The sequence below is a fragment of the Micrasema longulum genome, unplaced genomic scaffold, assembly GCF_059751315.1.
Source record: "Micrasema longulum isolate JH-2025_06_02 unplaced genomic scaffold, ASM5975131v1 h1tg000443l, whole genome shotgun sequence".
NCBI classification, from domain to species: Eukaryota; Metazoa; Arthropoda; class Insecta; order Trichoptera; family Brachycentridae; genus Micrasema; species Micrasema longulum.
The window spans coordinates 4,898-76,986 of NW_028277642.1; the positions used below are offsets into that span (position 1 = coordinate 4,898).

The 72,089-nt window shown below is 31.2% G+C and overlaps 1 protein-coding gene across 1 annotated transcript; it reads left to right on the forward strand.

The window, feature by feature from the left end:
* Positions 1-16,251: 16,251 nt before the first annotated feature.
* Positions 16,252-34,924, forward strand: LOC148281525 (uncharacterized). The gene is made up of 2 exons (XM_088226587.1): positions 16,252-16,536; positions 34,617-34,924. Exons 1-2 carry the CDS (start codon positions 16,343-16,345, stop codon positions 34,819-34,821), a joined length of 399 nt encoding a protein of 132 aa, XP_088082713.1. The 5' UTR covers positions 16,252-16,342; the 3' UTR covers positions 34,822-34,924.
* The last annotated feature ends 37,165 nt before the right edge of the window (positions 34,925-72,089 follow it).

The following is a 72,089-nucleotide window of genomic DNA, read 5'->3' on the forward strand; positions in this document are numbered from 1 at the left end:
TTGTTGCAACAGAGAGGGAAAACATTGAATATGGATATAGGGAATATAGGGAATATAATAGGGAACAGGGAATATGGAAGTCTAAGCATTTGCAGGGCTTATGACCTGTCATTGGCTGGTTTAAGTGGTACACTGTGTAACATTCAGCATTCTGCCTCTTTTCAAACATCCACATTTTCTTAACTCTTCCATCTGTTGACTTTTGTGAAGTAAAATAGCTTAAACCTTTATTATGTGGGTGAAATTTAACCGGCTGAACCAATTTCCCTACTAGGCAACGCCTGAAAATAATTTTCATTTAGATCCGAATATATACCTAGGGGGGAGGGGAAATCCAGCTTGTCTGCGAACATTTGGACATACTCAAAACATCGTTTTTTTTTAATCTAGTTTATTTACATTTTTTTTACAAAATGCAATTTAAGTCAAGAAATTATAAATAAAGTTTAATTTTAACGACGTCAGGTAATAAAATGCGATGGCAGGTTGCTTGCTTGATTCTAATTAAAAGTTTTACCATGTAAGTGACCGATTAGCGAGTTTATAATATATTAAGTACTAAAGTTTGTACATAAATTCAGAGGTAACGAAGATAAGATACAGGATAATACACGAACACATACAAGCAATTAAAACTTATGTAATGTTTGATGTGGCGTAGGTTATGAACTTATTTGTTTATTAACTCACATTTATATTGAGCATTTAGACAAATATTCATATGTAGTTTGCACAAACTAAAAATAATTAAAAATGATTTTAAAAAGTGATAACATTTTTTCCATTCCGATAATCCAGTAAAATGGATAAATAGAGAAAATACAATTTTACCATATAGCACAAAATAGCGTAATTTACATAGTTTTATATATATAAAATACTTGACTATTAAGAGAGGAACGAAAAAAATGTTTCTTAAAAATAAAAGCTTGTAGTGTAAAAAGTTGCTGATGGTAAGGTAAGAGATATTGGACTATAATATTTTATTTTTTATTTATTTATTTAAACGCCATTTAGGCTTTTACATGTTTTACATGATATATACAAATAAAGACAGACATGTATTTTACACAGAAGTAGCAAAATATATATATGATTTTTAGAAGAAAAATAAAAATATTAAAAATATTATCTTTACATATTATTAAGTTGAAAAGTAAAAAGAACAGAAGTGCATTTTTAAATATAAGGACATAAAATTATTTTAAACAAAAAAGGTGCAAAAAATAAAAATGAATAAGAAGAGTAAGAAAAAAAAATCATTATTACATTTTAGTAGAAAATATATGGGGATACATAATTATACATACTCGTACATTTATATATTGAAGTGGACAGGAGTACATTTTTTCGTAAAGGTTATAGTAAAATTATCTTGAAATTAGAAGAAGTTAGAAAAATACTAATTTAGAATACAGATGTAAGTCAATAAACAATTGAAATCAACATAGTACAACAACAACAACAACAAACCATCACACCGTTTCCCCATAGGGGTAGGCAGAGAGGATAGAACGCCATAACACTCTATCTTGGCATACAGACCTCGCTTCCTCTACATTCATACATCTTCTTATGCACGCACGCCGATTATTCCTACTTTTGACATGTCCATCTTCAAGTATTTGATGGACTTGATCGTGCCATGTCTTTCTCGGTCTTCCTCGTTTTCTGCATCCATCAACATTTGCATCGTAGATCCTTTTAGTCGTTCTTTCGCTGTCCATTCGCTCTACATGTCCAAACCAACGCAGCACCCCTTTCTTAATTCTGTCAGTAATGCATGTCTCGATCTCGACATTTGTGCACCTATCATACATCGTTTTACCACACATTCGCCTGAGGGATCGCATTTCGACAGCATTCAACCTACATTTATCATTATTTTTCCAATTCCATACTTCGCTCCCATACATTAGATTTGGAACTAGAACTCCGTTGTGAACTGCTAGTTTAGCCTCCTGCGATAAACATTTGTTTGCCAAAGTAGATTCTAGTGCACCGTTCACCCTGTTCCCGGCACTCACCCTCCTTTCAATATCTTAATCGGCCTTTCCGTCCCTAGTAAACATACTTCCCAGGTACACAAATTCTTCTACCTGATTCAGAATATCTCCGTTCACGCTGATCTCACATTTAGTATTACAATTTGAAGATAGTTAATTGATACACAGCCTTTTAAAATTCAAAAGTTTTATATTAAATATATCTACGTCATTTGCGTATTCATTTGCAAATGTATGAATTCTCTTTATTGGGGAGTGTAAAGTGTGCACTGTAGTTTGTTATTAGTTGTAACAGTTCGGAACAAATAAATATTGAATTTAATATTTTAAATATAAATAACAAATCATTTAGTATTTTTATATTTTCTAATGTTAGTACATTTAAATATTTATTAAGTATGAGTAATTAATATGTTTAACTGAAATACCTAATTTAAAATTAACGAAACGTAAAAATTTATGTTGAACTCTTTCGATATTATTTATATGCACTTTATAATATGGTGACCATATAGCCTACATAATATCCTACATAGCAGGAGAAATTATTAATTAAAAATATATTCGGATTACATAGTTGTGCGCTTATTTATTTTAGAACAATTACAAATTAAATACAAGCGAAGCTCAATTGTAAATTAAAAAAATTTTATAATGGCCAGTATTTGTTTATTTTGTTTTGATTTTATTATTTTATTTTGTCGGCCTCGTGGTGTAATGGTCAGTGCGTTAGCCTGCCATGCAAGAGGTCTCGGGTTCGATTCCTGACATGGTAGAGTTGAAATGTTTATTTAAAAGGGTGTTTTCACACTTGAATATTTCATAGTCCTTGAACTGCCACCTGAAGCGTAAGACTGATCATCTTACCTTCCTGTTACAAAAATCATCAATATACGCTGCGATTGGTGTACCAATGCAGTGCCCAATGCACTATTAGGTGCGGAAAGGGAATGATGATGATGATGATTTCTTTACAACTGTCCACAATATGAGTGAAAAAAAACATTTTAAAATAAAAGCGTGCTATCTTGTATATTAATTAAGATCACTAATAAGTTAGTCTGTATCCAGGCGGGTAAAGAGTACAGGATGAGTGTTTTCGACTCGATGGCTGCTCTTAGGTAATAATCACGAATAAGGAAATTGAGTGGAGACAAGTCCGCATGCATCGTTGTGTAATGGTTGGCGCGATCACCGTTTTGAAATCCCGGGTTCGATTCCTGAAAATATTGATTTTTAAGGTTGTCCAAACTGCAATATTTCATTATTTCTGGACTAGCGCCTGATGCTTTAGACCTATCACCTTACCTTCACGTGCCGGATGATCATAATACAGTGCATTTGGTTTACCCATGCAGTGCCTTATGCACCACTGGGTGCGGAAAGGGGAATGATGATGAATAAGTTATGTACTCGTATTATGGATCATGGTAGTAGTTTATAATTTTATGTAACCGGGTAAGGTCTATTGCGTATTTCTATATTTGTGCTAATGTAGGTTTTTTTTTAACCTTAATCTTTTTATTTTCAAAATTTATTTCCTACTCAAAGTCAATGTTTTATGGGTTATATATATAAAATAAGGGTGGTTTTCTCAAGCCAGGGTGTTATGTGCTGTAATCCATCACTGTAATTAGGCCTTCTGACCTGTTGTGGTGTGAAAAAGTAATTTATATAAATATATACATATCGAGGCTTTACTGACTTGCTTCATTATGTTTGCTTATTTGTTTTCGATTATGATAAAAATGACAATTTACAAGGTTTTTAAACTTCATATATGACATTACATTACATATTGTATTTGTGCGAAATATTTCCAATCAGCAAAAGTGCTGAAATGAGGGGATATTATATTTAATAACACAATAGTTTATATAAAAAGTCGATAAAATAACATATCACTCGTCCCACGGGCTGTGAGAACTGTTTTATTTGGGTGTTTTTTAAGTACATATATGTTTTGTATATTTTTTAGGTCATTAGAAAGTGAATTGTAAAAAAATAGTGCTATATACACAAAACTGTTTCTTTTTCTGTTAGTCCTAGGTTGTTCGCAAGTTAAGTTATTTGACGCTCTTGTATTTACACGGTATTTAAACGAGTCATTAAAACAAATTCGGGGATAATCGCCTTTTAAAGCTTTTTATTCTTTCCAAGCATTATTTCCCCGGCAATTTTCATTTACTTTTAATTTTTTTAAGCTTGAAAATAGTAATCTTTATTCTAGGAATTAGTTCAAACATTCAACATCTTGAATCAAATCTATCTTTAAAGCTTTTTTTTAAACAAATGGAAACTGTAGGGGAAATGATGCGTTGAAAGAAAGAAGCTTTAAAGGCGATTATCCTGGAACTTGTTCAAATGACTTAAAGCATTCTGCCAGTAAAGCCTCGATATATACGTCATAGAAATCATGTTAGCATTTCAATAAGTTATTTTAATTAGCAAGCTCGCCCAGTATCGTTATTTTCACCTTGTTATTTTCAATTTAACTTTTTTAATTATGAATTTGTCATCACAATGCGACATTTAAAATTCTACAGAGAACCCGTAAAATAATTTTCCAAATTAAAATAAACTTGTTATTTTTTCAAATAATGACCATATTCCGTGGGCAGAGGTTTTTGTCAAGTTCATTGGGAAAAACGTGAATTGGTACGTAAAGACAAAGGAACAATGTTATTGTTTTTGAGTGAAGCTAAGCTTCTTGAAGCCGTTTATTAAATTAATATTCAGTAAATAAACTTAAACGAAGGAAAATTTTAACAAATATATGTTTAGCCATATTTTTAGTATGTTCAAATTTTTTGCCTTTTTTTTCTTTTCAGTACTACCGAATAGTGTTGTTCTCGTGTGTCGTGAAGTGGTGTCTTGGGGAGCCATCTGGTGCATATCGCTTTTGTGGATATTCTATGGGCAGAATTATATTGCTCTATTGTCTTGTGTCGAGGCTCATAAACACAAAAGGGAGAGGTGTAGTAAGAAACAAAATCTAAATTAAAGGCAATCTTCTAATGTATTTATTTATTTGTTTACATACGGCATTTTTGCCATTTACATATGTGTGGTTTGAAGAGTGCTTGAAAAAAAAAATCGAGTATGATATATTAATATACTATACACATTTTAAATGACTTGAAATACATACGTATTTTAAAGTTATTATATTCATAATAAGTTTCCTATAAAATAACTAAAAAACAAAATACTTCAATCAATCAAATTATAATAGTACTAATCCGATCTCTTAAAGTTGATTTGACAAGAATAATTAAATTTATTTCAACAGAGAGGGAAAACATTTTTGAGAAGGAAATATGGAAGTCTAGGCATTTACAGGGCTTATCACCTGTCATTGGCTGGTTTAAGTGGCCACTTTACACACTGTAACATTCACCATTCTGCTCGTGTTTGAACATACAAAATGCAAAAAATGGAATGATGTTATTTTTTTGTGTGTAAAAAAAGTTTGTTTTTGAATGTTTACAAACATCATTTGTTTTTTGTGGATTTAATCAGATTCTATCCTTAAATTCCTTTAAATTTCTACCCATATATTTCTTAATATTGGATTTTTGGTAACACTAAAATAATATTGATTTCAATACATTAAAAAAAAACGTATTCCTTCTTAAGTACACAACATTGTTGGTGAGAAGACCGAAGTTAGACGTGTGCAAAAAGAATGCTATATTTAAAAAAATAATTGTCTTATGTTTTGAATTCAACCATAAGCAAGTAGGTACCAACTTAAATTTAATATTTGAATATTAACTTTTTGAATTTAATCGCAAGTAAGTACCTAGGTACCTACTTATCAATAAAAAGTATTTTCAAGGCAAGCCAACGTTCGGGCAGGACAACGTCTATCGGGTCAGCTAGTAAATTATACATATCTGCACCTGAGAGCCAAAAACCTCATAAACGCCATTTTGGGCTAAATTGACTTAAATACAGTTCTGTCATCACCTGCATGTTATCTTTAATGCTATAAAGTCTCAAGCTCGCATTCCTTACTGTTTCGCAAATAGGTGATGATATAATTTCTTAAATGTAGAAATAGTTTTTTTCTCTATGGCGCATGAAATTTTATTGCTTCTTAACACAACAATTTCCTGTCAGTTGCTTCTTAACAAAACAGTTTCCAAGACTGCTCTTATATCTTCAGTGTTTTATTTTTCCGGGAAGTTTTCATCTGGTTCAGCTCTGCTGATCTGCTCCTTTGGAAATCTCCTTCCCGATTTTCCATCCATCTCCAGTTGGTGCATCACGTGATCAAGAGTAACTATGTAAGCAGTGGATGTAGTTGAGGTCAGGTCAGGTCGTTGCTTTAGTTCTTTATTGCTTTCCATGCCCTTCTGCTGGCTGTTCTGTTTCATATAAGGGCTTTCTATTAGTTTGCACCACTTTTCCGTTCTCGAGTTCGATATAGCGGTCATCAATAAATTGTTCACTCGCTTGTATTGAATCTTCCTCATGGAGTTTTCTGTACTTTGCATAGAGAACCTTGGATACAATTGTTTGTCTTTCTCTTCTGAATTTCTTTAGGAATTTCTCTTCTGTGGCCCCAAGAGTATTCAATGTCTTAGATGAACATATTAAGTTCTCCAAAACGAAAGCCATTTTCAGAAAGAGTTTACAAGTATGGATTTTGTCTAAGAGAAGATACCATTGCAAGAGACTGCTGCGAGATATTGCATAGATTTATATACTACTAAGCGTGTTGTCTAGATGCCTTTTGAAATATATGTATGTTTATGTAAAAATATTTACTTTTTACTTTTGCTATTATTTAGTTATCTATGTAAATGCTTCCACTTTCCATTATGTTGTATCCCAACTCAACACATGGCCCTTGGCCTCATAGAGTTTGAGATACGTTATTTTTTTGTAATATGCATGTATTTGTATGAATAAAAAAATATTCCGTTCTGCATCCGCGTGGTATGTATTTCCTTGATATCTTATGCACAGTATTTACAAACTACCACTACGCTATGAAATGAATTTATCTTCACTAAATTTTCTTATTCAGGATTTCCGACTAAGAGTAGCTATCGAGTCGAAAACACTCATCCCGGATATCCAGTCTATTTCAGTCACGGAACTGTATTCTCAATCCACCCGAACACATAAAAAAAAGTTTTTATTTATTAATAATTGATCTTGCAGTGTTACGAATTAAATACCAATTCAGTTGATACTTTAATTTAATTAACTTACTATTAAAAATGACCGTTTTTTACTGCCAAACCCCCTAAACAAAATAACAGAAGGAATTATGATGTTAAAAAAAGATAGGGATAGGGATCTCGGATCGACGATCTGCAGTACATATACAGATTTACTAATCTCCTCTCCTCCCTCCCACACGACTAGACGTTCCTATCTCCACACATGCAAAAAATCCTTTGTACAAGATTATTCACATCAAACTCATCGTGAATTTTCCAGAAAATGTTATTATTTTACTAAGCGTATTTTCTGTGCACAAGAAAGGTAATTTGCTTCATCTAAAGGGCAAACATTTTGTGTAGGTTTTTCCAATTTTTACACTGAAGGACAGAATTTTCCCCTCCCAGGAATTTAAGCTTAACAGATATTTCAACACAATAGAAAATACGTTGTGGATGGCGAATGTCTCACAGTATTTAAAGTTATCTCTAAACCAAACAATGAGAGGTTCCAAATATTCTAAAGATCTTAAATCCTCTTTTCTTAAGAGATGTACGTGAAAACAAACCATCACGCCTTTTCCCCGAAGGGGAGAAGAACACCATATCATATTGTCTACCTCGTTTCCCAATTTTCGAAATGTCCTTTTTCAAGTATTTGTTGGATGTTTTCAAGTATTTATCGATATTTTCGGTTTGTCTAAATGTTTGAAGATGAATTAATACAATAAAATTTAATGGTGACGCAAGTTAAATCTAGTGAGGTATTTAATTTGTATTAAATAGGTAAAAAAAGGGTTTGTAAAGTTACAATCTAATAATATTTTGTTAAAATCTTGTCTCTCTCTTAAAATGTGATTTTCTGCTGTATACTGACCATCTAAAAATATTCCGTAGTATTGAAACATCAGCTGACCAACAAATTCTTTTAAAAGATCTTGATACTTTATAGTAGGGCCAATTGAATAGGTCACATTTGACACTTCATAAAAACTCAACAACATTATAACCTTGTAAGGGCGGTAATAAAATATTATTTATTTTTTCGAATTTAGAACTGCACAATTGCTAAACTTTTTTCAATTACGATTACATATTTATTGTAATAATGACAAAAGAAGGTAATTTTACGATTTACTTTCACTAATAAACCATTCTAAACATAATATACTTTTTCTGTTCTTAACGTCGTTACAATGTTGCATCATTGAACCCTTTTTCTTTTTAAACACTAGGGAGTTACCCAGAAAAATCGAATGTTGATAATTTTGTTAAATTATGTACTTATCTTATCTTGTTCCTTAAATTGACGATAGAAATTAATAATGATACAGGGATTCGACTTATGATTTTTAAAATAAAATTACAGTACATATAAGTACTGTTTCATCGTAACTGAATTCAATTCACATATATTATGTTTGATGTCCGAATCGATTCATTCACTTTAATCGATGTTTTTAAGCAGGTCGCCTCACTATGAAGCTAAAACCGACAAATGTCAAATGTGACCTATTAAATTGGCCCTACTATAAGTACTTGGTGTAATTTGAATGATATGCACCTAAATGTACAAAAATGTTATAAGATTACATTTACAAGGAAAATAACAACAAAATATATCATTAACAGTATGAACAATATGAGAATTTGAGATCTAGGAATAACTCTTGACTCATGCTTTACATTTTCCACTCATTTTAATAATATCAAAGAAAAAGCTCTAAAGATGTTAGGATTTATATTCAGAATATGTAAACCTTTTGAATCTGTGTCATCGATAATTTTTTTAACGATTCATTAGTTTGTAGGTATTTATATTTAGATCTGTGGTCCGGTCACCACATAATATAACTCGCATAAATTTAATTTAATCTGTGCAAAAAAAATAATCTTCGCATCCTAACATTTAAATGTGACCTAGGCAGAACCTTTCAGTCTTATGATCAGCGCCTAGAACATTTTAGTCTAGATAAGTTGGAATTTAGGAGACAGATTTTAGACTTGATATACCTTTATAAAATAATTAATTGTAATTTTGATTCTACATTTTGTTTAGAGAATGTACCCCTGAATATCCCCAGTCAGCGATTGAGATCGTACAATACATTTTTTCTTACAACCTTCAATAATAATATGGCGCACTTTAATGCATTATCATGTATGTTAAGATCGTATAATAGTGCAGAAAGTAATGCCGATATTGATATCTTTAACGATACATGGAATAATTATAGGAAAACTGTAATGCTATTTATAAAATAAAATTGACAGTTATGTTAGTTAGGTAAAATAATTTGTAATAAACTTGCAATAACATTAGTAATAATTTATTGTCATAACTTTTAAAACAATCATAGAATTCAATTAAGCTAGCTAATTAAAAAAAATGTCTATTGTTTACATACAATTGATGAACAATATCTAAAATAACAAGTTTGATTATTATACCAATGTAATATGTATTGTTTATTGTTTGTTAACCATAATAAATAAAATAAAAATACTGAGTTTTTCTAAAAACATTTCTTGGTGGAACTGCATTTGAATTACAATAATAAATAAAAAAAAAAAGTTTTTTTCCACTTTTATTTATAAATTTTTACCAGTGACCGGGTTTTGTCATGACCGACATTTGTGTATACATTAAAATACAAGCAATGAAACTAATCCATAAGAATTAACTGCCGGGTATCTGAATTAATCATAAGAATTAATCACTTAATTACCTCGGGCCCGGGGGACGTGGCTGTCGATGGAACTACCAACCAGCGGCCCCTGTTTTAGTTTTATTTAAATTTAAATACACATAATTCAAATACATTTTCATTATTAAACTTCATAAAATTTACACCAGTTTTTATTATATACATTCAAACAAAACTTATATTCTTATAATTGTTATTACCTTATACTTAATGATTTTAAATTAAAAAAACATATTTCCATAATTAAATGAAATCATGATTTACAACCCCTGCTTGCACTTGCATATAACATAGAAATTTGTTTAGTCTCCCACCAGTCTGACAATGTCGGTCACGAAGAAAACCGGTCACTGGTAAAAATTTATAAATAAAAGTGGAATAAAACTAAATACGTATTTTAAATATTATAAATAATCGGCGGCCTCCGTGTTATAGTGGTTAAGACGCTCGACACACGCACGGAAGGTTCCGGGTTCGATTCCTGGTGAGAACACAAACATTTTAAAAATGTGACTTTTCTCAAGCCTGTAATGAAATTCACCATTGTAATTGGGCCTCCTGGCCTGTTGTGGTGGAAAAAAAATTAAAATTTATATTTTTTTAAATTTAAATATACGGTTGACTTTTTAATAAAAAATACAAACATATTTAAAAGACGCCACTTATTCTGAAAACATTTTTCTAAAAAATAACCCCATTCATTAACTCCCGTGAAAAAGTTGAAATATACTAAGAATTTTAAATGAGTCAACTCTCCTGCGGTAGAAGATAGGATTTTTCAAGTATTATTCAAAAGTACTTCAGTACCGATAAATTAAAATTCGTGCTCCGAGACAGACTTTTTATTTATAAGGTACGTAATTATTTATTATAAAACCAAGTACATGTAGAATTTTAAGTAAAATACTATTTAAAGGCGCATGTTAATATGCATGCATGGGTTTAAAAATTAATACAGAAATCCTTGTACCGTGCTTAGAAGCCCAAAATCCCTGAGTTCAAGCTAAGTCATCGAAAGGGTCGAGAGCTTTAAGTACCTGGGAGGGTACGTAACGGAAAATGGTAACATTAAAAAAGAGCTGAAATGCGGCAGGCCGTGCATTCAACGGAATAAAAGCTCTCTGAAGGTCAAATATTTACTAGGTTAATAAATGCCGCATAAATTATATTATGCCTACGTAACGTAAATTCTTTATCGTGAATAATGAGGTCATAAATTTAATATTGCAATATTGAACATAGTGCCGTTGAACATTGAACACGATGCCGTGCTTCTCGCTAACGACAAAGAGGAACTGCAATTCTTGTTAACAAAGGTCTACGATGTATGCGAGGGAAACGATTTACTCATGAATGTCGATAAATCGAATGTGATGGTTTATAAAATAAATGAAAGCATGGCTGAATGTGAAATCATGTGAATGGGGTTATACTAAAACAAGTAGAGGAATTTGTGTATCTGGGAAGAATGTTTGCTAGGAATGGAATGACTGAGAAAGGTATTGAAAGAAGGGTGCGTGCCGGGAACAGAGTGAACGGTGCACTTAAATCAACCTTGGCAAGTAAATGTTTGTCAGAGAGGCAAAATTAGCAGGTCACAATGGAGTCCTGGTCCCGACCCTGATGTATAAGATTGAAGTATGAACTTGGAAAAACAGGGGTGAAAGTAGGCAGAATGCTATCGAAACGCGATCTCTCAGGCGAATGCGTGGTAAAACTATGTACGATAGATGCACAAATTTCAAGAATTATTATTTAATATTTGTGTAACAAATATAAAATAAAATAATTAACACTGTATAATATATTATTAATCTTCATATTCTAATCGTGGTATCTCGCCAGGAATCAACACAATGAATTGTTAAGTTTTAAAATTACGTTCCTAAATATTATAATAATTAAAAATAACATTGACCCTCGCAGTGACTCGCTGACTTCTTTCAAACGAAATTCCTGAAAAGGGAAAACGAGGGGAGATTAGTTCGCCCAATGGTTTACTGTTTGCGCGTTTGCCTACTGTACCTTAGGTCCGGGGACGTTTCCCCACTCAGTCGACGTAAAATATTTATTTTTAAAAGAAACGTATTTCCGTATTCTCTCCCTTGATTATGGCACTAGAGCAGTGATTTTTTTTACACATTATGAGTATTTTCTATTCGCGTGTCTTGTTTTTTGTCCACATAACCGAACACAGCACGCGACTACACTTTTCACAAAAATGCCGCTATATAAATTATCCAAACATATATATATATATACACTGGCTCAGTATCAGGCATAGAAGAAACATTCACATTCTATCACTCCTACACAATATTCTTTATTATATTTTCTATGTTTTTTATTTCATAACTCTTTATTCTTTGTTTTGTATTCTTTATTATTTACTTATGACTTCATTTTATTTAATCTTTCTAGATTCTTTACTGCTCTTTATTTTTAGTTTTTATATCTTAATCTTCTTTTTTCGCAGCTTTTTATTTTCGATAAAGCATTTATATAAAATGTGGCTTTTCATTGCTGTAATATTTTACAATTCCTAGAATCGCACTTAAAGAATATGACCTTCCTACAAATGATTCAGACAGGTGTTCTGAATTTGGTGTAGTGCAGTGTCGTTTGGACCATTTGGAGCATATAAGGGGTTAATTTCATCAAATGAGGCGTATGTTGTTTTATTTTTGGGTTCCTTACAAATTAAAATCACCTAACAAATATTCGCCATCGTTCCCTTATCCGCACCCGATAGTGGATAGTGTATAGGGCATTGTACTCCAATGGCAGTGTACCAGCGACTTTTTATAATATAGATGAGATGATGAAACGAAAACTTAAGCTTCAGACTTAATTAAATGTCCTACAAAATGTTGTAGTGAAAGACCAGATATAAAAAATATAGGCGGTGTCTAGGAATTTTGATGAACGGGTATTTGGACATTGTTTTTCTGTCCCTCCCTTGCAAATGCCTCCCCGATACTGCGCAAAAAAGACAACTGCACTTCGTACTGTTTTTGCCTAAGTAAACTAAAAAAAACAACGTTTCGCTGCTTCGTTTTTCGCACCTCAAAACTGAACTGATTTGTAAGAGTATCAGAATTAAAAAAAGGTGTCAGTACCTTTCCCGTTTATCAAAATGATTTATTTTCCCATTTCGCCTGTTTATCTGAGAAAGTTCTTCCAACCTCACACCATTGATTATCTCTTCGTTCTAGAAACGAAAGAACTTTTTTAATACCCATTCACCGCTCTAATTTTCTTGCGTTTTCTTTTACAGTAGTAGCTGCTTGATTGTGGAATAACCTACCCACTTATGTCAGAGACGCCCCTTGAACATTGAAATGTTACCATAAAAATATTTGACTTGTTCCTTTCTTCTTCTTCTTCTTCTTTCCCTTCCATCCCCTCTACTCTCTTTGTAAGATAGTGTAAATTTTTACTTAATTTTTGTTTAATTTTTGCATAAAATCATAATATTCTGTACAGAATACGTCCATGTACTTGTGATTTTCTCAAACTGAGCGGATGGGTAGGTAGGAAGAAATTGCCTTAAGGCAATTTGCCCACCCATAAATGTACATAAATTGTAAATGTTTATAATTTGTTAAATAAATAAATAATGAAGAATAAGGAATAAAGATTGGAAAACGGATAAAGATTAAAGAAGAAAAAAAAATAGTTATAAAATCACAAAAAAAAACAAAACATCATTTTTATTTCATCACAATTTTTTTTTAAATGTCCATTCTGGAAGCATCTGTAATACGAGTAAACTTACATTACGAATGCAATTAATTGAAGCCACTCGAATTATAATTGTATAAATTAATTAACTTCGAAAGGGTTTCTTGTTTCCCCTTTTCACATTTACTTTTCACAATCTTTAAATTAGAATAATAATTTTTCTGAACGATTTTAAATGGAAATTGAAAAGTTTTGATGGATGCTAAATGACCTTAAATAAATTTTTATTCTGATTTACGTTGATTATCATTCGTCGATATCGAAATAAAATATTCAAATTGAATTGCATTATCGTCTCAAAAACGTTTTTAATATGTCCAAATGTTTGTAAATGGGTTGGATTTCACCCCCCACAGAGTTATTAGGATACAAATTTATTGCAACAGAAAAAAAAAACATTTTTGAGAACGTAATATGGAAGTCTAGGTATGTACAATAAAGTGGCCCGCTGATGTTTAAAATTTTAAATATTTTTTTAGACATCAAAGTGAAAAGGGTCTAAACAGTTGCATTTTGGGTCACATTGAACGTAAAAATTATTTAAAAATATATTTCATACTACTTTTTGCCCTCAACCCAGGTTTGAAGTTTATAACTGTCTGAATATTTATTCAGTTAATTATCAATATTGATAAAATTATTTTTTTTGTTAGGAAAGATATAATTTAATCACATTACGAATTCGAACTGATTCCGTTGAGCGCTTGGCCAATATTGACGAAAACAATGGCTCATTAAAACAATGCTGCCCATTTATTATAAAATAAAGGCACTTTACTTACTCAACTGACGCTCTAAGATGCTTATTTTAATGCACATTACAAAATTTTATTTGGACTCATTTTCTCACTTTAATACAAAATTACAGCCGGTTTAGGGCAAACAATTGACTTTTTCGAAAACTTCAAGCTCTGATTAAGGGCCAAAAGTAATATCAAATATTATTTTAATATTATATGCATTCCGAGTAATCTAAAAGGCAATTGTTTAGACTCCTCTTATTTCAAAATTCGGATAAAAAAATATCGGCTCACCCTAATGTACAAGGCATTTAGCAAAATATTTGAATCTGTAAACTTCCTAAAGAGTGAAATCTAGTCTATCTACAAACATTTGAGCGTGCTCAAAACGTTTTTCATCAAACTAACTGGTTTAAAATCAAATATTAATTTCAGGCATTGCCTAGTAGGTGAAATAATTTAGTCAGACGAATCTCACCTTTATAAATAAAAGTTTCAGCTCATCAATTTAAAAGAAGCCAGTGCAATTTTTTAATCATAAGTTAATGTTACACGGTGCATAAAGTGACCACTTAAACCACCCAGTTGTAAGCCTAGATTTCTATATTCCCTTCCCAAAAAATACATTTCGATATTTCCGTGTATTCAAAACAACTGCTCTTCCTTCCGTTATCCGCATATCCGAACACAATGATGCATATGGCACTGCATCGGTAAACCAAATGCAGCTGTGTTGATAATTTATTGTAACATGTATATAAGATGCTCGATCTTATGCTTCAGGTGTTATTTCAGGAACACCTTGCATATAAACATTTTTTGTAATATAAAAAAAACAATTAAATTTGAAATGAAACCAAATTGTAAGGAATAAACATAACATTAGAACAATGATATTTTTTTGCAAAAAAAAATAATTAAATAACGCATTAAATATTATTAATACACCTTTATTTTACGGTGCCAAATGGATTAGCCAAGGCCGATTAATTGACGTCCGTTAGGTCCATTAAATGAGACCCCAAAGGCATGTTAAATGAGACCCGAAGGACTGATTTTATCAACAGGTGGTAGTCGCTGACTGCAAGTATATATAATTTTAATTCAGATGTGTTTACGCAATAAACCAATGAAGGAAATGTGATCTCTTAGAGGAATGTATGGGAAATCAATGTATGACAGGGTTACGAATTATAAAATTAGACGAGAGTGTAAAACTGGGACAAGTATAATTGAAAGAATTATGAAAGTGTCACTGGCATGGTTTGGTCATGTAAAACGAATGGATGACGAAAGAATCCTAAAACAGATACACAGTACATGTCAACGCACACTGGAAAGGTAAAAGTTATTAATAGACGTGTAGCACATTTACAGAAGAGCCAATACTTTTTTATTTTTTGTAAAGACATCTTATGGATACGTACTCTTTTGGCGTGATTCCTGCATAATTTGAATAACAATTCAAAATACGTGATTATTTATTCCTTTTTTTTAAAAAAGCTTTAATTGGCTCTTTTGTAAAATCGCTACGTGTCGCATGGTATTTTTTTTTCCTTTTCTAGGCCCCTATATAGCGAGAATGACTAGTAACGTAGAACGAAGACGGCCAAAAAGCCGTGGCATAATCAGATAAACGAAAATCTCAAGTCTGGTCATGTAAACGGCAAACACAACTCAAAGGCATGTATGACAAGATATATGAATGTGAAATAAACTAGGAATTTATGTCAGGATTAGCATGGGTAGCGATTAATCTGCCTACCCCTACGGGGAAATAGCGTGATGTTAAAAATCGACGTATAATATACGCAGGTGCCTTTTAAAATTAAAAATGTTTTTTTAAACTTTTAGAACAAAACAAATTACGATTTTTGACACTTATTCGATCAGAAATCTTCACTGGTCAAAATTCACAGAAAATAATATTGTTTAAACCAAGTCTACTATTTTGAAAATATTGAGTGATGATTGACGATGACGACGAACCGCCACCAACTCTTGAAGAACAGTTTATTGAGTTCTCAAACATAGCTGATCCGCATTACTCCCGGAGCGGAATCTCGCTAAGAAGATGCGACATTTGGTTTTTCCAGGGAAGAATCATCAACCACACAACCGTCAAACTTATACACACAGGCTTCTATTTCAACAAATTCACGTAAGTTTTTGGCATTTTTTTTAAAAGGAAATATTCGCGTAAAGATTTACCGAAAATATTTTTTTTTTTGTGGTCATTTTCAACGAGTTGTAAATAAGTCACTACTATATAATGGCAATCTTGGTTGGGTTGGGGTACCTGTACTTCCGATCGCGCGGCCACGACCCGATTTTGAATGAAATGGATTGACCCCGCCGTCGATAAAGTTTCTACTTCGGAAACATTGAAAATGTTGCAAAAAGCCTTCGAAGACCAAGATTATGTAACAAAAAGATGTTTACAAGTGGTATAAACAATTCGAAGAAGGCAGAGAAAGCGTTGAAGACATAAATCGCCCTGGACGACCATCAATATCAACTTATGAACAACACGTCGAGGAAATCAAATATTTGAAGCTGAATAATCATTGATTGACAATTTCAAATCTCGCTGATGCTATTAACATTTCATTTAGATCAGTCTAGACCAAGTTGAAAAATGTTCAGGCATACCTGAAAATAGTGAAATCTCGTTTGGTGGCAAAAAGGCGGAATGTTTTGAAAAAACAGCGTCGCGTTGAAGTCTGTAAAACAATGCTTTCTGACTATCAAGATAAAGTAAAATGCATAATAACTGGAGATGAAACCTAAATCTATGCAAGCGATCTGGAAAAAAACCGACCAATTGTGCGAATATCGCGCGAAAGGCGCGTCAGGACCGAAAAGATCGCGCAAAAGTAGTTCAAAAATCAAAATCGTGTTAACAGTTATTTTGCCCCTTTTCTTGTTATTTTTATATTTCTTTTTATAGAACCATGTTTTAATATTGTTTTTTATATTTGTGAAACTGAACTCATTATCATCAATGTTTTGAGTTTGTAGACAAGGGCTGGATCCAACCCCCTAGGGAGCTGTTACATATTACAACAGCAATGAAGAACATTTTAGAGAAGGAAATGTAGGAGTCTAGGCATTCGCAGGGCTTATGACCTGTCATTCACCATTCTGCCTATATTTGAACATCTATATTCCTTCGATTTTTCCTTTGTTGACGTTTGTGAAGTTAAAGAGCTGAAACCTTAATTGTTGCGGGTGAAGATTTTAAATGTTATAAAAAATTTCACTTTACAATATTTTGAGACTGTCAAAATGTTTGTAGATATAAGACTGAAAACATTTGGACAATCTCAAAATATTGCAATAAAACTAACTGGTCTAAGAAACCGTTTAAAAATTAGAAAATTGTTTTCAGGCGTTGCCTATTATGTGAAATAATTCGATCTCTTCACATCAATAAAAGTTTCAGCTCTTTAACTTCACTAAAACTAATAGATGGAAGAATTGAAAAAATATGGATGTTCGAACATGGGAAAAATAGTGAATGTTACACAGTGTGTAAAGTGGCCCCTTAAACCAGCCAACGACAGGTCATAAGCCCTGTAAATGTCTAGGCTTCCATATTCCCTTTTCTAAAATGTTCTCCATTTCTGTTGTAATTTGTTAATTTAACTTTATTTTTTATCACAGTGATATTGCTGTGTAAAACCACATTTTAAATAAATACTTCATGTCGATCTTCCCTGAAACGCAATCCTAGACCCCAAGTATGGAAGGCAAACGCGTCAAGCACTGGCACTTCATGGCGGACTTAGACATCTCAAATCAGTTTTTGTTTTAAAAAATATCACCCGAGTCAAAAATACTCTTTCTCGATTATATTTCACACACAAAACTGTGAAAATAATCTGTATAAAATAATTCGCAATACATACAACCACTAAAGAAACAGATATTTTGTTTTTCCTTTGCATTACAGTGTTATTACTTGTTTGCTGTATTTATCATTAATTACTAAACGTATTTGTGAAGTAATTTATATTTATTAACTCCAAAATTTATTTTTAAGTAATGAGGGAGATCTAAAGAGACTTCTATTTGAATTCGATAAAAAACAAAGCGACGCACAAAAGTTAAGAAAATGATTCAACTTATAGATGTTATGACAATTGATCAAAGAATCAAATTCTATGTTGCTAATTAAATAAACAAAATTATTAAAGGAATAGTTCCGAGATGTTTTCAAAACAAACTAAAAAATAACGAGTTCTTTCATAACGATGCAACGAGAGGATCTAAAAATATAAGCCTAGAAAAGAAATCAAATACAATGTCTCATAACTGTTTTATGTACAAAAGAATAAAGTTATTTGAGGAAATGCCAGAAAGCATAAAAAAATAAAAAATTGTTAATATATTTAAAATAAAATGTAAAAAGTATATTTGCAAAAAATACTAGGATATATAATAAAGTAAATAGTGAATATACATAGGTTCATATAAGTGTAAATATTGAACAGTTTGAAAATTATAAATTAGGACAGTAAGTGTACAATAGTGATAAATAATGTTAGAATAAGTAAAGATGTAAAGATTGTGTTGTAAATATATACTAGACTATGTTTATCATAGAACTAAATAAAAAAATAAAAAAACATTTATTTATTTACATGCATTAAGACAGAAGTCCTAACTCCGTGAGACTTTAGATGCGGTGCCAGACAATTTTGATGAATAAGTATTTGAACATTATTTTTATGTCACTCTCTTGCAAATGGCTCCCCGATACTTGACAAAAAAGGAAGCTGCACGTCGGACTTACTATCCCTAACTAAAATCGATAAAATCAATGTTTTGTTGTCCTGTTTTCCGCACCTCGAAAATAAACCTATTTAATTGTTTTTTTAGAAAGAGTATCAGAATTAAATTTTCTGTGTCGGTACTTTTTGCATCTTTCAAAAACAGCTGATAAAACTAGGCACTTTAAGGGTTATTGGATTGTTCAAGTTTCTATAGTAAACAATTCACAAAAACAAAACGATAGGAAGACGCTAATTGTTAATACGAGTATCTGCATTGCGTAATTTGTTGCTCTAATGCTATTATTCCGGGAGAAAATACGAAAATAAGTACCTGTTTATGAAGAAAAATTAAACCGCGTATCTCCTTAAGCCCTTTGTAGAGTTGGAGCGAATAATATACTACAATAATATCGTTATAATCGTCATTCCCTTTTTGCATCTAATGGCGGATGAATTTGTACACCAATCGCAGCACAACTCGATCATTGTTGTTACATGAATGTAAGATGATCACTCTTACACTTCAAGTGCCAGTCCAGGGATTATGAAATATTATAATGTAAAAACACCCTATTAAATAAATATTTAACCTCAACCATGTTGGGAATCGAACCCGAGACCTCTTGTTTGGTAGTCAAAAGCGCTAATCACTACACCGCGAAGCTGACGTAATATTATAGAATTTATTGTTGAATTACAAGAACGTGGAAAATACCACATCAGCATGAAAAACTAAACAAATAAAGACAAACCTTTTTTTAAAATTAAGCAACCAACTGAAATAATTGAAAAATTATCAAGGAGTTACCGAGTCGAATCCCTCTCCTCAAGGAAAATACAGTCATGAACCTTTTCTTGAAAATTCATTTCGACTATCAGAGTGTAATGCTCTTCCAATAATATTTATACAAGTTTATTGCAAATACATTTCTATGATTTTCCTGTAAATTAAAATATTCACGACTGATTATACACGGTTGTCACTATTTATTTATGGTAGAATAAATAAATAAAACATTTGATATATTCTGTCGAGAGTCTTTCGCATCGAGACATTACAATTATTAATTGAATTAAACGAATTTCATGAAAATCTAAATTTTACTAAAAATGTGGGTGTTCTGATTCTGAGGAAGAAATTCTCGGTAAAATTGACAAAAAGTACCGATTAGAAAATATATTTTTACGCTTCGATATCATTTAAATTTATTTATTCCTTGTTACAAAAAAAACAATAAACCTATACCTTACTCTATGGGGCTATCCAGTAAATTGTTTAGGCACCCTTAATTCATCATTCCCCTTTCCGTGCCTAATGATGTATAGGGTACTACATTGGAATACTTATCACAACTTATTTTGAAAAAGTTTGCTAAACGAAGGTAAGATAATCAGTATTACGCTTCAGGCACCATACAATATTATGGTGTAAAAACATATTTTCAAATTAATATTTCATGTCAACCATGCCGGAAATTAACCCGAGACCTCTTGCGTGGTAGGCAAACGCCCTGACCACTACACCACGAGGCGACTAAATTATCATAAAACACATTATTACTAATATTAAGCCAAATATGTTAGTATTATAAATGTTTGTTAAAGGCAGATTTGCCGTTTATGTTAATAAAATAAATGAATAAAATAAATAAGTATTACGAAAAATTGAAGTAGTTAGTTATTGATTTCACTTTTTTATTTATTTACAATTTTAAAAAACCCGTTAGGGTTACATTAGAAATTTAATATTGTCTAGTCATTTTATGTCTCGTCTAGTCTAGTTAGTTCAGTCATCATGTGCTTTTTCAGATTGATTTTTTGTATTCTTGTTATGTCTGTCTTGTTACTAAATCAAATACTGATTGCAAACTACAAATGTCATTTGAAATAGTCCTAATAAGGCAAAACAATGAACATTGTTTTTTTAATTACCAAAATTCTTAGAATCAGGTCATTACCTTTTTGATTTAATATTAAGTCTGAACATCGTCGTACTAATGCCAAAGTTGCGTATCTACATTTTTGCCGAATTTGAGTTAAATATACCCAGAAAGTTTGTTTTAAACGGAGCACACACTACCAAAACAGCGAATTTAAAATTTTCTAAGAGGCCGAGATTTGACTACCTACTTTACTATGCTCATCTTTACTATGCCAAATCTGGCAATATTTTTTTCCATACTTAGGCATTGAATACATTTTTACTTGTTTTCTGATTTACCACGCAAAAATGGCGAATGTGGTAAATTCACGATTCCAGTGCCTCTAACTGAATGTTATCCATAACGCATTTTTAAAATTCGTTATTCTTTTTAAATTTTTAGTTAAAAAATAATATTGAAATGATTTTAAAAATATGTATATAATTGATATACTTAATTAAAAGTTTTAATAAAAATATTTTTTAAAAACATTTAAAAACCTTAAAACTTTACAAAAAATATAAATAATGCATTTTCAGCAAATTTTGTAATGCCAAAATCAACAAGGCAACAATAAAGTCAAATGTAAAATAATTTAATTTTTCAAAAAGTCATCTTAATTAACAGTTTTTTATTTAACTGTATGAAGCGAGTTTAGTAACAAATTCAATAGGTTTAAGACACCAGCTTTAATCTTCAATTCTCAATATCTTAAAATGACGTCTTGTACATTCGTCATTGACCCTACGACATAGAATTCTACAAAATATGTTAGGACAATGATGCATATGCAATGTAGGCTAAAAAGCCGTGATAGGTTGGTGAATATGCATTCAAATGTAATTTGAAATGAATAAATTAATAAATAGATATAAAAAGAGGATACAGATCAAAAATAGAGAAAATATTAATATTTAGTAGTGTTATTTGGGTTTTTTATTTTACTCATTATTTTGGAGCTTATAAAGTAAAGTCAACGTTTATTCATACACGTATTAACAATAAAAGAGTCAATGCAATAATCTGCTCGGTGAAATTTACCGTGATGGATTTGTACGATTTTTGTGAAATTGGTCTATGAGTGATAACTTTGTTTGACACGTATTTTGGCGTGTTTATTTTAATATTTTTTGAAAATTATTTTATTAAGAAAACATACAGTCATACAAAAAAGTATTAAAAACAATGATTTTCTAACATTAAAAGACCAATTCAGTTTTCATAAATTATGCAAAAGATTTAAACATTAAATATGACAAAAAAATAAATTAATAAGAAACTCAAATGAGAAAAGAATAATTGTTAACACTTTTGTTTTCCATGGAGGTTATCATTGGTAATAAATTAAAATACCGAATGCACACCCCGAGCCATCCATGCACAGACACATGAACGCACATATAAAACATACAAAAACATTACACGTGGCACATATACAAAGCATAAGCCACTCAAGGTGTACATTCAGCAACTATCCCAAATAATCAACTCCATGAAGAAATTTTCTGCACAAATGCAACGTACAGTTAAAAATGTCTCACTGTCAATACTGAGTTCATTATAATTTATAAGGGTACGTCTAATGTTGGTATATAAAAAAGGGAATTTAATCTGGTATAGCGAAGAGGACAACGGAAATCAATATGTTATAAAAGGTACGGCGAATAAACCATAATATTTAGAATTGTATTATTTCTTTGTTTATTGTATCTTTATGTTATGTCCGTTATATTTGATAATCTGTTAAATGAAGTGAGTTCGTGGAACTAATAGGAATAGAAAATGTAATGCGGGAGGCATAGAATTAAGAATAGTACTCATAAATGAGTAGGTTTACGTTTTGACCCATTAGTTTCTTTATAGACGTCGATCAGTACGCAACTCCTGATTTGAATTCAACTATGCCGCGTTGTGTCCTTTTAAAGTGTAGAAATACTGCTAGCATCTTAAAGAAACAGGATGGTATCACATTTCATGTGTAATTAGCAAACGAATGTTTAAGTAGCAAATGCACTACTTTGAAATTGAATTATTTTTCTATCTGTCAGATTGTCGAAGAAATAAAATGGAAATTTCGTTAGTATTGCCAGGGTAGTAATTTTTTTACCCTACTTTCCTCATCTAGTGCAAGAACTAATGAAAATTAGACCTCGGATTAAACAACGCCGTGGGGGACATTTGAACGAAATTATCTTCAAAACATTAAGTAGTATTTAACATGATATAAAAATATCCGATTTATATTAAATAAAATTTGTTTTATATTTTAAGTTCAAAGTTCATAAATTCAATTACTTTTATTAAATGACCCATTACTTATCTACTCTGTTGTGTCAATCAATGTTTCCGCGTGCACAATAAAATTTTAGGGAAATTAACAGACTGATTTTTTTTACCTTACATTTGTGTTATGATTATTTTTTTTCCCATCAAGCAACATTACGCGGTGACATCACAAATGCGCGCGGTAAAAATAGGACAAAGTGGGGGGATTATTGAACACAGTCCGATGTATTAAAATATGATTCAACGCTCCTTCTGGACTATTCTTAATTCTATGGGGGAAGGGCATAACGAGGAATATGCGGGGAGTAGAGGAAACCAAAAAAATAAAAACATGTTAAACACAGCTTTTATCATTATTATTAATCACAAGACTTTTGTTATATATACTAAAATAAAATTTGGCATATCTTTAGGGAAAGTAAATAAACAAATAAATTAGAAATGTATGTTTTAGGCATCAAGAAAACCCCATAATGCCCCGTAGTAGGGGCAATATGAGGTACATGCTTAATATTGCATTTATGCGTGCAATATAAAAAATTTCATTATTTTGCATGTGTTTCATGGCCATCTAAATGCAGCAGCACAATATTGTTGTACAACGCACCAAAAAATCAGAAAAACTGATTGAACGAAATCAGTAACGTCTCACTGGTCGTAACACGGGTTTGAAATAACCTACGACTGCTGGTGACACATTAATGTGGTCTGTGGTACGCTGTACAGTTGTGCTATGATTTTGAACCGTGCCGTTTTGTTCAAAACTGCATATACAGCTTATTTTACACTTTTTTTAGACCAGTCACTTCTTATAGATTTTTATTATATTATCCGTATCATATCAATACATAATACTAATGGGTACAATATATTCATTAATGAAATAAGTCAAGTTTTGCATAATGGGGTACTCCATTAATAGCATCAAGTTGTACTCCATTATGCCCCACAGTGTTCGGAAAGTTGAAATTACGGGATCGCTTTGTGTTTTCTAGCAAAAATCTCTGTGCAAATTATTTTTATGGATGATTTTTGTTGCCACTAATCTATTACTACTACCATTGCGCCGTTTCGCGACTGAGGTAAGCAGAGAGTATGAAACGCCAAAATTATGATACTGGGATTAAAAATAATTCAATGAAATGACCTTAATATTATAATATTGTTATAATATTTATTTGGCTTAGTATTTTTAAAAGTAAAATAATACAATTATTTGTTATAATGCAGTATGGTAAATATACGAGAAATTAAATGTAATTAGAAGCGAAAAAGTAGTGGTAATCTAATTAATGTTGCCAGCTAGAGTGTTAGCGACTTTACCATCAACCATTGTTTTCACCAACAAATGATTGATCCGTAGGATTTTTCTATCAACATTTGTAAGAGTTAGTGTTAGCGTTGAAATTTAGCTCTCGTCGCGTTTATTTTCTTTTATTATAATTTTTTGGCTTTTTGCTTGGTTGTAGGCAAAAGCGCATTGACGATGCTCAAAGATTCTGCCATATTATAACTTTTTCATTCTAAACATTTGCAGTCGTTTGCAGCGGGACGACTGCAGTAATTTAAATATCACTATCTACTGAATCAGTGATGGAACTTCCGGAAAATCTTTGCTTATATGTTGAATGGCCAGAGTTGCCATTGAAACCTCACTTATATATCATTTCAACTATCATATCATCCGTTACTAGACGTGCTAAAGCTTCTTTTTGCTAGTTTTTTTGCAGCATGATATAACAAACTCTGCAAGCTTATTTCTGCACACGTCAAAGTTATTGTGACATTTTCTGAATAGCACTCCTTTTTCACTTTCAGAAGTTTGTTGTAGGATGTATAAATGTTGCAATTTCGTTCTTTTGCTTCTCTTTGCATTAATTTATATTTTGATACATTATACATAATGCTTTGCATTAACAAAGAAAGCTAATGCTTCTTGTGGAGTGTGTGGGCGCGTCGCAAGTGTTCTTATGTTAATTATTCTGATAATTTTAACCTATTTTGGTCTGGCTAACACAATATTTTTAATACCAGCAGCTACATTTCTTTTTCTTGTTTTATGAAGGTCATTTAAGTAGCATGCACCAGTTTGTCAGGAAAGTGTTTTGTAAACAATATCTTTGTTGATGAGCTTGATACGGAAAAATCTCTAGTTCAACTGACGTAGGGACGACTTACACGCGTAAATGTTGATGGCATTGCAGGGGTTACAATTGTTGTAAGTAATGGAGCTACAGGTGTTATGGTATCTGATCAGTGCTGCAGCTTGACAGTGGATGTTGTAATGATATTTTAAGAGAGCCATTCCTTTGTATCTAGTTTAAAAGTAATCTTTTCCACCGGAAAATTTCTCGTATCGCATCTGGAAGTTAGCTAAAAATAATGAAACCTTGTGCATTATATATTTTTCTGATGCGCCAGGTATTTTCAAATAGATGATTCATACCATGCGTCGTCGAACATCATTGGTATTAACTTGAGCGGCAAGTTTGTTCTCCTATAGAAAATTGATCAATTGTTTGCGACTGAATAGCGCAAGGCGTGCGCCTGCCAACAAAATAATAAATTAAGCTAACATTATACGAGTTTCGCAACTACAGTGTGGTATTTCTGTAAAGGTACTCAGATGTACTAACACATCAAATAAAAATTGGAATGAAACAAATCGTCCCTTTTTTTAATGGTCAATTCAATAATGCGTTTCTTGCAAAAAAAATAGTTTAAGATAGCTTATTGAAAAAAATCAACACAAATTAAAGGGGCAACATATTTTTGTAAAAATTATGTCAATACATATTTGAAGAATTAATAATCATTTTAACGACAAAATGTCTTAATTCCGATATGAAAATACTGTAAGAACACCATTAAACTTAACCGTTCGTTAAGTACGTAAATGTACGACTGAATTACTACACTTTAGAGCTCCTCTTTATGAGAGTAATAAGTACCTTATCCATAAACTATATTTTCTCATAATTTGCGTTTGGTCTCACCAACTATCTAGCTTACATATTCACGTGTTTAATTTGAAAATCTGAGAGATTGTGTTTTTGGCTTAAGTGAGCTCCTAATAACAGCAACCCGAACACTGTGTGCCCCCTATACGTGCCTCCGTTATGGCCCCATGTCTAATAATTCACTTTTTTTTAACAAAACAAAAAATGTTAAAAATAAAAACCTTTATTAGCATAAATAAACAATTAACAATACATTCAGTATAAAAATGGGACACGTAAGGTTGAACTTGCCAAAAAGAGTCTGGCTCTTGTGTTTGGCAAGTTTACAAAATAACATAGAAAAGAAACAAAAAATGCAAAACAAAATAATAATAGAATAAATAAAAAATTAAACAATTTTAAAAAAATTTATAAAATATAACAGTAAAAAATATTAAAATAAAAACACAAAATTTATAAACACAGGCAGATATATCAGATATTTAATATAGATCTAAAAGATTAACACAAAAAATATTAAAATATTTTGTGTAATGCAAACCTCAATAAAAATTGTTTTATACTCACAATAAATTATATGAAATAAAGAGTAAAAAGATTTTGTAAATTAAAAACCCACCGGCATTTTCTCATCTAAATTGAATTGCCTGTGCTACACAAAGCAATTATCTCTATTTTTACGTATTTTTGGATTTCCCGTTATGCCCGTGTCCCCGTTATACCCCGCCTTCTCCTACTTGCATTATGTAGTATAATATACTAAAACGTCTATTATATTAAAACAATATTTCAAAATGTCTCATAATTTATCAAATTAACTATGACAAATTTCCTTTTACGCTTGCATTTAATTAACATGGTGTTATTGTTTGTATTCGATCTGTTTGATCGAATTCTCGTCACTAATATGTTTACTGGTGTGGAGGCGCGGCCCTTCGCCAGTTTCTAGTAACGTTGTTGCTCGAGGCGAACACGGCAAAGTATTTAAATATTTAAATAGCATCTCCTATTCTAAAAAAGCTAAATCTTTTCATTGTTACAAAATCCAAGCGTTAATCTTGTATGTTTAATACAATACCTTTGTTGACGAGGATTCAGGTAATTTTCGGTTTTAAGATTTGTTAATATCGATTACCCAAAACATTGTTGAAAATAAATTCATTTATTTAGTAAACCCGATCCTGTTAAATGGAAAATATATGAATTAGATAAAACAATATTTTTAAATTTTAACGCTTTTAAGATGACTTTGTCATTTTAATTTTTGTTTAATTTTTTATACGTTGTTTTCTTTCTCTATGCTTATTAATATGCATATTTATACTACAAACCTGTTTATCTTATTTGTTTACTCTGTTGATTTGTGTACACTATTTAATATGTAAATTGTGTTTTTTTAAATAAATTTATAACTTGGTTAATTAAAATGAAAATTCTAAATTTGTTGCAAAAGACAGGGAATACATTTATGAGGAGGGCGTTTGGAAGTCTAGGCATTTACAATGCTTATGATTTGACATTGGCTGGTTTTAGTGGCCACTTTACACATCGTGGTTTTTCTCTTTGTTGCAACAAATTAAGATCTAAATAACTCCCTAGGGAGGAAATCCAGCCTGTCTACAAACATTTGGACATTTTGGAATTGTTCCCTCTTACCTTGGTAGAAATCAAACCATATTTTTTTATTTTACTTTAAAATATTGACTTATCCGTATGCAGAGACAAAACTTAAGGTGAGGAAAGTACATTCTAATTTCAAATGCAGAGAATAACCCGAAGGTGAAGACAACATAATGTACTTTCTTCACCTTAAGGTTTGTCTCTGCATACGGGTATTAGTTGAACATATTATAACGGTGTTAAAAATAATTTTAGAGAAAGAAACATGGAATTCAGGAATTCAGAGCTTGTCACCTGACATATGCTGGGGTAAAGTCCACTTTACGCACCATGTAACGTTCACAATTCTGTCTAGTTTAAACATTTGTGTTTGTTTCATTCATCGATCTGTTGATTTTTTTAAAAGCTAAAATGGAGCAATGAAAGGTCATAAGCCCTGTAAACGCAAAGACTTTCATACTGCCTTCTCTTAAATGTTATCTATCTCTTTTGCAATGCGTTAATCTAAATAACTCTCTAGGGTGTGAAATCAAGGCCTGGTCTAGGAGACCGAGGAGAGTTGTAACAGAGGAGAGTTGAAACAATGGCGATTTCGAGAAATCGATTACGAACTGGCAACATCGCGCATTTATTGTTTTTTTGACGTGTCACTTGATATAATTGGCAACAGCAGTCTACAGGGAGTGGTTGAGTTTTGGAAAAAAATAACAAAAGTAAGTTTTTGGCCAGAATTTTGATAGCCTTTTATTCGATGTGTATTAGGTGAATATTACGCTGACGTGATATTATTTTCAATATGCACCGACTATTTATGTTTCAATACGTGATATTGTTTTTTATAGCTCGCCTCTAGTTTTTAGGTTAAAAACCATTATTCTGAACAAAATCTGATTTTTTTGGGCCTAGGAGAGTTGAAACAGTTTGTTTAAACTCTTATTTTGTTTCTATAATGTTTTCTGGTATGAATTTGGACACCGTATTATCATTTTTTCTTATTTCAAAATGCTCAATCAATATGTGCAAAAGACTCATTTGCTATAATTTATAATTACCGCTTGATAAAAACAAACCAATATATTTTTATTGATGAATATACCAACGGTTGATTACAGCAGTTAAATTTGTTAATTTGTTTAAGTGTGGTTAAGGCTCTCAGCAGGCATTCGCAGCTCTTGGCCAAGCCAACCGTATCGCCTCCGCTTGATAACAGTTATCACCGGAGTTTGCTGCGTCCGTTTTTTTTATTACTTTATTCCTCACAAAGTCAAACCACCGCACATCCAATATTATTCTGAGACACCTATTCTCAAAAATCAGAATTTTGCTGCTTTGGGCCCAGTGAGGTGCCACGATCTTGCAAATGATCAAGACATGCTGCGATTGGTGTACTAATGCAGTGCCCTATGAACCATTGGATGCGGAAAGGTAATGATGATGATGATGAAACAAGCAAATTAAACTATTTGAAAATATAAAAAATGAAAAACGTTTTCTGGTGATGCCTAGCAGGTGAAATAATTCAGCCAGATCACAAAAAAAATAAAATAAAAAAGGTTTCACCTCTTTTACTTCACAAATATTAACAGATGGAGTTGAGGAAGTGTGAATGTTTCAACATGGGCAGAATGGTGAATGTTACACAGTGTGTAAACTTTCAACATATAAATTATAGGTCATAAGTTCTGTTACTGCTTAGACTTCCATACCTTCATATATTCATTGTATTTATTGTATGAATTCACGTACTTTCTTCCTGTTTCAATAAATTTCGAATTTCAATTACGTTATATCACCGTGCGGCTACTTCCTGGAGGAATAGTTATTGTGTTTTACAGGAGTATTTAGATTCCTAGGAAATATATGTGCTACAGACACTGGAGACTGGAGGTTCTTGGAAAGAAAACACTTTGGTCAGGGATCTTACGTTTTTCTTTAAAAAAAAAATGTCAATATGAATAGTAAATAAAATACACTCTTAATTGAAATGGATTCTTGGATGAGTGATTTTGAGTCGATGGCTGCTCTCAGGTAAAACTCGAAAATTTAAAAAATCGAGAGGAAATAAGTCCACCTCCTTGTGTAGTGATTGACGCGTTTCTTTGCCTACCGTTCTTTAGATCCTGGAATCGATTCCTGGCACGAACGTGAAATATTGATTTTAAAGGTTTTCGAAACTGCAATCTTTCATCGCAATTGGACTGGTACCTGAAACTTTCACTGATCACCTTACCTTCGTTTAACAGATGTTCGACCTACGATACATATGGTTAACCAATGTTGTGCCCTATGCACCACTGGGTGCAGAAACGGGCATGATTATGACGATGATTTGTTGTTTTTTTATGTACATTTTAAAACAGTCTGTTTTTCCATAGTGTTATTTGTGTATAAAATTATTAATTCTAAACAAAAACAGAATCTTGGGTAAAAATAAAGGAAAATCAACTAGAACATAATCAAAATACCGAGAAAAGAACAAAAGTAGAATTACATTGTTTTGTTGTGTTGTGGAACTATCTGGCGCATAAAGTTTCTAAAGGCATTGTATGGATATAAATACATAATTTATTGTGAAGGTGTCCCAAAATTCAAGCAAGATTTGAATTTTCCAATAAATTAAATAGCGAGCCGGCTGACAGTTCAGGGCTATTTGAAATATTACTATGTGTTTTTACTGTTGAACAATATTTTAAAATAAAAGTGGATGCTAATTTTTCCAACAAAATAATTTTCAGTGGCGAAACTCATTTCATCTTGATGGTTTCGTTTGTCGTCAAAATTGTCAAATTGGAGGTTTAGAAAACCTGCGAGTAATTTTTGAGAAACAAATACATCCAAAATATGTCACTGTTTGGTGTGGATTTTGGGCTGGAGGCATCATCGGACCATCCTTCTTCGAAAATGCGGCGGGTCAGGCAATAACAGTTTATGACGCTCGCTATCACGGCATGATAATCCAGATTTTGTGCCTGAATTGCATGATCTAGATATGGACACCATGTGATCTCTACAAGATGGTGTCATATTCCATGCAACCGGAGAAACAATTCAATTACTGCATGTTTCATTTCTTTGTATTATAACTTTCCTTTTTGGTGATCAAAATTGGCCACCCAGTTCATGCGATTGGACATTTTTCTTTAGGGGTTTTTGAAGTGTAAGATTTAGTCAATAAGCCCACGAACAGCAACGCCTTAAAGGAGGAAATTGAGTCCTGTATCAACGAAATTGTAATTTATGCTAAACTGTTATGGAAAATTTCAACAAAAGAGAGGCAAAGTCGTGGAAGCTCATTTATTCAATATGCTCTTCCAAACACAACCCTATACTGTATGCTGTTTGAATCAATAAAAAAAATACAATTGTTAACCCTGTGTTTTCAATCATGATTACTTCTTGCTTGAATTTTAGGACACTCTTTATTATTTTAATGTTATCCTATCTTAAGAATCAGACTTCCATTTAGAAAAAAGGCGAAATCACAAAATAACTTTTCATGCAAGGCGGTATGCAATTTATTTTTTTATTTTTTACACATACAAGTATATTTCTTTTTACAATACGCCTAAGAAGCATTTTTTTTTGCACTACAGTAGGCCAGGAGGCCCAGTTACATTGGTGAATTACATCATAGAATACCCAGGCTTGAGAAAAAACATTTTTTTTTTCGTTCTCACCGGGAATCGAAACCGGAACCTTCCGTATGTGAGTCAAACGTCTTGACCACTACACCACAGAAGCCACATTAGTAAAAAAAAGTACAAACATAATAATAATTTGAAAAATTAAAAACCCAATTTTTAAAATTTTTTGATATATGTAGAAACCAAAAAATACAAAATCAAGAGTAAAACTTTGCGTAATAAAAAAGAGAAAAATATGGACATAATGTAACATAATAAGTTAAGAGTAAAAATATACATAAAAAAACAGTAAATAAAATAAGAAATACTAAAAAAATATTAAAGATAAATAATAAAAATTAAATTACAATTTGTGTAAGTTGATAAAAATATTTGAAAACATAATTTCAGAAAGAGTATAAGATATAATAACAGATCATTAAAAACAGAAAAAATCGTATGAAAATAAAATTTTATATCGACTTTAATAATTAGCTTTACACAATGCATTTAAGAACGTTTTAAATGAGTAATTGTAGTATTAAAAATGCCTGCATCATAAGTAAATTTGCTGGCAAAATTGTTGAATGTAAACGCGAAATCGGAGAGTGTTGTGCATAGTTAGTGTCTACGTAGTATGTAGTTGCAAACAACTCCGTACTTCTAGTAACTCGATCCCTTAGAGAATATACATCTATACATCTGCTCGATCCGGTATTTTGAAGTTAATAAGATTCTGAAGTTCACAACAATCAAGATCGGAATTTAAAATAAAAAAAGAATGTCATTTATTTTTCTACGAACTTCTAAAACAAGTAAATTTAAAGCATCGAATAGAAACATGTAATGAATGTTTTCTAAGGAAATATTTCATTTAAAATGTACGAATCTCAAATACTTTCTTTGAATTCTCTTTATGTTCCTAACGTGTAATTTATACTGAGGAGACCACACAGTGGAATTATATTCTAACTGAATACGGACTAGTGCTTCATACAAAATATTAATCACTTTAAGCGAATTGAAGTCTTTGACAATGCGAAGCAGGAAACCTAATGTTTTCATGGTGTTGTTATGTTGCTAATATGGTTAATAAAATCTAGTTTCACATCGTACGCAATACCTTGATCTTTAATCTCACTCACCCTTTTAAGTAAAATGTCATTTATAATGTATTCATACAGGGAGAGGACATACAGAGCTACTTAAAGAATTCAATCAAATGAAGAATGGAAAATACGAAAAAAATAATAATTAGGAATCATAATGCGTCTAAATATAATAAACTGTAATATAGAAACTGAAATTATTTTTGATTAAATAGATTATAATATGAGTTATAACTAGTTGTTGAAGGTAATAAATTCATTACATTACATTACATAATAGGCGTTTTTTTTTGACAGAAAGTAATTGATTTGCACTTTCTAATATTCAAAAATAAATTATTTCTTAGGCACCAACCATTCAGTTTATTTATGTTAAATTAAAGTGTTTGATAGTCATTTACATTCGATATTTTTTTAAATTTTTATGTCGTCTTCAAACCGGACAACTTCTATGTCCTCAATAATCAAAACCATGTCATTAATTTAAATTAAAAACAATGCTTGTCCTAAGTGACTTCCCTGTGGTACACCGCTAGATGCGTAAAATGGCAGTGATTATAACACGGGGAAAACATATACTATGAAGAAAAAAGAATATCAAAATTTAAAATAAGCTTTGAAGCATATATGAATTAAATTATTTATAAACTATATATACGTGATGTTATTATTATAATAAGTCATATAAAAAGGTGTGTGTTATTTTAATATTTAAAACAATAAATAATAGATAAAGTTAAATGCTCTGTATTGACGGGCAACTTCATATTATGTTACTGTTGAATTTCTATTTTCTATACTCGAAAAAATAGCGTTTGATTTATATTTTAGTACTATTATGATTTTTGTTTGTTTTTATACTCAAAAGCTTAAAAAATAAAGGCATTCCGATTCCTTTAGGCGAACTAGTTTTCGAAAACATGTTTACATCCTTCCTTCATGTAAGGTATTAGAACAAACTCTACATCCAGCCCTTTTACGTGTATGTACATTTTTTTTATTAAATGATTTTGGCTGGGAAAAATCTGAAAACATAATTTTCTGTATAAGACAGCAATCTTTATCCTAAAGTGTTATGCGTATGTACTCGTACATAATTAATACTTATCACTGAATATCTTATATTCGTATATTTATGTATATATGGACCAATTACAGTCGATTGGTCATACATATATTATATTATATCTTATTTTTCTTCAGCTTTCGTTTCTACTGCTGGATATAGGCCTCATCCATACCCTTCTACCTTTCTCTGTCATTTGAATTTTGTAACCGTTTCTTCCCACTCAGCGGCTATATCGTCGAGCTATCTTTTTTGAGGTCATCCGATGCCTCTGTTATTCTCCCAAGGTCTCTACTTCATAACTTAAGGAGTCCCCTGGCTTGCGACATGCCCTGCCCATTGCCGTTTTTACATCACTGCAGATCCATGATATCCACCACTCTGACTCTGCACCTAATTTATTGATTTGTGAGCTTTCCATGGACCGTTGCGTGCATTTTAGCATTTCTGCACTTTTTTTTATAAGTGTCATCGTCTCAAGCCCATACGTCATCACGGGCAGTATGAACGATTCGAAAGCTTTTCTTTTAAACTGATTGGGATGAAATATTTGTGGGTAAATGCTGGATTCCACTATTTTGAGATTTATCCACATCATTGTGGTATATAATATCTTGTTAACTCCTAAGAGGGTGGCACCAAGCATATTTTCAACATTTAAACAAACTCGTACATACTCAAAATATTATTAATATTTATTTATTTATTAATTTAAAATTATACTCGTTGACAGGTTTGTGAACTTATTCAGGCTTTTTAGGCTGTATCCGCTTAAAGCCGTCATAATTATTATCAAGAAAAAAATACTTGCAATAGAATAACAATCCAGAAAAATAAAGTATAAATAATAAAGTAGTTTATTTATTTTTTGTTACAGGAAGTGGTTGTTGAATTTCGAAGAATTTCAGGAATATTTATCAATTTTATGTTCCGCTCTTAACTTGAACCAAGAAAAGGTAGAAGAAGATCTGATCTTATGTGGACTCCCTGGCTCAAAAACTCCTATGGAGGTTCCGCGTTATGGTGTGTTTCTACTTGAGGAAGTGAAAAAAGCAAAAGCCGCAAACGAAGAAACTGCATAACTTTTATTAAATTTCTTATTTTTTAAAATTTAAGTTTTTTTAAATGATGGATTTTGTGCTTTTATTTTATTTGTGTTTGCATATTATAATAAATGAAAAATACCATTTATACTGATTTATCTTATTTGTTGGCCTTTTACTTCATGCCCTTTTATGAAAGTAATGTTGCATAAATTCAGTGCTAGGGCCTATATTGTTTATCATATATATATTTTTTTTTTTTTTTACATTTTTTTTTTTTTTTTTTGCACCACAACAGGCCAGGAGGCCTAATTACAGTGGTGAATTACATCACAGAGCACCCAGGCTTGAGAAAAATCACATTTTAATTTTTGTGTTCTCACCGGGAATCGAACCCGGAACCTTCCGTGCGTGAGTCAAGCGTCTTGACCACTACACCACGGAGGCCGCCGATATATATATAAATGACATCGGTGAATCTCTAAAATATTGTCAAATCCAACTTTTAGTAGATGATGCACTAGTTTACATATCAGGAGATAATTATGATACATTTAAAAATATAAATTATTTCTATTCAGAAAATATATCGAAATGGTTAAAAGTAAATAAATTAAAACTCAATATCGCAAAAAGAAAATATCTAAATATTGGGAGAAAAAATATACCCTAAGGATACAATATTAATATTGATAATTCAAATATAAGTTCTGTGGACGAAATAAAGTACATCGGAGTTTACTTAGATAGATATTTGAATTTCAAAGCACATTCTCAATATGTAACAAAAAAAATCATTTATGTGAAGATTACGAAATGCAATAGATATAGAGAAAGGTGTTTTTATCTATAAAATAATCATATGTCCCTACATAAGTTACTGTTCTTCCATTTTTTTTATGTAATGAAGAGAAAATTTAAAAAAAACTAATTATTTAAAATAAGGCAATAAGGATTATACTCAAAACAAATATGTATTCTAATGTAGAAATAATGCACAAAGAAATTGACTTGCTCATCGCAAAGCAGCAAATAAAATATAATGTAGCAATTTTTATCCATACTATAATTGAAGGGATAAACAAATTAAAAAAATAATAAAATTAACCAAAAATGTCATATACAGGGTGTTTTTAAACCCTGTTACATCCGAAACCACGATGATCAGTATGGGCAAAAAGAAATATTAGCATATTTAAAACAATATTTAGAACACAGAATTAAAGATAAAAAAACAAATGGTTGCTTACTTCTGCAGGGGAGAAGCGAGTGGCCACGTGGTTGACGGTGTGTCAGACTCCCCCCTCCGTTCTTCTCTTTTCTCCCTTACAGAAGTAAGCAACCAATTGTTTTTTTTAATATTTTCTTTTTGGAAATTTTATTCGTTCTAAAAATTTATTTTTATGTGCCAATATGTCTTCTTGGTCAAACTGATCATCATGGTTTCGAATGTGACAGTGTTTGAATAACATCCTGTATATGAAACGAGGGATAAAAAAAAGATAATATTACTAATAAGGAGAAAAACAGAATCTCAAAACTCATTGTAAAAGGGATTAAAGCTGTAAAATGAGTTACCTCAAGGAACAAAAGAAAAAGAAGGAATTAAATAATTGAAAATTAATTTGAAAAAATATGATATGAGAAATTTTGAAAAAAATAGTAATGTTAATAAAAATTTATATTAGTTCTTAAGATGTTATGAACTTACTTAATAAAGCATAAATAAATCAATAAAATAAATATGGAACCTCATTGATGGACTATATTATGCAATCCTACACATTTACTGTTTACTGCCTTTTATAAAAATAATACAATATATAACCTGCCTATATACCAATATGAGAAGGTAAAAAATAGATTATATAAATAAAAAACACAGTTCCTAACAACTCACGATTTTTATTTTAAACACAAATAAAATAAATAATACGTGCCCTAGTTCGCACGACCGCGACTGGTATGAAAACGCGGTTCATCTCGGCTTTCCCGGACCTCGCGCTGCTTAACTCTTTTCACAGTAGTAGCTGCTCGATTGTGGAATAATTTACCCACTAATGTCAGAGACGCCCCTTCTTGTGGTGTAAAAAGTGCATATTTGAAACACATACATATTTTAAATAAATTATACAATGACAAAATACATTGATCAATCAAATTTTAACTATTCCAACCCAATCTCCTGAAGTTGATTTGCTCTTTTTGATAAAAATATGTTGGTCACTTTAATTTTTAAGTTAGGCAGAGATAAACTAAATATATCAAAATATGATGCATATTCATTCCCGGTATTCTGTAATCTAAAAATAGGTGAAGTACTCGTATATTGAGCCACGGTTCGGTAATTTTTACAAAAAAATATTGTAGATGTTCTGCTTAACCTAGGTGGTCCATAGAATGAAATCAACTTCAGTACATCAGGGCTATTAACCTTGGTTTTATTATTTTATATAAAGTCGTAAGATCGGTCGATGTTCTTCGTTTTATTTTTTTTATTTAAATTAAATTAAATTAAATTGATAAAAATTCGTTGTATTTATTTGATTTAAATCAAAATAAAAATGTCACTATCTAAATATTTGAGTTGTTCCTTTTCCCTTGTTCTTTCCTTCCCATCCCCTCTCCTATCTTAGTATAGTTTGATTTTAGTTATTTTTTTATTCAAATTTTGTAGAAAATTATAAGACTGTATAATTATCATATTTTGGGGACGATAAGACACGTCGGACCATAAGACGCACCCCAATTTTTAGTTGAATTTTCAAAGTAAAAAGTGCATCTTATGTCCGATAAATACGGTACCTAGAATATGTCCATGTAAATGTAATTTTCTCAAACTGAACGATTTGGGTAGGTAGGAAGAAATTGCTTTTATGCAATACGCCATTATATGTTTATTAATTGCATATGTATATAAAAAGTTAAATAAATAATCAAACTGAACGAACGGGGATTTTTAATTCTATATTTTTTCCTGGGAAAGAGACAAGTTTTTAATAAATTCTCTTTGAAATAATTTAATTTCAGAGTAAGTTAAAGTAGACTCATTGCCCCCTCTGGCTGAGAATTATGAAAGAGCACTTCAAAAAAAAAGCTAATCTCGGCTCCACAGAATTTACCCGAATGAAAGTTTTACCACTATGCGTGATAAACTTATTCACTGCACAGCAAAAAGTGTTTACGTGTTGCACCCCAAGGAGTTTTTACTTTATAAAATTAAACACTGTACTATACAGTCCTATTCGGAACAGGTTATCCTAGTGCTTCTCAAGAATTGGTACGGTACATAAATTTGATTGTTTTTTTTTGTCATAATAGAATATTTAATTGGAAATTCTGTCTTTTCAAACTTATGATGACAGTCTTTTTCACTATTTGAACTCTGCAACGAAACCTAAGTTAATAATAAAACACATTTGACTGGAATAACGTTTACAATTTGTGGAAATGTACTTTAAAATGAAGCGTTCAGTTCGGCTGACATAAAAAGTATTTTCGGGAAACCATTCATTCACTGCGTGACTAGTTTAGCGACAACATTATTTCCGGAAATGGTTATGTTAATTGGTATCCATTGTCATGTGATTTGTCGCCGTTGGATTATTTCCTATAAGTCTACGTCTAATATGTGGTCTTTGAAAAGATAACATCTTATTTTGTAGCGTTGGTTGGAAGCTAATATCGCATTCACCATTTTGGATATAACGCCGGATGGGTACAAAAATTGGACTGACGGGATGCGCTCGGTAACTGCTAGTCGAGAAGAACATGTATATCGGATATCATTTAAAAAAAAATTGTTTTAAATTTTTGTAACATTTTTAAACATTTTTGAGAATTACATTGGCTGGTTTAAGTGGCCACTTTACACATTGTAACATTCAACTTTCTGCCAATGTTTCAACATCAACACCTCAAGTCTCCATCTGTTGACTTTTGTGAAGTAAAAGAGCTGAAACCTTTATCATGTGGGTGAGATTCATCCGGCTGAACCAACTCCCCTACTAGGCAACGCCTAAAAACAATTTTTCAATGTTTATTCTTCTCATATCCGTTAGTTTAATCATGTTAAATTAATTTGAATTTTAATTTTTTCGAACACAATAAAAACAAACTCATTCGAACAAATAATTATTGCTTCATTTTTTTTCTATTTTATGTTGTATCCAGCTTAATTTTAATTAACACCCAAACAAATATTCTCATGGGAGTTTTATTTTAAATCAATATTTTTCCCCGCGAGTTTCTTTATTATTGTTGAAATATTTGTCTTTAAAATAACAGTTAAATAATAAATAATTTTCAACTATTTTGAACGTTCATTTTATTGCGCAAATATGTTCAATTTACTCTTTTGCTAATTGTGTGAGAGAAACTGATTGCATTTCAATTAGTGCTATTGGCGTTTCAGACTATTTACCAGTCAAACTTTAACCAGTTACCACGATACTATAAACATTACCGTTCCCGGCTTCGTAGAGATGAAAGTAATTACGATCAAATGTATGGTAAAATCGCGTCGAGTTTAACCATACTTACCTCAATTTTCTTATTGCATTCATTAATTATTGCACACGTCAAAACTATGACAATCTAAGAACACAGCGATGGATAAACGTAAAATCGTTGTTTTTAAATTGGCTTTTAAGTTTTCTTTTCGGTAGTAGAAAGCGTATATAAAAAAGTCCGATATAGAGTCCTTATTACAATGAAAAATTAAAAAAAATATTTTCCATGGTATTTTATAAAATAAAAATCAAATGTACTCTGTGAATAATTCAATATTCCATTATTTATGTTTAAAACATATTCGATTACTGGTTCATACCTGCCCTTATCGAAAACGGTAAAAAAACCGTAAATAAGATGTTGTTATAAATTAAATATTACAACCAGAATTATCTTCTTAAAAAAAATGCTTTAAAAAAGGATTCAACTAAAATATGTAAATATATATTTTTTTTAGTATTACCGAAGGCATAATTTTACGTTGAAATAAAGGAAAATGTCACAAAAATGTATATGATTTAAAATGGTTGTATTTCTTTTCAAAAACAAAAAAATAAGGTTTCGCTTCGGCCACCTTCATGTTCAATTCATTATATTTATATTATTAAAACAATTTTTTTTCAATACTTAGTCTTTATTGAGATCCCAGATACCTACGTTTAGTCTAAATTTGAAATGGCGTAATCTGCCGGTCTAAAAGTAATTATATTTTAGTTACATAAAGCTTTTAAGTATATGTTTCAACAAAAATACCTTCAAAAAACATTTTTTAATGTAATTTATTTCATTTCATTTTTTTATTATAGCGCGATTAAAAAAAAAACAATCGTTTTAAAATGGCAAAATCGTATGATTTCCTAATTATGCTTTCTTTTTCCAGACTACAGCCTTAACTGATTTGAGCATTTACTCGTATATAGATTAAAGTATCGACCTCGTGGTTTAATGGTCAGTGCATTTGCCTACCACGCAAGAGGTCTCGGGTTCGATTCCCGACATGGTTGATTTGAAATATTGATTTGAAAGGGTGTTTTCAGACTAGAATATTTCATACTTCCTGGACTGGTACCTGAAGACTGAGAATGATCATCTTACCTTAATGTAACAAAAAAATTATCGAGATACGCTGCGATTGGTTTACTAATACAATGCCCTATGCACCATTAGGTGCGGAAAGGGAATGATGATGATGATGATGATTATAGATTAAATGAACAAAATCGAAATTGTGATATCAATTATTGTATTTAGTTAAAATTAAATATATACATATACTTACATTATTATTTTTGTGTTTCGGATTACATAAGTTGTGAGGATATGGGGAATTTAAGGAATATAGGGAACATGAGAATATGGTAATACTGAAAATAGACGCACTTTATCTGAATTCTGCTTTTTATATAAATTATTAAATAATAAAGTAGACTCTTTTAACCTACTATCCAAAATCAATGTTAATGTCTCCTTTCGCTTGACAAGAAATAAGTATTTATTCCATCTGTCAGTCTGTAGCACTAACTGTGCATAACACTCTTTCCTCTATCGTTCTTGCTCTAACGATAATGCTTTTTTTTATCTATTGATATTTTTAACACACCCATTAATTTATTTAAAAATAAATTAAGACGCATTATTTCTGGCTGCGATACAATCCCACTTGCTATTTGATGATGGTCTCACTTACACACACCTGAACACTTACACACAAACAGATCTCTGCACTTACTCTCATACAAATACACATAAACACACCCTGTTGTTGTACCACCATTTCATATGTATGATTTTATTTAGAATCTTGGTCTATCCTTAAACCGTATCTTTTTTATGTTATTAATCATTGTCGGCTGTTTGTTTCCATAAAATGAATAAATAAATAATCCAAGGAGAAAATACGGGAATACGTTTGTGTGAAGAAAAGTCAGACCGCGTTTCCTCTTAAAATAAAACATTGTTAAGTATACTTACAAAGCTTGGCTGCATAATGCTTTAAGGTTATCATAGACATAGGTTTCAAACATAACAGAATTCTGAATGTTACACAGTGTGTAAAAACTGACCACTTAAACCAGCCAACGACAAGTCATAAGACTTGTAAATGCCTAGACTTCCATATTCCTTCTCTAAAATGTTTTCCCTCTCTGTTGCGACAAATTTAGATCTAAATAACTCCCTACGGAGGATATCAAGCCTGTCTGCAAATATTTGGACACACTCAAAACATTGTTGAATATATGTTTATTTGTTTATCATGACTCATGACATCCATATATATTTCAAAGGTTTTGAACCCATCTCCGCGAGGGTAATTTGTGATTTTGTGACATTGAAAAAAAAATACATCAACCCATTAAAAACATTCTATCAAATATATCCTGATATATTTTGGATGACTTTAATGGATTTACTGTTTAATATTGATTTATTTATGCTTTTTATTAAGTTACTTCATAACATCTTAAGAACTAATATAAACTTTTAATAATATTACATTTTTTTTTCAAAATTTCTCAATAACATATTTTAAAAAATTAATTTTAAACATTTCAATTTTTTTCTATTTCCTTTATTTCTTCAGGCTACTCATCGTCCAGCTTCAATCTCTTATACAATGAGTTTTGAGATTCTGTTTTTTTTCCTTATTGGTAATCTTATCTTTTTTTTTACCCTTTGTTTCATATGTATGACATTTTTGGTTAAATTTTATTATTGTTTTTATTTTATTCATCCCCTTAATTATTTTATGCATGAAAATTGCCACATTATATTTAATTTGTTGCTTTACTGTGAGCAAGCCAATTTCTTTGTGCATTCTTTCTACATTTGAATATGTATTTTTTTTTAGTATTATCCTCATTAACAGAAGAACAGTAATTTATGTGTAGATATATTATTGTTTTATATATAAGAATACTACTTTTTAAATCGATTGCATTTCGTAATCTTCCCATAAATGAAAAAAAAAATTTTACATATAGAGTATGTTTTTAAAATTTTTAATATCTATCCAAGTAGACCCCGAGATACTTTATTTCGTCCACATAATTTATATTCAAATTATCAATATTGATTTTGTAACTTTTAATTTTTTTTTCCCAATATTCATTTATTTTGTTTTTGATAAATTTAATTTCAATATATTTACTTTTAACCATTTTGATATTTTACCTAAATTGTAATTAATTTTATTTATCACTGTATCATAATTATCTCCTGATATGTAAACTAGTTCATCATCTTCAAAAAGTTGGATTTTACAATATTTTAGAGATTTACCGATGTCATTTATGTATACGATTAACAATATGTGCCCTAGCACTGAGCCTTGGGGTAGTCCTAAATTATTTTCTATCGGATTTGAAATAATATTTTCAACTTTCGTTATTTGATATCTGTTATTTAAGTAGCTTTAAAATGAATTTTAGGCATTTCCTCTTATTCCAATTAATTTTAATTTTTCTAATATTCTTGTTTCATCACTAGTCTCAAATGCTCTTTTAAAGTCTAAAAAAACTGCTAATACATATTTATTTTTGTCGATTTCTTCTTTCCAGTCATCAATTACTGTATTTAAGAGCTGTTTCACTCGAATGATTGTTTCTGAATCCAGATTGCTTTTCAATAATAATATATTTATTTTGTCTAGACATTCAATAAGTTGATTTTTAACAATAAATTCCATCAGTTGTTTATATTTTGGAAGCGTGTTGATAGTGTTGATATGTCGATGTCACTGAATGTCATTGTAAGTAGACTGTTTTCTTCGAAGAGTGCTGTTTTTCATTTAATACCTAATTAGTCTGAGAGTGTGGAATATCTAAGCGTATAGAATAACGAGTTGTACTTACAGAGACTGAATACGAAACATTTCAAACAAATTATTTAAAATCTTACAAATAGATAATCCAATCCAATCCAATAAATAAGATCCCATTTGGGTCCAATACACTTGAACATATTTATCAATGATATTGTTGACATATTTAATGGTGTCGGAAATTTTATTGTTTGCCGATGACATAAACATTTTCAGAGTTATTCATACTGTTGATGGATTGTATTACTTCGGCGGCCTCCGTGGTGTAGTGGTCAAAATGCTTGACTCACACACGGAAGGTTCCGGGTTCGATTCCCGGAGAGAACACAAAAATGTAAATGTGATTTTTCTCAAGCCTGGGTGTTCTGTGATGTAATTCACCACTGTAATTGGGGCTCCTGGCCTGTTGTGGTGCAAAAAATGCATAAATGCATACTATCCAACATAGCTTAAATAAATTATTTTCGTGGTGCTCAATAAACTCTACTCAATGTAAAGATGTGCCAAATCATGAGATTTCACAGGACTCAGTGTCCAATAAAATAAGATAAGATTACCAATGAGGAGAAAAACAGAATCTCAAAACTCATTGTACAAGGGATTGAAGCTGTACAATGAGTTACCTGAAGGAATAAAGGAGACAGAAAAGGTCGAAATAATTCAAATTAATTTGAAAAAATGAGTTATTGAGAAATTACAATTAAAAAAATGTATTGTTACTAAAAGTTTATATTAGTTCTTAAGATGTTATGAACTAACTCAATAAAGCATAAATAAGTAAATAATGTTTAATTACTCTATTGGCAATTCTGAACTTGTCTCCGTTTCCGAAATGCGTGATTTAGGTGGTATTTTCGATACCAAATTATCTTTTATCAGTCATATTAATAGCATTAGTAATATATCGCTGAAATGTTAGGTTTCATAATCAGAACCACTAAAGATTTTAAAGATATTAGTACACTTAGAATAATGTATACTTCACTCGTTAGAAGCATTTTAGAGTACAACTCTAAAATCTTGGCTCCTCATTATTTCAGGCACCAATATTGCATTGAAAAAGTCCAAAATAAGTTTTTGAGATTTATTAATTTTAAATAAGGTGTTAGTATCGAATTTTCAGATTGCAATTTGTTATTGTATATTTTTAATTTATTAAGATTAAGCGATACAAGAATTATAACGGACTGTCTTTATTTAAATAAAATAATTAATTCTATCAAAATACTCCTGCAATTTTTGATAAATTTTAATGTACCAAAAAGGACAACCCGGCAAACCTACCAATATTGTGGCAACAATACTTTGACTTCATATGGTAAAAATGCAGTCTTCAATAGACTTCACGCTCTAGGCAATAAGTACCAAGACGTTGGTGAATCATTGCATGTTAAATTTAGTACATACAGAACGGCCGTTCTCCTGTATTTAATGGGTAGGAGAAGCTAGTATCTTATAGTTCCATTTAATATTTTTGTTATCATTTAGTATTCTTCAAAATTGTTGAAATTTCTTGATTAATGTTTTTTTCTCTTTTTTTTTCTTCGCTTTTCTTAATTTTATTTAGTACATAATATTTCTTTTCATCATTTTTTTATATCAGCGTGTATTTTAATGTATATATTTTTTTAAATAATTTTTATGTACAAGTTACCTAAGTAGTAGTTTTAATTACTCATACATACAATAATTTTTTTTATCACTTAGATTTATTCAAAATTGTTTACATTTCGTTATTAATATGTAATTTCGATGATCAAACATTTTTGTTTTTATCAATATTTTTATAACTGGTAATATAATTTTTAAACTTTGTACCTTTTTTTTTTCTTCTAAATTTGTAAATAGTTGTTTAGTATTTAATTGTTTTAATTAGTATTTTTTTACTTACATGTATGTATATTATTGTTTATGCAACTAATATGTAAAAGGAACAACATAAGTACCGTTTATTTCAATAAAATAAAAAATTTGAATTTAAAATAATTATGTGAACTAAAATAATACGCAATACATTATATTATTTAGTATGAATATGTTTTCATCATCATACCTCTTATCCGTACACGACGGTGCATTGTTATACCGAATAAGGCGTATCTCGATCATCCCTTTTATGAAGGGTAGGTGATCATTTTACACCTTAGGTGCTACTTTAGAAAACAAAACTGCAGTGCATAAGAATACTCATTTATTTATTTGGTTTATTTACACCCAAGGTTTCACGTCAGGCGTATATGGTTGGTACCACGTTGGTACATAATATTTTTTAAAGTATTCACATGAAAGATGTATAGGTACACCACAGTAAATTCAAGTAAAAAAATATCAAACAATGATATTAAATTTTACAAAGAATTTTCCAAAAAATGTGTTTTCAGGATTATTTAAGAAAAATTGCAAAAATTGAGATAAAGAACAAGAAGATTTATCTTGGATTATTTCTCAACGACAACACAAAAGAAAATAATTCAGTTTTTAAGTACTGGATTATTTTCAAATATATTTGAAAAAGTATTCAATAAAATGAAATAAATTAATATAGTCCCTCCAAGAACACCGCGTAAGGAAACTACGAGGAAGACTAATCTCTACTCGATTTCCATTTTCCCAATTTAAGACGCTTGTGGATAAAGGACCAATGTGATAGAAGCAAAAAGCACATAGAGATATTTTATATTTATTCCATTTTATTTTATAATGTACTATACAGCACAACTGCCAATAACAATGTACGTATATGATTAGGTACTTACTTAAAACATGTTTTAAAATAAGTGCACAGTAGATTATTAAAGTACAACGTGTATTCCATTAAAAAAATAGTAAATAAAGATGAATAAATCACTTATACACCTGATGATACATAGCAAGAGAGGAAGTGTCCAAAACTGGTTTCCCCAGCATCTAAAAGATCAGCCTCTCTCGGTAGGCTGTTCAACAGACCAATCATCTTCCCCACAGGCATCGTCAACGGTAAATTTGTCTTGCAAAAAGACTCTTCAAAAAGAGCAAATGGTCTGTGTGCTCGGTACATGTAATTGTATGCGCCTAAAATGCGCGAATTATATTTGGGGTTAATGTTTTGAACACTAGTACAATCATTGATAAAATAAAACCTTCATTTGACCTTAATACTGGTTTTCTACTTTTTGATGTCGTATTTTACTTTATGTGAAAGGGCTGTAAATGGCATGAGATCTTCATTTATGAAAAAAAAGTTGATTTTTTAAAATTTGTGACATAATGCTTTCATCTACTCACATCTTCAATTTTTACTTAAGAATAGTCAACGAGTCGTAAACACTCGTCTGCAGCTGTATTAGAAAAACTGTGTTCTTTATACTACCTAATATTTATAATTTTTAGATTTATTATCATTTTTTTTTTTTAAATTCCAAAATACGTTACATTTTTCGTCGTATACGCAAAATATTACGAAAAAATTTAATAGGGTTGAAAACTGTCCGATAAGGGTGCGCCACAATAATAAAAGTGAAAACACACATTTTTTTCGTTTCTATTTGGCACATCAATATGACACCGAGCTACCGTTATTATTTTATTTTTATATTATATCAAACAGACATTATCTTAAAAAGATAAATCTACAAGAAACGAAATATTTCTCCCTCCGTGTATATGACAATATTCTATAGATATATGATTTTTTTGTATTTTTAATCAAATAATGTTTTTTTATTTTTTTTTATTTAAATTTTATTGATAAACCCTTACGGGTTACATACATTTAACAAAATGTTTTCACTTTTAAAATTCACATTCTACTGTTAATAATAATATTTTTAACATCTTTTGTAAAGGTTGTCTGAGTCTTATGTTTAGTTTTGTCTGGTAGTTTATTGTATAATTTCAGTCCATGGTTTATAAGTCTCGATTGTCCTTTTCTCGTTTTAAAAGATTGTTTATGATATTTTTCTGATATTCTCGTATTGTGTTCATGTTTACTACAATTTTTTTCAAGTTTTAATTCTTCGTCTACAATTACATCAGTGGCTAATTTATGAATAAATTTTAAAGATTCTAGTTTAAAGAGTTTAGTTACGTTAAATTGTTTAGTTTGTTCAAAAAGTTCTTTAGTTGCTGTTAGATAGGGAAGGTCATATACTAACTTTAATATTTTATTTTGCTGTCTTTGTAGTCTGTTTATGTCATTTTGTAATCCTGTTCCCCATAGTAGTTGCATATAACATATTTTAGTTTTTACATATGCTTCATACATTAATTTTTTTTTCCTTTATTGGAACAAAGTTTTTGATTTTAAAAAAATAGACTCGATAAAGTTGCAACTTTGCTAATTAAATTGTTGATATTTTATGTCCATGTCAATTGTCTGTCTATTGTTAGTCCACCTTGTGGTGTAGTGGTCGTGCAAAAAGTCTCGGGTTCGATTCCCGACATTGTTGGCATGCAGTATTTTTTTTGAAAAGGTGTTTTGACACTATAATATTTATACAGGCTGGCACTTGAAGCGCAAGACTGATAAATTACCTTAATGTAACAAAAATGATCAAGATACGCTGCGATTGTTGTAACATTGCAGTGCCTTATTAACCACTAGGTCTAGAAAGGGAACGACGACGACGAATATTTGCACGTTTATGGGTTTATTGCAAAGTGGCAATAATCTTTATTAGGAATTTCGTATGTGTCCTAGATAGACTTAACTTATTGGATTGATTTACGTCCGGTTTTCAACGAAATGTAAATCTTGGCCATGAGCATATTAATAACTCTTCAAGTCTTTAATTAATCATTGAAAAAAGTTAGAAGCGTAAATGTTTTTTTCATCGTTTACCAGGGCTGCATTTGCCGAGAATGCATATTCAAAAAAATCTGAAGTATTTCACTTTTTAATGTAAAAAAAAATATTATATTTAAATGTTTACAAACAACAGTTGTTTATTGTGGATCCCAATCAGATTCTTTCCTTAAAATCCGTATGATTTCTACACATTTATTTCTTTTTACTGGATTATTCATACTGCTAAAATAATATTGACTGACATTTAATTTGAAAATCGCGTTCCTACATTAAGTGCACCCCTATTGGTAAAAAAAGCAGAGTTTGACATTTCTAAAAAGAATTCTTTATTTGAAAATGGATTATTTCAAGCTGCTGAAAATACAGAATTCAATTATAAACAAGTACCTACCTAGGTACCTACTTTCAAATGAAAAGTTACACCATCTTTTAACGTTTATCCGAACGGTTTTTACACACTTACACGACACGATCAGGCATTTTAGTTTAAAATTAAATGTTATTTAATGTCTTCCGGCGCACGGTATACACATAAAACTATTTTAGAAAAACGCAAAACGTACCGATACAAAAAAAATATTGAGGCGCGGAATGTGGAAAAACGAATTGTCAATTTTGTCTATTCTAACAAAAGGTCCGACATGCAGTCGTCTTCTGCACACAGTATCGAAGAGGCATCTGCAAGACAGTGACAGAAAAACAATATTCAAATACCTATTTATCGAAATTCCCTGTCACCGCATATCCTCACTATTTATGTTATTCGAAACACACAAATAATCAAGTATATGTACGTTTCAAATTTGAACTAAATACAATAATTTGTATCAAACTTTTGGTTGTGTTAATTTAATCTATATTTATTTTTTTTCAAAATTACATGAGTTTAAATATTAATGAACTTATTAAGGCTTTTTAGGTTAAAATTAACAATAAAAATTAATTGTAAAATTAATTAGATTAAATTATAATGACATGTGATGCAATAGAATAACAATCTAGAAAAAAAAGTTATAAGTAAAAAATAATAAAATTCCAAAGAATACAATGCAAAAAAGATATTCAGAAATAATTTTTAAAATATAAATTATACAAATTTAGATTCAAACATAGCCAAATATTCAAAATAAAGGTATCATTAAAATCAACTGAAAAAAAATAAACAAATAAAAACATAATAGAAATGATATGTTTTCTAGAAACTCACTCAATACTATAGTAAGAAATAAGAGTCATAAATAATATGCCATATAATAGTAAAAACTAAATCAAATAATGCAAAAATAAAAAATGAAAAAACATAAAAATATCAAGATGTATAAAAAGCAAATAAAAGTAAAAGTATGGAAGGAAAGCAGATTTGTAAATTTTTTCTAATTGCTAATCTCGAACTTTAAAAAAATTGACAACCTCGTTCGATATATACGAGTATACGAGATTATACTTAAATCAAGTAATAGCAAAGCATTGCCAGGTTCAGTTGGTGATTTATAAAAATAAAGCTCATGACTAAGAAAAAATGCTACGACGACGATATAACGCATCAAAATATTTGGTGCGAATTTAATGTATGACCAAAACTAGAAAGGTATGGAACGATTGGGTTACAGTACCCGGCAGTAAATAAAGTACATCAGGCTCAGGGAAGACTGTCTACTCTGTAGAGCATCGTCTCTGTCGCACGAGTCCAGTATCTGTATGAATGCATGAATGACAAAGACGACGCTCCACAAAACCGATTAGGCCCGCAGTATCTTTCTTAAGCCCAATGCCGTCTACTCCTACTGTATCTAACTGTTGAGAGTGAGCATGTCTAAATTAAGAAACAACAGCGGACATGCATGTGGAGATTCGTAAATTGCAAAGTATGTATGTAAATATAGCGTGGTATGGCGTTCTATCCTTGCCTATCCCTACTGGCAGATACGATGGTTAGTTAATTTAAAAGAATTCATTGATTTATGTGCCTACATATAATTCGCATCGCATATTTAGTTCGATTTCACCAAAATCGCAAGGCCATCGATCCAGAATAGTCATTATGAAAGTAAACATAGATTTATTACTCTCAAGGAAAATAAATACGATTAAATGTAGGCATTCCAGCTTTTGTTAAGCTTTCCCAGAAAAATCTATAAAATCGACTATTTTTTATGTAAATAGGACTGACGTACATAAAATAAAACTATACGAATGATTTGGTTTGCTTACATTAGGTAAAAATAAATGAATGAATCCGAATCGTTTAAAAAATGCAAAATAATACACACATACACTAACACACCCTTCAAAATATAAAAACAAACATTTGCAGATTCGCTCTTTTAAAATGCGTAAATAATATATTTGTTACATTTTTTTTAGACCACAACAGGCCAGTGGCTCAATCGCAAATAACTATCGACGTGCTTAACCTTAAAAACATGCTAAGCATTTGAGCCATCACAATGAACAATAATGAACACGCTCAAGTAATCGCAGTCATAAGCCAACGCGTGTGTAATTTTTAAGTCAACGCTCGTGTCGGTTTGTTTTTTGTTTTCCTCGTAAATAAATGCACTTCATTGGTAAAAAATCGGCGTTTACTATAAAAAAAATTACAATATATTGCATTTGCAAAATAGATGTAAAAATTAAATTACAATAACTATGGCGACTGCTTTTCTTGACATTTGGCTTGCCAACAGCCAGCTAAATGCAATGAATAGCATGATAAATAATAAATAAATAAATAACAATAGCAGTTTTGGAATATTTTCCGTATTTACACCAGTGAAATTCAAATATGTAATTGCGCAGCAGGATTATACGTCGCAAAACGTAAATATTTTGACACTGTATATTCGGTGTTCACGGATGTTCCATTGCGATTGCGAATACGATAAACAACTATGCTGAGAAATGGTTATCACGTCGCTTATTAGGACGTCGATAGTTATTTGTAATTGAGCTACTAGATGCCCAATTATGGAAGCAAAGTACAGCATAGTACACCCCTGCTTAAAAAAATACTCTATTTTTTATGTTCTCACCGGGAACCGAACCCGAAACATTTTGTGCGTAAGTCAGGTGCCTTAGCCATTACACCACTAAGGCCACCTATTATTCTATGTATATATTATGTTATTTTAAAAGTTATCATAAACCGCTGCATTGTAAACCAAATGTAGCGTATTTCGACCATCGGTTACATGGAGGTGAGGTGATCAGTCTTACGCTTCAGGTGCCAGTCTAGGAAAAAAGCAATATTGCTGTTCATACAACCTTTAAATCAATATTTCACATCCACCCTGCCAGAAATCGAACCCAGGACCTCAAGAATCGTAGGCGAACGCATTAACCATTACAAACAAAGTGGATTTATCTCCACTCGATTCCCTTATTCTGGATTATCTCCTAAGAGCAGCCATCGAGTCGAAAACACTCGTCCAAGGTTCTGGTTCTATTTCACACGCATAATTGGATTCTTCATCCGCCCAGCCCCAGAAATTAAAATTATAACCTTAAAAATGTAATTGAAACACATATTTTATACATTATTATACCGTATTACATTCATAAATTTTCTAAATAGGTTTTATTTTTTTAAGAAAAATTAAAAATCAACAATATTTTGAGTTTGCCCAAATTTTTGTAGATAAGGACTGGATTCAACTCATGCAAAATACTGGATTTAACCCGCGGCTTCACTCACGCGCTATTAGGAAGAAATGATATAGATTGTTTACTAGTTGTATCTTTTATAAATACAAGATTTCGTTTACCAATAAGAGATTTTATTGGAATTAAAAGTAGCTTGGTCTTCCAAATATGAGTATGAAAGAAATATGAAGATCCGTTAGTCATTACTATTATTATACCATAATTATACCTTTGTTAATTTAAAATTGTTAAGATTAAGTACTTTATAATAAATACTCAATAATGCCAATCTGTTATAGCTTTCATAAGCCTGTTCATTGGCTTAAAAAAAGAAAAGAAAAAAGTCAATTATGAAATAATTTCAACATATTAGAACAGAGATGAGGAACATTTTAGAGAAAGTAATATAGAAGTCTAGGCATCTACAGGGCTTATGATCTGTCAACGGCTGGTTTAAATGACCACTTTACACACTGTGTAACATTCACTATTCTGCTTATATTTAAACATCTATATTTCATAATTTTTTTGTTGATCTCTTGATGTTTGTGAAGTTAAAGTATGTGAAATAATTCAATCAAATGAATCTCACCCGCCTAATTAAAGTTTCAGTGGCCTTATGCTGTAACTAATTCGTTTCATAAATTCATTAGTATCGTATGAGAGGGAACGAGAGTAAAATATGGTTTTAATTGCGTTAGAATGAGATGGATATATTATTGAGAACCTTTCTATTATATTCCTATTCCTTCAATTCTTTCATCTGTTGACGTTTTTGAAGTTGAAGAGCTGAAACCTTTATTTATGCGAGTGATATTCATCTGATTGAATTATATCACCTACATACTAGGCAACGCCTGAAATTTTTATCAGGTTGATTTATAAACAATATTTTGAGTTGGTCATAAGCCCTGTAAATGCCTAGACTTTTATATAACCGTCTCTAAAATGTTCTTCATCTCTGTTGTAGTATTTTAATATTAAAGGAGTTGAATCTAGTCCTTGTCAACAAAAATTTGGACAAACTTAAAATATTGTTAATTAATTTAAAATGGATTATTTTTGATATCCCACCTTACCGCCTACTTATTTTCAAATAAAATTGATAGATGTTACTTTACTTTATATTTTTTCATTGCGTTTTTTTTAATTCAGGATTAAAAATAAGTAATCTATTTTACTACTCACCTCTTTGGTTATCCTCATGTAAAAAAATATATCCATCGGTCTCGCCGTTGAGACGGGAAGGAATCACAAACAAACAAAAACACACGTTATCGTTCATAATATTAGTTGGGATATGTAAATGTGCACAACGGTTATTAGAAGCAAAGTTGTTTATGCAAATTATCACAACATTTTAATTAGTTATAAAGCTGGAAGGCTATTTATTTCCATATGAAAACATCTGTCTAACAAGAGAAAACCAATAAATTTTAAAAGTTATACATTTGTAGAATAGAAAAATATTGCTTTTTGTATATTTTATCTCTTATATATACTAGCAGAAAACAGTCGGCTGACTGTTACATGTTGATTGATTCGGCTCTATGGTCCTTAGTTGATCGCCTCTTTGTGCCTCATAATTTATTGTTGTAGTTTGGAGCAATAGAAATGTAATAATGAAGAATCTGTCAGTCAAAAAAGTACCACTTAAGTCTGAAGTGACGTACATCGTTTACAACTGTTTTGATATTGATGCATTTTTCAACCAAGAATTTTTCCGAGGGAGTAGTATTTTTTTCTACATGAAAAGTAGCTTATGATGTTTGTTAGCTCTCCGGCTCTAGCTCTCTGGCTATTCATGTGCATAAAAACACATCGATCGGTTGCTCCGCTGTAACGTGAAAGGAACATAAACTAATAAATATTTTTATGTATTGTCTGTATCTAAACGGATGAAAAATTCAGTTCTGTGTGTGCAATAGAACCAGAAACATAGACTTTCAGAGAAAAATACTGGAAAAGTGAATCAAGTGGAGAAAAGTCCGCTTATTCGCCTGCCTCGCTTGCGGTCCTGGGTTAGTTTCTTGGGAGGATCAAAGTGTAATATTTAGTTATTATATTTCATATTTAAAGGCAATTAAACACTGCAATATTTCACTGTCTCTTTACTGGTTCCTGAAGCGTGAGACTGATCACCTTAACTTCCCGTAACACACTGAGATACACTGCATGTATTTTATCAACGCAGTACCCTAGCACCATCAGATACGAATTAGGATTAAGTGATGATGGAAATTCATAATAATCAATTAACAAACATATTTTTTATATAACTGGTTAATGAATTTAAGGTTTTCAAAATCAGCTTGCACCTCACTCCTCTGTTATTCGTTTGTAGCAAATGCCTGCATCACCTTCTCCACTCCTCCTCGTCGTCAACAACTCCTTAAAACTGGCCATATGCTGTGCCTTCATAGTTCTTTTAGTATGATCGAGGCACTCTCGTCAACCTAACGGCTCAGTATCTAACCATCACTTCAAAATAAGTGAGAATTGGTTTTCCATGAAAACCAGAATTCTCTCCAATATGAATATTGAACGGATATGGGTACCAAGCAGAGAGAAAATGGAAGGGATATAATATAATTGTATAATACATAGTAACTAGTACAGTAGTGAAACAATACCCATATTCTACTTCATAAATCCTTTGTTCGCAGCCTTTCTATTGTCCCTGCCAATCTCAGTTCGTAATGATTTATTTAATGTGGTTCCAAATTCTTTAAAGCCTTTATTTATATAACTTGTTAAGAAATACCGAGTATCATCTCATGAGGTACCTGTTATAAAAAAAAAACATTGTAATCAATAGTTCTTAGGTATTGGGTTTGGTCGTTTTGTAAAATTTAATTTGTATTGTGAATGTTTAAACTCAACACATGACGAAAGTCCCATAGAGCTGGACCGTAGATGTTTTTAAAATAATAAATAAATAATAAATGATTGAATAAATCAATCAAATTGCTTTGTTTCTTAGGTAAGACGATATTTATACAATTTTTGTTTCCAAACGTTTTCAATAGAAAACAAAATAAAAAAAACTAAAGATATGCAAAAATAGAAATTGCGATATTCGTACGTAATTATCTAAAATTAATACTAGTATTCAAAGGGAAATGGGAATATAGAAAAAAGAGGAAAAAGGGCAAATTAAGGAAGAAAAAAGACATGCTTCAGGATTTAAATAGAGATACTATAAAAACAGCTTTCATAGTGAATGGGAAATGATTTCACATCTGAGCCGCATTGACACTGAATGAGTTTTTAATTTTTAGTTTATTTTAGATTTAATTTTTTTTTTAATCTCTTCACGATAAACAGACTAAAGAACATGCATTATTGATTCCATAAATTTCGTCGTCACTACCTATCTCCTTATTAAAAGTTGGAAAAATCGTCTTCAATCTCAATCTAAATAAAGCTTCTGGTCTAGATCGCATTGATCCTGCGCTTGAAAAAGGTGCTGGAGCCTTATGCTGGAAATATGTGACATTTTGTCACCCACTCGACAATAGTGGATTCTTTGCATCTCGATTGTTTCGTCATAATGCTATTCTTGGAAATCCTCCGACAATTTAATTTTAAAGACGAACTAGAAAGTGGTAACACTAACAAATCCGTATTTATCTATGGCTCTCCTGGTCTCCTGTCACACTTAAACCTTTATTGTTCCTTATAAGACTTCTTCCGTTAAATATTTTGTGTATAGAATATTATGAAAAAAAAAAAGATAATGTTTTACTGAGATACTGCAACATTGATAATTACTATTTGCCTTTGACATAACACACATCTACATGTTATTAAAAATATTTTATATTTATTTAATAGGTTTTTAATAAGTATAGTATAATATATATCTCAAATACATATTTTGACATTGAAGAGCGAGAAAATCGTTTTGAAATCATGTTTCTAGTCAAACTTTATTTTATAATGGATTTAAAATAAGTACAGTTATATTTGTTGTACATTTGTTGATACGTCATCATCATAACATTGATCACTGTTGTAAATTTAAAGTTTAAATACAACATAATTACCAACGTGTCATTCGAACATGAATGCCGAGCGTTTTACAAAAAGGAAGTTTGACAGCTGAAGTTACGATGTCGCATTCGATTGTCAATGTCGAGTGGTTTGGGGCACTCGAGATAAAGTCGATTGGTTTTCAATCGACTGCATTCGTATGCGTGGTTCAAGAATGCTGTCACTCGTCGAATTACGGAAGTCGCATACGAAAGACGAATGAGTCCAGCATAAGGCCCCTGGTCTTTAGCCCCTTTTGATTTTGTCAGCTTTTCTCGATCGTCAACGAGTAACTTTTCCGTATACGTGGGCACCGCGAAAGAGACTTGCGGTGCCCCAAATGTCCTCTAATGCGGTGTGCGGTGTGCGGTATGTGGTGGGCAAGCTGTATTTTATTTTTGAAATTGTTTACTATGTAATATGCAGAACTATATTGTTTTTATATCATTTTATAATTTTGTAATACGAGAAGAACACTGTTAAGTTTAAATGTATTTGTGCTTTTGTTTATTTATGAAAGGCATTTGTGCCGAGTACACTAATAAAAAAATTATAAATAAAAAATGAATTAGAGAATAAAGAGAAATTGTGGATGGGTATTAAAGGGTGCTTTGAGAATAAAAACGACGAGGTAATCCATGAACTGATAAGCGTTGAAATGTATCACGGAAGTATATAGGAGAGTTAGGAATATTAAGTACAGTGAACATAAGTGAGGGGGAGTGACAGTCTCTTCCCTGTCTAATTTTGAGCCATTTCAGTTGCCTACGATAATCAGATGTGTGATCATATTTCCCGAGACCAAAAATTCACCTTATACTGTCGACGTCTGGTCAATACCAAAGTCATGAATTAGCATTTTTTGTTGCCGATTTTATACTCGTACCACAAGACATAATAAACACAGTATAGGCATACATTTTATGATTTTTTTTACATTTCAACAAATATGGAATATTTCGTAATTTCAGATATTTCACTATACCATGAAACTTTTTTAGTACGAAAACAATTATAATTTTGTAGTTTGAACCTGACTTGAATTATATTTTCTTCCCAATAGCTGTTTTAGAGATACTTGATTTTGGCATTGTCTCGAGATTATAATTGCATGTTTACTGTCGAAAAAAACAACAACTTTTTAAGCTTTCATTAATGTGATTAGTGAGTTTGTAAAATATTACAATAGAAAAACTTAACATTTTTGGGAATGGAATAAAGAAATATATTTATTTATAGGGCTTATGATCCATCATTGGCTAGTTTAAGTTATCATTTTTTTTTAATTTAAAAAAAAAAGTATTTGGACCCCTGTATTTAGTAGCCTTACGTGTCATGTACAAGACTGAGGTACTCGGAAAAAAAACGTTTTTGTTTGTCTTGGAAATGGGATGTTCAATCACTGATTTTGGTTTATTACCTTTATGAGTCCAATCACCATTGTTGCAAAGTTCAAGAAAAATGGCGCGTGTTAACTACTTTTAACTACAGTATGGATATCTGTTAAAGATATTCCATCTTTTCTGCATTCTGCTTCAAAATTATAGCGTTGTTAACTGAAAAATGGGCACTGAAATAACAGATGTTCAATACTCTGTGAAGAAATATCATCGCATGAACAATAGTCATCATTCCTTTATTTAAACCTATATAGATAACTTCTCATAGCTCCGTGTCCGGTAAAAATTTTGGTCGTTTCGAAAGTACTTTGGTGATGATGACGGAAGTTTGCTGCATCAGCCAGCGTTGGGAAAAACATTTTAGTGATTTTACCTGTAGAAGAAGCGCGGCAATGATCCTCCCAATGCTGCTGCGTATTTTGTTTTATACAGCGTTTAGCAAAACTAATGGGAAATTCTGAGAAGAAAAATGTCGTTCTTTTACAAGTTGCGGCTCTTGCTCGTTCATCCGCTCTCTCATTTGCTACGATACCAGCATGTCCTCTTACCCAGCATTTTTGAATGATCATCTCTCTTATTTTTAGATGCTTAATTTTACTCTGAAAATCTACAATTAATAGATTTACCGACCGAGTTTCAGTTATAGCTTGAACACCAAAACGACAATCTGATAATATTTTTGCAATAACCCATCTCTCTGGTGGTTTTTTTAATAACCATTCGAGAGCTTCTCGTATTGCGAGTTGTTCAGCCTGATAAACTAAGCAGAAATTATCAAATTTAAACGTTCTGCCTGGTAATTCTTTATTACTCTCAAAAGGAACGAATGCCGCTTTGACTTTGCCGTCGAGCTGGCTACCATCCGTAAAGATTATTATTTCATTGGGAGCATAAGGAGGTATATCTTTGTCAAGTAAAAGAATACTTTCGGGAATTCTTTTGCACAGGTGAGGTAAATCGAAATAGTTTGCAGTTCCTTGATACTTGCGATCATCTGGAATGGAATACAGCTTACTAAATTTCTTGACATTATAAATGTCCTTTCTTTCTTGAATTTTAAGGTCTAACGGTGTAAACCCTGTTAGAGCTTGAGCTGAGATGAGTGAAATTGTTCTGTCTTCTCTACAAGATCTTATGGTAAATTGTCTTTGTGAGCTGTCTAGTTTTTTTTTATTGCATTTCTTTTTCTTCCACTATAATATATTTGCTGCATTACCGCAGGAGAGCACCCCCATGTTGGTTTTGCCGCTCTCACAAGCGTTCCAGAAAAATTGGCAGTCTTCTTATAGACGTTATCTACATGAAGTGACCAGTTGAGATTCTTATCTACAGTTACACCTAATCCCTTTATAGAGTCAGCAAGAGCTAGTCTTACACCGTTCATGAATCAATTAGAAAGAGTTTCTTTTCTTTTGATTACTAGCATTGCTTTTGTTTTTTCCTCTGAGAAGTTGATTTTAACCTTTTTTCCCTTATCATCTATTTTTGAAAGGGCACGATTTGTTCTTTTTTCGGCTTCAGACATAAGTTAAGCTCTGACTGTCAGAAAAACATCATCAGCAAACGCTTGTATGTCAATTCCATTTCCAAAATCTATTTGTAAAAGATCATCCAAAATTATATTCCAAAAGCTTGGACCACAAACTGAACCTAAATAAAAAACTAAAATTATCACATTACACAGTACTACATTTACCAATTTGCCTATGATCAAACTCAGTTTTTCCTCGATTTTTCTACGACAATTTGGCCATAATCAAAATGTTGTTAAACTACAGTTATCTCTGTGAAATAAAACTAAAACCCTAGACGGTATGAAATTATATTGCGTGTTACTTTGTGACACTACTATCCCCATCGAATTGGTATTAGTAGTCTTAGTAAATTTACTAATGAAAATTTCGAAATTTTATGTAGTATTTATTTTTTCAGGTTATTAACAATAATATTTAAAAAAAACATAAGTGAAACATGAAGATGCTCGTAATAGAACCAATAACAGATATCCTCAAGAATTCACTAATTATAAACTAGGTAAGTATAAATGTGTTTATTAGATGTTAAGAGGATATTATAAGGTAAGTAAAAATTTTGTAAGAAATTTGTCGGCCTCGTATTGTGGTGGCTAGCGTGTTTGCCTACCATGGAAGAGGTCTCGAGTTCGATTCCCGACATGGTTGACAAGAAATATTCTAGTGTAAAAGGTGTGTTAAAGTCCTTGGACTGGCACCTGAACCGTATGACTGATTATCTTTCCCTGATGTAACAAAAATGATCGCGATTGGTTTACCAATGCAGTGGGCTATGCACCGTTGGGTGTGAAAAGGGAATGATGATGACAATGATGAAGAATATTGACGAATAACATTGCCTTTCTGTCACTCAAATAGACAACTGGACGACGCCGACGGACTGATTGTTTATAAATAAAATCGACAAAATCGATGTTTCGCTATCCCGTTTTGAAATGCTAAAAGTTGAGGTGGTAAAAGTCGTTTTATGTTTTTTTTAGGAAGAGTATCGGAATAAAGTTTTCTGTGTCTCAACCTTTTCTGTTTTTCAAAAAAAATATTCAAATATTCGTTTATCATATTTCCAAAGACAGCAGATAAAACTGAACGCTTTTTGAGTTTTAAGATGATTTTATCTCCCATAAGAAACAATTGATTAATACTTGACACTAAACTTTCTTTTACTATTCATATTGAACATGTTATCAATAAATCCTTAAAACTTCTTGGATTTATTAACAGAAGCACAGCTGACTTCAAAAATATCAATACCTTTAAAACTCTCTTCTGTTCCCTAGTTCGCCCGCGCCTAGAGTATTCCTCTGTTATCTGGTCTCCATATTATGATGTTCACGTCAAGAATATTGAATCAGTTCAACATCGATTTTTAAGGAAGATAAGCTGGAGGTTGGGCTTATCCAGAGACATATATACGTATAATGAGTTTGAAACTACCTTGAATATATCTTCTCTTTAAGACCGTCGAAATAAATCCGACCTTATAGTCCCATTTAAAATTTTCAACTCACTCTTTGATGCGCCTGAATTTCTGAGCTCAATAAAATTAAATATCCCAACTAGAAACCGATAACATATTCATACCGATAACCATAGAACTAACTATAGTTTTCATTCCCCTATGCCCAGAGTTCTTAGGTCTGCCAACAAATATACCAGTCTTGATTTCTTTGATAACAAGTTGTCTTCTTTCAAACGATCACTGAAACAAATTCAATTATAAACACCTCTCTCCCGCTTCCACTCCCACTAAGTCTACTATAAACCATTGAGTCTTTCTACTTTTTTTATAATAATTTTCTATGTATAAATGTGTCCATAAAAATGCCCACTGAGCGTATATATAAATTGATCAAAAAGTTAAAACAATAGAGACACGCCAATTATAAATATCTATAGTGTATAATAATCATTGCTCTCGTGTTTATAATCCAAGGAGAAAATACGAGACTGTGTTTATATGAAGAAAAATAAGATCGCGTTTCGTCTTAAAAGGGCGGGTAAAAGGTAATTCTCATGAATTTTTCCAACATTTGAACGTACAAGTATATTGGCTTATGCTATTATCTTTATAGTTTATTTTATGAAATTATTCAAATACATGTACTTCAAACTGTATAGCGTCAATGAAATTGTAATCATAATATTTTTTTAATTAATTCAAACTACGTTTTCTAAAACCAAACAGGATAATTTATGAGAAACCGACAAGGAAATGTTTAAAGATTAATTACTTTATGAATACTAAGAAATATTTGCATAATAATTCGTGCATAGAAAAAGTTAACTCGAAACCTTCATAATACCGTGAAAACAAGCAAAATGCAAACAAAAAACACTGGAAAATAATAAAAACATAGCGTAAAAGCAGACATATTTATTTATATTTCATTTAAACGACATAAAAAATACATTTACATTTTTGTAAAGAAACACGACAGTTATATTGAAATATCTGCAACATTGTTTGTCTTCAAATAAGTTTTTTTTCAAACGGAAAAACATCGACATCGACATTCCGTTTTCGCTCCCAAGTTGGAGCATATGGTATACAAAAAGAGCTTCCAGGCATTTTTGTCAGCTGTCAGATTCTGTGCATCCTTCCAAGTTGTTCTGATATGAACTGCCGACGAACAGTCAGCAGCGGAGGTTCAGTACGTCGAGAACAGGATGCCTTATAAAGTAGGCAAGCATGGTCGAGGCTCTTGGGAGGCAAGTGAACTCTTAGTTTTTAATCGATGCAATTTTAAACAAGATGTTTGACTTGTTTCCTTTCCTGGTCTTTCCCCGAATAACAAATTGCTTCGGAGAACGAACATTAAATTACGTCATTCTAGGTTGTTCAATTATCTGCCGAAAATCCTGATTCACCCGGAATATATTAAATTAAAGCACTGAAAAAACACCTACTTAGTACCTTGTCATTATCAGCATCATCATCATCAATCCCTTTCCACACCTTATGGTGCATTGGGCTCTACATTGGTACACCAATCGCAGCGTATCTTGATCATTTTTATTTATTTATTTTGCATTAAGTTAGTTATCTAATGTAAACTTTTAATAACATAAAGTTTTATCCAAATTTATTAAGAACATATTTTTTCAAATTAATTTAAAATATTTCAATGCTTTCTATTTCTTATATTTCTTCAAATAACTCATTGTAGAGCTTCGATTCCTTGTACAGTGAGTTTTGAAACTCTGTTTTTATCCACATTGGTAATTTTATCTTTTTTATCCCTAGATATATATTTTTGACGTTATTGGTTAAATTTGACCATATTTTTTATTTTGTTACATGAAAGTAAGATGATCAGTCTCATGCTTCAGGTAACAGTCCAGGGACTATAAAATAGGATCATAGGGACTAAGCAATACAATGTATATGAAACATTCCTTAATTTCCCAAATTCAGTACGCAAAGAAATAAAATTTACTTTAGAAATAGAAAAAGATAAAAAAATAAACTTTCTTGATTTGTCTTCAACGATGAAAAATGAAAAAACAGATTTCGATATCTACCGTACACTAATATTTTTTTATTAATTTATCAATGTATACTTTTAAAATATTGTTTTTTTTTTATACATAATAATGTTCCCTCACTGGGGTGGGGTATCCCGAGGGAAACATTTTACAATAAGTGAAACATGCCTTTAATTAGTTATTAAACACAGTCAATTTGAATGTATACAAACGACATTCGCTTTTTATGGATCCCAATCAGATTCTTTCTTTAATTCCTTATAATTTCTACCCATTTATTTATTTAAACTGGATTTTTGGTAATACTAAAATTATATTAACTGACATTCAATACATTTTTATAAATTGTATTTCTACATAAGTGCACCCCTGTTGGTGAGAAGAGCGGAGTTAGATATTTGTAAAAATAATTCCATATTTAAACAATATTTATTTTATGTTTTGGAATTCAACCATAAACAAAAACATAGAGGTACCTACTTAAATTTAATATTTGAATATTAATAATTCATCACACGTAGGTACAGAAAAATTATGTACACGGCTGGTATATTGCACTTTTTTTATTTTGCTTTGGGCAACAGCAAATTTTCTTTGTTTTTATGGCCTTTTCCAACAGCAAATCATCCAATGACGAAACGAAAAGATTGAAATGCTGAACTCATTGTAAAATATAAATATAGTTTATCGAAAATTCGAAAAACAAAAAAACGTTTGGTGAACTAGCTCATAGCAGGCAAGCCAACGTTTAGGCAGGACAACGTCTGTCAGGTCCACTAGTGTAACATATTATTTGAGATTTTAGCTTAATAGACTTGATGTTTTAATTTCTTTCAATAAAGATATGTAACGGTTTACGTCAGCAACGTGTAACTTATAATATAATCAATAAACGCTGTTCTACATTACTGAAAGTAAACCTTTTAAACTCGTTTAATAGCGCTTATTTTTTCCTTTAAAAATATAATTTGTTGAACATTTTCCACGCTTGAGCAACTTTCCAACAATTTGAAATTTAAAACTCTTTTTTTTATTTTCCTCACAATTTTAATCCATATAGATCATAATTTTAAAAGTATTTTATCTGAGTGGATTTTACGCATAGAAACATTTATGAAGAGAAAATATATGCATTGGTACACAAGGTATGAATCATACATTGTTTATTTATTAATTCGGTTTATTTACGCACAAAGGGCATTTTCTCGTGAAGCGAATATGGTTGGAACACAATGAAAAATAAATACATGTATTAACATAAATAACATACGTGTACACTTGTAAATTCAATCAGTAAAATATAAAATAGAGAAAAACAAATTAAACAAGAAAACCAAAATCAAAATTTGCTCAAATATATGCTGAAAGAAAAATGGCGTGGATTGAGAAAGAAAAAAACGAGTTTTTTCAATGATTGTATGAGAAAGACAATTTATTATCTAAAAATAGTCAATACTAGAGTAATAGTTAGCTAGCCTGAGGATTCTGGGTAAAATATTGTAAAATCCATAATTACTTTAGTGGTTTTCTGTATAAAAAAAACCACTTCATTTTTCAACTTTAAATTGAACAAAACTTTTGTCAGGTGGGCGGTTTAGAAAAAGTTTGTTCACGGTACCAGCGCAGCGGGGCAATTACAAGAGCTATCTTCATCGGTACATACCGAGGCGGTATACTTCTGTTATTTCTCTATATTCCTTGGTATGTTCCACCAACTTGTCATCTTGACGTCATATGATCGAATTTAACCAATAAATGACTACGAAAATTTACTCCGCGTTCTTTACTAAATAAAAAATAAAAATAGTTTTCATTCATGTTTTAAATAGGATTCTGTAATAAAAATTGGCCGCTTCAAAGCGATCGTAAAATCAAATTAATCCCAACGAAAGTAAAAAATTATCACTTAAAGATGATTTTTTTATATCTTTTGACAATTACTAAGACGGTATACTTAACTTTCATCCTTATTTATATTTCGAGGTATTACAAAGATGGCTCTTTTGACATCTCGATGCGACATTTAGGAAGATAGTAAAAAAGGAGTAAATGTAGTAGTGTTTTTTATGGTGGCAATGTTTTTACGGCTAGATTCTGTTATACGTTATTAGGGCAGCATATAGCCACTGCATCTAGCCGTTTGGATTCAAAACTGACAGTCATGTCGGAATTTCATTCAACTTCATAATTCATATATTTTTTCTTCGTATTTTAAATAGTCCTTTAATAAAAAAAACTAGCCAACTAAGAACAGCTTGCCCACCACATCATACCGCACACCGCATCTAAGGACAAAAGTCTTCTTAGCGGTGCCCACATACACGGAAAATTTGCTCGTTTTCAAACGAGAAAAGCTGCCCGAAGAAGCTTTCTGTAATTTGGTAGTCTTAGCATCTTTGTACTGAAAGAAAGTAATCCAGAAATACATAATATACTTACCAACTAACAACAATAAAAAATTAAATAAATCGTAATTAAAGCCAAAACTGCTCAGTGGAACAAATGTTTTGTCTCTTTTAATGAGTAAATATGTGTACCGTGGGGTACTAGACCTGTTGGTACATTGCCGATTTACTTACCTCAAAAACTTGAAGATGGAGCGACTGTAGTGTTCCTTTGTAATCGCTCGGTAGAACTTATCTTCAACTATAAATACACGGTGAACATATTATATCCTTAACCTCCGATTGTAATCGCAGCCCGGAATTAAACCTCACTAAAAGTAACAAAATGGGGGTAACAACTCGTGATCAAGAAATAAATAAGGAATAATGTTGACAAAATAAAGACATTCCTTTACGAAACTTGCTATTAATTCATGATCTTCTTAAAGTAGTGAAATATGCAAAACAAATTTGAAGACGTGGTCACTGTCCAAATTTCCACGGAGAACTGCTATGACATTAGCAATGATTTATTGAAAACGGTAGCTTAGTATGACGTCAGGGCTGGTATTCCGAACGCGTTTACAGCGCGCTATAATGCGTATTTAGAACGTAAAAACGCGCTAATTTCGTTTAGAATACCAACCCTGGTGTTGCTAAGTATAGAATATACAAGCTCCCCATGGTTGAATTTTAACTAATTGTGGTAAAATACGTAAAAGGAATTTTCATTTTCTACAAAATCATGGGACACATCATATTTTTTATTTTCATTTATTCATCAAACGTATTACAATTTTTTGTATCTAATTGAAGAGTATATAATACTATTAGAGTATTGTAAAAATAATCGTAAAAAACGATTGCCTGCCTGTTATATTTCTTTCCAACCGCTTAGCTGTAGGACAATTGCATTACTAGATTTTTATTTTATTTGACTATATTTTACGTTTTTACTTTCGCTAGTACCTAGGTACTATTATTTAACTAATTTCTTTGTTTTTTAAAGAAATGACCCGCTAAGCCTCTGTTTACAGGCTTATCAGCAGGTGAGATTGAACAGATATGTAAGGAGGTAAAGAAAAATACACCACAAAACCCAGACCAATTGAGAAAAGAACCTTTCTTGGATTTTTTTCTTGCAACTGGCGGGAATCGAATCCGTGACGCCAGTTTCACAGTTAGCCGTTTTACCAACTGCGCCACGGCGCCTGTCATCAATTATAAAATGAATTATTGATTTTACGCTTATGAGAAAGTCCCGTGGTTTATTTTATTTTTATTATTTGTTAAATAAAGACTAATAAACTCAGCCAATTCTTTTTTCATTTTTGTGTATCTTATTATCAGCGCTATAATTTTTTAATGTTTCATATTTCTGAAATTCCTCCGCCTGTGACGTCTCAAGTTCTCTTCCATTTCTTATCTATCAGTTCTGCTGATTGGTTCGTTGATGGTAAGTAAACTGGAAATCTTCCACAACTCGCTTATCATTGGTTGATTTATATAAACTGGTGACGTCGTTCGAAGATGTTCGTTTTTACTAATGTAAGTATTACAGAAACTAAGCCAATATCTGCATACAAAGAATTTTTCGAAATGTTTTATTTCTTGGGCGCCATTGCTCTAATTTTGATGATTCTTTATAGAATTAAGGGTTGATTCTAAAGCAAAAGATCTCATCGACAAAAAAGTAATAAGAAAATAAAATAACTCCTAATCGTTCACCCGAAATTGCGTCTAGAAGAAAGCAGCTTGCGAGTTGCGCGGCCGCCTTTAAATATAAATAAAAATATACCCCTAAATATTCAATGTTTTTGGAAATTTTGAAGCTTGTTTTGTTCACCAAGAATACATAAAAAAACTTGCAAAATCAAAAGTTTATGTATGTTTATTTATTCGTTCACAACCGCCATTCGATTCTCACCCAGTTTTTGGCTGTTGAAACTTTTCTGGTCCCCTTAAAGCTAGGACGAAAATTAAATAATAATTACTCCTTACCCACTTTTTTAGTCTACCGGTATTGAGACGTACCCGTCTCTTCGTCAAGACACTCACTAAAGTAAAATGCATTACTACAATACACCACTACCTTCACCATTACCGGAGTATATATATAGTTTTTCCAAAAATACATAAACCACATGCAGATTTATAGAGATGCGAAAGCCACCGTGTCTAGTAAAAAAATAATATTTAATCTTGTATTGAAGAATTGGTAGGGAGTTGAGAGGGAGGGGGAGTAGAGGTGGGGTTACCCGATTGGTAAATTTTTTTGGGTTGGAAACCTATAGACTAAAAAAGTCGGTAAGTGGTTTTATACTAATATTTACTAACATCAGTTAAAATTTTTGACCACAAAGTTAATGCTTCAAACATAAATAATAATAATAATTAGTCCCTTAAGACAAGATCTGGTCTATATACTATATCCCACAAAACTGTATTCTTTATCTGTTTGAAATACTATTTTTTATTACACCTTTTTTAACAGAGATGAAGCTGTTGATAATATTTAAAACTGAGCATTTACAGAACTTATGATTTGCCATCGGCTAGGTAAAATGATTACTTTTCACACTGTTACATTCAACATTCTGCCTATTTTATGTATGGCATTTTCCGATACATAAATAGGTGCGTAGGTTTTAACGGTCACTGTTATCAAAATGAAATTTTTTTGGGAGATCCCGTGTATGTTGAATTCGTATCGACGTTTCGGCTACCATTGCAGAGGTCATCTTCAGGGCAACTGTATGTTTCGTAGAAACAATATTTGTTTACGTACTAGTAATTTGTACTGCGTCGCAGTCGGCAGCACGAATAATAGTGGAGGCAAATGAAATACATAAACACTTAATTAACATGAACAAAGACGATCGACTGAAATTAAGCTCAACATGATTCCTGGCACTACGGTTAGTGTGGTATTGCCTGTTGACGATGCGACATGATACAAATTATTTGTACCTATACATGATCACATTTTTTTCCTGCAAAACATATAGTTCACATTGATGGTGGCTCCTGCAATAGTAGCTGAAACGTCGGAACGAATTCAACATACACAGGATCAAATAAAAAAGATATTTAAATTATCTTTACATTTACTATGAAATGAAAGTTAGGATACAACTAGCGGCATCTTTTGTTGGAAAGGGGTAGGTTTTTTAGACCTAAAATCCTCATATATTTTTCTTACATCGTAATCAAACCAATTAGCGTTATTAAAATAAACAATTCTGTTTTAATTACTAGGTTTTTCATTTAACCTAGATTCTAGTGATCGTAAAATCGTTCAAATATCGCGTAAACCTTGCGTTATTTGATTTATTAATCAAGTTGAACGCTCAAATCAAATGCAGGTCAACGGCCGAACATAAAATTATTACGACTACGGAACGAAATTCACGAAGGACCTGTGATGTTAACGAAGTTTTATAGTTAATCCTTGCAACATATAGCATTTACACAGTTTAATCAGTTGCCAAATTCTTATGCTAAGGCTACCAGATTAGGTACAAAGAGCTTCTTTAGGCAGCGTTTCTCGTTCGGCAACGAGCAATTTTTTTTTGTCTGTGGACACCTCCAAGGAGTCTTATGTCCTCAGATAAGGTGCGCGGTATGTGGTGGGCAAGATATTATATTAGAACAGGACCTATGAATTAGTAAAAATATTTTAGAACTTTTTTGTATTAACACTATTTCAATTTATCGGCGTAAAGTGATCGGTTACTTTTTATCTACATGTTTTTTTTTAAATGTTTGGAATATTAAATTATCATTTTCAGTATGTTTTTGTACATCGATCTTCTTTTGGTTTACACAATGTTAAATACGTCTTCAAAAATGTTTTTTTAGGGTAAAACTCTGAGAATATTAATTAATATTACGACAGATTTGAAGAACAATTTACTGAAGGAAATATTGAAATCTTGGCATTTCCAGGGCTTATGACTTGTTATCGGCTGGTTTAAGAGACTGCCAGTGACGAGCGGGGTTTATTTTATGGGTAATCTACAAATATAAGTAGGCACATAATATGTAAGTAATATAATTATAAACAACAATTTTTCCTGTGGTTCTGTGAAAATCAACTCAAACAACAATTATTATTAACCACGCGATATTCGTTGCTTTATTCTACACTATTTTCATACAATACTCGTACAAACGTTTATTAAAAATTACCACAATGACATTCAGCTGATATTTCCATTATGATTGAAATGTCAACACTGAGCACTTGCCGATTCCTTTTAAAATTAATAATGCCAAAAACGGCCACTGCGAACGCCACATGTCCTATGTGATACATATTATGTCAACGGTATCTTATCAAAGAAAAATAGTCCTTCAGAAATAAAGTTCGAAATACTAGTTTCCAAATAAAAAATCTTCAAATAATATTTGTAATCTGCAAGCTTGTTTTAGTACTAAAAAAACTGACCTGGGTTAAAGATGAAAAATATAGTGTACTTTTTTGTATGGAGAATTAAGCTGAGTTCATCGGCTTGCTTCATCGTTTACTCAGAACGGGCTGGGCGCACTTCATAGATATTTTTTTGTAGGAAGATATAAACGGTGTTGGTGATTTATTATAAATTACAAATATTTTATTTATTTTCGCATAAACATATTTGCTATTAAACATTATTATCGAAAGTCAAATATAATGGTAAGCTTTGCATAATCGCTTATTTTGACGATTCACCCCTGGAGGCCGCTCTACACACTGTAACATTATATTCTGTCTATATTTGAACATCTATATTCCATTAATTCTTCCATCTGTTGATCTTTTTGAGGTTAAATGATTGAATCCAGATCTTGTTTACATAAATTTGATCAAAATATTGTTGAATTATTTATTTGGTTTTTTGCGCTAGACGAATATTTTCCCATCGGGCGAATATGGTTTGAAGATAATTAAAAATGAAAGTATTATACTTTTGCTGTAAAGAATACAAGTAATTTTAAGCAGTAAAATATAAAACATAGAAAAACCAAATCAGACGAAGTTAAACATAGAAAAAATATGTCTTGGGAGAATACTGAAGAAAAATGGCATGAAAGAACAAAAATATTATTTTTGTATAAGTAAAAAATAATGTAAGCAATTTACCATTCTTGAAGTCTTAGGAAAAAGCGCTCGTTGGCCGTTAAACAAAATAATACAACGCAAACGAAGAACTTCATTGATATTTTTATCAGAATCATTAATTGGCTTAGTTCAGTAGGTACCTACCACATAGCGGAGTTTATTAATTTAAAACATAAACAAAAATATACATCACAATTCCTCTTACAATATTCATAATTATTAGCGAGTTTCTCATAATTTACAAATGCTATTTAAATTGATTTTTTTAAAAACATATAAATTATATTTCAAAGATTTAATAGTTTTGAGAATGAATCAACAGAGCCCTTATTCCGTCACAATTTCGTTCGCTTCTCATATATCCACCTCGCTTTAACGTAAACAAAATTGTGTTTTGCTGTCGTTCCCGTGCATATGAAACTATGAATTTACAAAACGAATTAGTTACAGAACAAGGCCACAGGACTATTTTAGTAAAGGGGTGTATTAAACAATTCTGTTTGTACATTAACCTTCATTTTATAAATCTTCCCAAGGGGTAGATTTAAACAGATGTAAAGTGTCAATATTGGAATATTTTGTTTTGTGAGGTAGAGGATTTTCAGAGGGTTGAATATTTGATTAGAGGGATGATTCTATAAATATCATCATCAAAAAAGGCTTCATACGCAAAAACGTTATCATAATAAATTCATATAAATCATGTATCGTAAATCAATATCAATATTTTGATGCAAATTTAATTTAACCAACTAACATCGACAAAAATCTTGGAATTCGATAATGCATCGGGCGTTTTTTTAAGCGTGATACAACTTTAAATTTAAATAAAGTATCTAAATATTCGTATAATGTGTTTTTTTGTATTTCATTCGGAATAATAGCCCGATACTTTACGGATCTGGGCTTGGAGGGGGAGATTGAGCAAAATGGAATCTCTCGCTTTCCACACAGTAGCCAGGCTTTTTATAGACCTGGGCTTGGAGGGCGAGAACTATTTACGGAGACCCGTCACAATAGATCTTCCAGGTCGCAGTGACGTCAGGAGCTTACATAGCACTGAACCCACCACTAAAAATAAGAATAAGAATTGTGTTCGGGAGAATGAAAATACACATTTCTTTTTTGAAAATTATGGCCGTCAAATGTAATCCGCGAATACCAGTTACAAAGCGCACTCAGTCGGTCCAGTTTTTGCCAACTTTTAACGACAAATCCGTCATAATTTTTTTAATAGTTCGTTTTATATTTACTGGTATCTGTGTCAGTAATAATACGTTACGTTCCCCCGTTAAATTGGACTTACACATACTGGTGGTTAAACTTAAGCTGGCGCGTTTAGAAAACTCACACTAACGCATTTAAAACCTACAGGATGTTGATTTTAAAAAACGTTGTATTAAATTTTAACCAAATGTGCCATCTTTTTTTAAAATTCGGTGTTAGAATTAAGGGTTGTGTATATGAAAAAAATAAAATACAATGGGTTAAGAAAACGTAAAATTAATGTACTTAAATACTTTTTTTTCATTATTTTATATTTTTCAAATCATTTTTTTAAAATGTTGCATTTTACTAATTATAGTCCTTTCAAGAACAAGAAACAATTTAACTTTGAAAATAGGAATTTTTTATAGTCTAGAACTAAAATGCGAAGTTTTGTAGGTTGTTTTGTAAGTATATAAATAACAAGATTTATTGTTTATCAAAAAGTGTGAATGCATATTTTTTGCGGTACTGTGCATTTTAATAACACTATTTATTATTATTATGATGAACACAAAATATTAAATAAAAAACTTGCTTGTTTAAAAATAAATACACGTAAATATATGACATCTTCTTAAGTAATTGTTTTTTTTCGCTCTAATCCAAAAGAGATTTTTAAAAACATTTATTTATGACAACACATAACATTAAGATTTTTAAAATCAGTATTCTGTACATCAAAAATGTTTTTGTGTAAGTTTCGTGAAAGCGCCATCACTACATAATCAATCGACCTATTCATGATTTGATTAAATGAAAATACCTACATATTTATGAACCAGTGTTTTTAATCCATAACTCGTACATATTATTATATTTTTACTATTAAGAATCGGAGCAAAATTCAGACGAACGCAGAAGCATCCTGTGTATATTGTATTACCATATCATAAGCAACTAATAAAGCAATAGTTGTCTATCTCACGCTCATAAGCGCGTCTGAGCGCGAGAGAGACAGATATTATTTTCATAATGTGTATGCCGTTCGATGACGTACCATGGGTTTATTCACGGATACTACACAATGCGTATGTGTAAGTATAGCGCACGCGCCAGCTTATAAAAATCTACCAGTACAAGCTCTCTTACGAAATATGTGTGAAATGTGGTTTGTCGTTTTCATAGACTTTTGAGCTGCATACTGGTCGCGGAATGATACACTCTCCTCTCGGATTTTCCCAACAACTTCTAGTGCACAATTTGGTTATGTGCGAGAACAAACCTGTCGGTATCTTTACGTTATTTCCTCACTAGCCTTGAAAGCGAGGCAACTTGGTAAGCATCAATGTCTTTGGGTGGAAACCGATAATAACCTCGCCCCATTTTATACCACCGAC

What these genes read in the sequence shown, in the direction of transcription:
- LOC148281525 (XM_088226587.1), top strand. Translation starts at nt 16,343, where the DNA reads ATGATTGACGATGACGACGAACCGCCACCAACTCTTGAAGAACAGTTT. An exon ending in TTCTATTTCAACAAATTCAC is followed by an intron (nt 16,537 to 34,616) that starts GTAAGTTTTTGG and finishes TTTTTGTTACAG; the next exon opens with GAAGTGGTTGTTGAATTTCG.